Source organism: Acipenser ruthenus, chromosome 22 (genome assembly GCF_902713425.1).
Source record: "Acipenser ruthenus chromosome 22, fAciRut3.2 maternal haplotype, whole genome shotgun sequence".
Lineage (NCBI taxonomy): Eukaryota > Metazoa > Chordata > Actinopteri > Acipenseriformes > Acipenseridae > Acipenser > Acipenser ruthenus.
In genome coordinates this window covers 30,326,374-30,397,843 of record NC_081210.1, presented here as the reverse complement: position 1 = coordinate 30,397,843, position 71,470 = coordinate 30,326,374, and the positions used below count along the sequence as shown (strand labels likewise).

Sequence of the window (71,470 nt, the reverse complement as noted above, 5' to 3'; positions counted from 1 at the left end):
AGGATGTGTGCTCCCCCAGCCCCTTTAACACACAGGTTACAGGTACGTATGTCTGCAGTTCAGTTAGGTGTGCAGCTCTTATACAGTGTTTCTCAATACCGTGTCCATGGGCAAATGTGTTGACCCCAGACAGCAAAATCTGCAATGCTGCCGAGGAGCTGAAGCCGGTGTAATCTACTGCCCTGTGCTCTCATGCTCTGCTTTTGAGCCGTTTGTTAAATCTGTATTTTAATGTCTTTTTTTAATTTTCTTTACATTTTGGAATAAGAAGTTAAATGAAATGTCAAGAGAGAGAAATGATCCTGCCCTTGACCTCGTGGGTCTCTCAGTTTATTGGCTCTCCCAGCCCTGTATTAACTGCATGGAAAGGGTTGGCTGTTGTTTGGAGACGCACTTCGATTGAAAAATGTTTCCTTTCTGAATTATAAATAACAGAAGTACAGTAATGAGGAAAACTGGGCTCTTGACGTTTGAGTAGCCATGCAATATTTCTACCTGCAGGGCTGGTGCAGCTGTACCTGTAGCAGATCCGATCGTGTTAACTCTCAGAGCTACAATGGCAATGCAATGCTTCTGTATCTGCACCAGCAAGAGCGATTGGTAAAATTGCACCAAGATATGCCTGCATGCATTGTTGTCATGCAATACATGCAGGCCAGACACGGGTGATGCAGGAGCTGCCTGGCTCTTTGCTGATCTTTCCCCCCTGCCTGTCTGTGTTCCACAGCGCACAAATTCTGCAGTGTGTAATCTCCTGAAACTAACTCAGCAGCCCTGAGGAAGTGAAAAATGGGTGTCAGCTTCTTAATCCCACAGACTGTTAGTCACAGTCACAGTCACAGGAAGGGATGAGTGGGAATGAAATACAGTTCACAGATTGGATTTTTTAATATCAGAGACGGATTTGATATATTTTCTTTTCCTGCTTCCCTATATATATATAGTAATATACATCATGCTGATCGATCTATCTATCTATCTATCTATCTATCTATCTATCTATCTATCTATCTATCTATCTATCTATCGATCTATCTATCTATCTATCACATTTTGTTTTACATCCAGTTTTTTGGTTTTCTTTGTTTTTATTGATGCTGGATATATCGTCTGATGATCTAGATGAATATCACACATTATTTGATGCCACAATACTACCAGCAGACTCTGGGTTTGATGTCCTTCACCTCAATGTTGTTTGTTCAAACAGACTGTAAGATTTGCTTTCTATAGAAGCTGTGCTATGCAGTGCTTTTCATCTGATATGTGAAGAATCTGAGCAGTCCCTCCCTAAAGGCTTGGGTAAAAAAGAAAGAGGACATGTTCTGAGAAAAAAAAGACAATACAATGGAATAAGAGGATCAGTAAGGAGAGATCTGGATTGTGAAGCTACTGGGTTTGAGAAGCTCAATGGTTAGAGAAAGTGCTGGGCTGCAGTGTGGAAGGCAGTGGGGTTGAGTAGCTCAGTGGTTAGAGGGCTGGGCTTGCAGTGTGAAATGCAGTGGGTTTGAGTAGCTCACTGGTTAGAGTGCTGGGCTGCAGTGTGGAAGGCAGTGGGGTTGAGTAGCTCAGTGGTTAGAGTGCTGGGCTGCAGTGTGGAATGCAGTGGGTTTGAGTAGCTCACTGGTTAGAGTGTTGGGCTGCAGTGTAGAAGGCAGTGGGGTTGAGTAGCTCAGTGGTTAGAGTGCTGGGCTGCAGTGTGGAAGGCAGTGGGTTGAGTAGCTCAGTGGTTAGAGGGCTGGGCTTGCAGTGTGAAATGCAGTGGGTTTGAGTAGCTCACTGGTTAGAGTGCTGGGCTGCAGTGTGGAAGGCAGTGGGGTTGAGTAGCTCAGTGGTTAGAGTGCTGGGCTGCAGTGTTGAAGGCAGTGGGGTTGAGTAGCTCAGTGGTTAGAGGGCTTGGCTACAGTATTGTTATTTGCAGTTATTCTAGTTTGTACAGAATCCAATCTATATTCAGGAAGCCAGGGTAACTTGCAGTTCTGAATCTTAAATCATCCAGACTTCCACTATATAAATCTTTGAATAATTCATTTTTAAAATAAAGCTAAAAACCCACATATCCATTGACTAAATGATTTATGTTTACTTCTGGCATCTTAAAAAGAGAAAAGAACTGGGACTAGGTGCATACATTTTTTAACACAAAATAATTGATGTGGAAAAATCAATGGTAACTCCTTTATAGCAGTTCAGGAGTAGTTCCTGGAGAGGACGCACATTAACCAGGAACCAGGGATGAACAGTGACCCTTCAGGGTTCTCCTTAGACGCTTACTGCTATCGAGAGAAAGGTGTTTGAGAGAGTACAACATGTCATGATATGCTTGTGTCGTTCATTGTCAAGGTGCTTATGGGTCTCTAAGTGAGTCTCTTGACTCATTTTCTTTTCTTCCCAATGACCGGCGTCAAAGAACATCAACAGGGAATCGGATTCCCACAAAGTAGATTGTATGTAATAGTAAATGGATTTGCTGACGTTTATATTACAGCCAAACTTTTAACGCTCCAACAGCAGGATTACCCATTGAGAAAAATGAAGTATGATTCCTATCGTCTGTCCTGTGAGAGCTGCCAGCATCTAGAATGTGTTTTTGTTCTTTTATAACCCATGATCTCAACAGAGCACACATTAAAGTGACTATACCAAAATACTCAACGAGGGACAAAGTCACAACATATATCCTTATCTGTCTTGTTTTGTGTTTATCCTTCTTATAAATCAGTACAATGCCTGTATTTTTATTCCAAAATCATTTCAGCTTAACTGCTGTGTATGTGCCAGGAAACACTGTCTGCTGACCCACTATGATGTTTTGACTCGTTATAGAAATGGGTGACACTCTGCATCTGCAATGTAAGTTCTGCTGGGATGTTGGGGAACAACATATAAAAGAGCTCATCTTTTTAAATGGTTTTGGCTGCTATCATGTTTCCATTGCTTGACTGTCACTGTAAGAGTCTGCATTCTTGAGTTAATCAATCAATTTGCAAAATGCTAAGGTACAAACATTCGACCACATTCAGGGTCAGGGCAACTCTTCCAGCATCTGCTCATGATCTGCCAACTGCAGAGCTCCCATGAACCTTTGGGATGTCCAGACACTTAAAGAGCAAACAGTAATATACTGTATAATACATAACAGGTAACACATTATAGGGTTAGCCACTCTGCTGTTAATTGTCCTGGATAAGGGGAAAAGGTCACAGGATCACAAAGCACGATCTCTGATCAGCCTTGCATGTGAGAGCAGTAATTGCTGCAGAGCTGACCTGCTTGGTATTGACTAGTGTGGGTCGCTTTCCTTTGCAAGTCAAACTAGGGATTTACAGACTGCCAGACTGGACTGACAGTTAAAGAGCCCTACCCTCCTCCTTCTTCGGGCGGTGGGAGGTTTCAATCCCCCTGCTCACAGATGGTTACACTGTGCTGGCGTTTACTCCTTGCGCTGGTCCCAGTTTTTCTTTCCTTGTAAGATTCTGTCCCCCTGTAGCATTCTTCTTGCTTCATTCTTGTCTAATAGAGTGCCATTTGCAGTTCAGTGAATCTATGCATCTCTGTATTCGTGTGCATCTGTTTCTGTCAAAGTGTGCGTGCATGCCTGTGTATCTCTGTGCCTATCTTTATAATTGAATAACCTTCTCGCAAGCATAGGGAGATAGGGCAACAAACAGAACTGGGTGAGATCCGCAATTCAGGTTCAGTCTTTAGAGTAAGAAATTGCTCCTTGGGAATAAGCAACCTTGCACTCAGCCAGAGCCATATGCTTCATGGTCAGTGTGGAGAGACTGCCACAGGAGAGGCATCGAAACCACTGAATCATTTATAGGATAGGGTAACCTGAGCTAACAACCAGGAGGATTCAACAGTTTCCAGTATTAATCTATCCAAAGGAAGTTTGAAAACGCTACAGAATATAAAATTACCTTCTTGCTAGATGTGACAGTGTGACTCCAAAGGTACAATATTTTGCATTTCATGCTTTATAAGAAATAAATAATGTCTTTAGCAAAGCCAACATGTGTGTGCATTGTCAGATGTACTGCGGGCATTATAAATCTGGCCGTGTTTTGCACAGGGCTGACAGGAAGGAGTGTGAGAGGCTAATACATCATTCATAGTCTAGTTCTATTCTTATCCCACCCCTCTGCTTCCAGCTTTACAAGCTGTGGAGTAGAGATTTATACGAGGAGATATTTATAGGACAAAGGATGGCACGGACCTGAATGCAAGGCTGGGTTTCAATCAGGGGGTTGTTCATGGCCATCGCTGAGCCTGCAGCCGAAACCCATTAGGACTGGAAGACTCTGCTTGCATCAGAAAAGATAAGCTGGGTTGCTCCAGCTTATTACCCATTGATGCACCGACCTTCAGCTGTTTCGAAGAAAGCAATCAAGGGTAACTTCAGTGGCCCGAGAGACTATTGTTTCCTACAACAATCTGAAAAACATTCAGTTCAGATCCCCTCTGTGACTGGGCGACTATTTTAAGAGAGCTGTTACAGTTGCCAGTCCACGGCATGGAAGGCTTGTTATGTTAGGAGACCGGCAGGACGAGGTGAATGGATTTCAATGTGTTTCAAGGTCAGCATTCTCAGCTGAAGGAGAAAGCCGTCACTTGGGTTTTGTTTTCGGACAGAAACCCGATGGTTGTTAGGCTGCTTAAGTGGAACAAATCTTTCACAGTCAGCATTTCCCTTCCACATAGAACGGGTGAGCGCAGGCTGGGACAAGTCTGGCTTCCTCCACTGCAGGTCACTGAGAACAACCTTAAACTGCTGGATCCCAAAGCACTGCACAATAAAACAGCACCGAACCACAATAAGATGTCAGCCTTATTCACGGCACTCTTGGTTGAGCGATATAATATTCAGGGCAGTCTGTCTAACGGTCTCCTCCTTATGTTACAATGAAGGATTGTTTGCTAAGTGCAGCCACTCCAGAAACGGTCGATTTGAAGGAAGTGTGTACAGTGCAAAGTACAAAGCCTATTATCTAACAGTCCCTTTCACTTTCTCAAAAGTGAAAGTAGTGAATAGAGCAGGACCAGGGCACAGAGTGACACACTATCACACTTTATACCTACATTATAAAGATTACTCAAGAGACTGCTGGGAAGAGTCTCCACCTGCTTGTGCAGTAAGCAAGGGACCAGCCTGGGAAGAGTCTCCACCTGCATGTGCAGTAAGCAAGGGACCAGCCTGAGAAGAGTCTCCAGCTGCATGTGCAGTAAGCAAGGGACCAGCCTGGGAAGAGTCTCCACCTGCATGTGCAGGGTTGCTAAACCTGAACCCTTCCCATGGGAACGCGAGGGCCAGAGCAGCACTCCCTTTGGACCCCCAGCCAAGATCAACAAGCCACCTCTTGATCATCTCACACCTCACAGTCCAGCCTTTACTGAAGCTGCCAGCGGGGCCCCCACACTGCTTCAAACAGTAACACATTGATTTGAAACGAGCAGGGGAGCGATGGAAGCGGAGGCTCTGCTCTGATATTCTCATCGCTTACGGTGCCAAGGTGGTTTTTTTTATTGGGGTTATAAAGCTGCTGTCACCATTCTCCCATCTCCTTACCAGCAGGAAAGCAATTTAGTTCACCTGCACATTAACTGCAGATTATGAAACTATAACTGCCTTCACTCAGATACCTTACTGTGATTTTAATTTTGTGGCTCGCCGTCAGAGAAGAAATTCAATGAAAATATGCACCATCGTCCTGTATATTGCGCAAAGGGTGAGAAATGCAGTAGCTGGTCTCAGTGCTAAAACTTTTGCTGTCACAGTCCAACGTTTGGTGGCATGCTTATTATTTCAATGGCCAAGTCAATATCTTGGTATTTCTGAGGCACGAGGCTACAGCCATACAACTCATAAACACAACCTCATACTGCTGCAGTGTAACTTTAGTTTAGCTGCATTGTAACTTCAACTTGAAGTCACTGTGCTAACATTCTACAAGTGCAATATCATGACTTCAGAACGCTCAGTCAGAATTATAAAGTAAAAGCATCCCTCATGTAACATGCTCTGAAGAAGGCACTAGCCGGGTTTCTAACAGATTCACCACTGAAGCACGACTACTGATTCACACACATGATGTGTTCTGTACAGCAGGCTTCCATATGGCTCCCACACACTCACACACTCACGCACGCACACACAGCGGGCTCCTCCCAGCTGCCAGGTCTCCCATTGCTAAAGCCAGCTCTCTGGGGTAACAATAGGAGCTGAAGGGCAGTGCCATGACCTTGGGATATTAGTCTATGCATATTAATTGCGTGGGGGTGGACGATGCCCTACCGTGTGCAGTGAAGGGTGGAATAGCAGAGCCGGCCTTCCCAGTCCCCTTTCAGTCTGGTTTGATCAGGTGGGGTCAAACAGGCAGTTGAGACAAGGGGGTGTTGCGGTCTCTGGAGAGCAGTCACTGCAGGATGGAGAGGGATTTCAGACAGATGGAGCAGGGTTGGGTCTCTGCTTGTAATCCCAGTTGGGCCCTTTCTAGTCTGTGGCTGCTTAAATATTAATCAAGGTGCGAAAAATTAATTTTGTTGATAAACTTTCCCTAGAGACGCTGAGGCTTTTCACTGGACTGCAAGCACAAAGGAGGCATGTTAACACCGGCCAGTGAGAACGAGAAGTTTCCACATATATTGTATACAGTACAGAGGCTTATAGATAACCCTAGTGCCTGGCATGCCGAGGTATGATAGGATCCAGACAAGACTGGCAGGTCCTTATTGAAACCAGTTCCACCCTGACTCTCCTTCATCAGCAGTTAGCTTTTGTTTTTACTGTTTTGTTTTCTGTTGTGCATCACAGATTCATAATTGCTTAGTAACAAAAACAAAGTGTAAAGGTACGAACAAAAAAAGTGAGCTTAGCAGTAACACTAACTAGTTTTTCCAGCCATTTCTGTTTCTCGTTGTTGAAGTAACAAACATTTCAACACAAAACAGCCGGCCTTACTCAAGGGACAGGGATTCAATACACAGACACCAGAGAGCGTCTCCTATAAGTGTTTGGATTTCAGCCACGTGGATTCTAACAGAACCTGTTTTTTTTTCCACTGCAGGATTTCCTGTTCATTTAAGTAATATATAGTGTCAGTGCTCCCTGTGTCTCCTTTAAACACCTGCTGAGAAGCTACAGAGTTGCCTGCTAGGAGAGTTAGAACCAGACCTGCAGCCTATTGTAAAAATGAGAAATCAAACACATCCGTCAGTGTTTCAATACGTAGGCAAAGAACTGAGTAACTAAAGCTCTCAGGGATTTCCGGTTAGGAGATCGGCAACAAGCCTTTACAGAGAACACAAGGAATGTCAGCCTCACTACCGTGCCTCATATATTCAGCACATACTAATGCAATCAGTCACGGGACAGGGGCAGACACGAGGGATTCAATCACATTACTGTATAGAGTGCATTACTTACCTGAGGCAGGAGGAGAACGAGGAACCAATTTACTCAACGCAGAGCACATCATGCCTTAACCCTGACTGTTACACTAACCCGAACCCGAACCCTGACCCTGAGCCTAACCCTAACCCTAACCCTGATCCTGAGCCTAACCCTAACCCTAACCCTGACCCTGATCCTAACCCGAACCCTAAACCCTAACCCTGATCCTAACCCTAACCCTAACCCTGACCCTGACCCTGATCCTAACCCGAACCCTAACCCTGATCCTAACCCTAACCCTAACCCTGACCCTGACCCTGATCCTAACCCGAACCCGAACCCTGATCCTGAGCCTAACCCTAACCCTAACCCTAACCCTGACCCTGATCCTAACCCTAAACCCTAACCCTGATCCTGAGCCTAACCCTAACCCTAACCCTGACCCTGATCCTAACCCGAACCCTAAACCCTAACCCTGATCCTAACCCTAACCCTAACCCTGACCCTGACCCTGATCCTAACCCGAACCCGAACCCTGATCCTGAGCCTAACCCTAAACCCTAACCCTGATCCTGAGCCTAACCCTAACCCTAACCCTGACCCTGATCCTAACCCTAACCCTAACCCTGACCCTGATCCTAACCCGAACCCTAAACCCTAACCCTGATCCTAACCCTAACCCTAACCCTGACCCTGACCCTGATCCTAACCCGAACCCGAACCCTGATCCTGAGCCTAACCCTAAACCCTAACCCTGACCCTGACCTGCTCTTTACACTGTTCTATCTTTAAACACTATGGACATTCTTATATTTACTTCATAACTTCAGCCTCAAATGGAAACATGCAGAATAGAAAGATTGCAGATCAAGCACAGCAACTACTGTATCAGAGCCTCACTTTCCAGTGCTCTGCAATAATAAGGAGATGTTTAATTGAAAATACTGGCATGCGATGGCCATTAGCTGACACAGTCAAACCTGTTATTGCCACTCCTCCAAAAGAAGCTTTTCAATATTGTGTTGGAATGATGCGGATTCCCATGAGAATCACACTCTGGAACACATTCCGCTTAGTCCTGTATCACTCTCTGCAGCCTGACAGCAGATGAAGAACTCACCTCCACTAATAAATGAAACATGGGAAATGTGATTAAGTGTCATACAGATTGAGGGAGAGTTAGGGGCTCTGTTACACTATAGAGGGGTACAGATTGAGGGAGAGTTGGGGGCTCTGTTACAGGATAGAGGGGTACAGATTGAGGGAGAGTTGGGGGCTCTGTTACAGTATAGAGGGGTACAGATTGAAGGAGAGTTGGGGGCTCTGTTACAGTATAGAGGGGTACAGATTGAGGGAGAGTTGGGGGCTCTGTTACAGGATAGAGGGGTACAGATTGAGGTAGAGTTGGGGGCTCTGTTACACTATAGAGGGGTACAGATTTAGTGGGAGTTAATGGCTCATTAACAGTGAGGTATATTACAAACTATAAAGAGTTTAAGATTGAGGGAAGTAAAGGGACTCTTCCACTGTAGCGGTACGGATTTCATGTGGATGTGCGTTTACATCTTGATGGTATGTACTGCATGTCTGTGCCGGTGTGTGTGGATATGGATTCACACAGAAATGATTTGTAATCGCAGTGTGGAGTAGTGGTTAGGGTTCTGGACTCTTGACTGGAGGGTCGTGGGTTCAATCCCTGGTAGGGGACACTGCTGCTGTACCCTTGAGCAAGGTACTTTACCTAGATTGCTCCAGTAAAAACCCAACTATAAAATGGGTAATTGTATGTAAAAATAATGTGATATCTTGTAACAATTGTAAGTCGCCCTGGATAAGGGCGTCTGCTAAGAAATAAATAATAATAATAATAATAATACAGATTGAGGGAGAGTTGGGGGCTCTGTTACAGGATAGAGGGGTACAGATTGAGGGAGAGTTGGGGGCTCTGTTACAGTATAGAGGGGTACAGATTGAAGGAGAGTTGGGGGCTCTGTTACAGTATAGAGAGGTACAGATTGAGGGAGAGTTGGGGGCTCTGTTACAGTATAGAGGGGTACAGATTGAGGGAGAGTTGGGGGCTCTGTTACAGTATAGAGGGGTACAGATTGAGGGAGAGTTGGGGGCTCTGTTACAGTATAGAGGGGTACAGATTGAGGGAGAGTTGGGGGCTCTGTTACACTATAGAGGGGTACAGATTGAGGGAGAGTTGGGGGCTCTGTTACAGTATAGAGGGGTACAGATTGAGGGAGAGTTGGGGGCTCTGTTACAGTATAGAGGGGTACAGATGGAGGGAGAGTTGGGGTCTCTGTTGCAGTATAGAGGGGTACAGATGGAGGGAGAGTTGGGGGCTCTGGTACAGTGAGGTATCTTGTGCGTTGTGTTGTGACTCATCACAAGTATGTTTGTGTGCAGAGTTGTAGCCCCTCTCCCTGTATAACCAGGCTGCACACAGAATGCAAATCTGAAGTCCCGTGAGGAAGTGGGAAGGCTCATTTGCAGGTTGTGGTGCTCAGGGAACATGCTCTGGAAAACTGCCAGCGGAAGAGCTCCCAAGAGCTGCCTGCCTCAAGCTGACTGGAAGGGGTGTGAAACTTGCCAGAGGCCTGCTGTTAACAGAACTGCGATTACAAATCATTTCTGTGTGAATCCATATCCACACACACCGGCACAGACATGCAGTACATACCATCAAGATGTAAACGCACATCCACATGAAATCCGTACCGCTACAGTGGAAGAGTCCCTTTACTTCCCTCAATCTTAAACTCTTTATAGTTTGTAATATACCTCACTGTTAATGAGCCATTAACTCCCACTAAATCTGTACCCCTCTATACTGTAACAGAGCCCCCAACTCTCCCTCAATCTGTACCCCTATATACTGTAACAGAGCCCCCAACTCTCCCTCAATCTGTACCCCTATATACTGTAACAGAGCCCCCAACTCTCCCTCAATCTGTACCCCTCTATACTGTAACAGAGCCCCCAACTCTCCCTCAATCTGTACCCCTATATACTGTAACAGAGCCCCCAACTCTCCCTCAATCTGTACCCCTATATACTGTAACAGAGCCCCCAACTCTCCCTCAATCTGTACCCCTCTATACTGTAACAGAGCCCCCAACTCTCCCTCCATCTGTACCCCTCTATCCTGTAACAGAGCCCCCAACTCTCCCTCAATCTGTACCCCTCTATACTGTAACAGAGCCCCCAACTCTCCCTCAATCTGTACCCCTCTATACTGTAACAGAGCCCCCAACTCTCCTTCAATCTGTACCTCTCTATACTGTAACAGAGCCCCCAACTCTCCCTCAATCTGTACCCCTCTATAATACAACTCGCTTTGACAGTGCCCCTCAAAATGTACCCCTCTATACAATACTGACTGTAACAGACTCTCCAACTCATCCAAATGATCTGCCTTCTTACACTGTAAAAGTGAGCTCTGATCTTCTTAATCTGTACCCTCCATTCCTCACTGTAGCAGAGCATTCCTCACAGAGTCCCAGTGCATCCCCAAACTGGTACCCCCTTAAGCTTTACTCTTAATAATCTCAGGAAAGGCGACTGTCACAGCTGTCAGGCTGGAGTACACACAGAAAAATGGGTTAGGGATTGTGTAAAACAATGTGTGGCATGCAGACAGAGTAAACTTTGCCCAGCGCTTTGTATGTTTGTGTAAGATCTGACGACTTTAAACCTGTTATCATCTGAACAAGTCACTGCGCTCATTTGTTTAACTAGAACGACAATACAATGAGTGCTGCATAATTGAGCAAATCATACACACATTGCCTGGTGTGACGTGGAGGCACGTGTTAGTCGCAGGAGATCGGTGGGCCTTAATGCCAGAGAGAGAGAGAGAGAGGGAGAGGTGGCCAGGTCCCTGTTTTTATGGACAGCGTTTGTATGGTAGAACACTCACAAGCAGAGTGAATTATTTATCCCAAGTTATTTTAGTTTTTTTCTCCGGGAAGGTAAAAGCACATTGCTCACAGAGAAGCTCTTTTGAAAGCCTTTCCTCTACAAGGAAAGAAGCAGAAAGTAGGAGGGGACATGCACTACATTCAGCAACCAGCATGCTTACTGTATGTATGACGAGCTACATCTGTGTGCAACAACAAGGGAATGTGTTTACACATCTCCTCACCACACTGTATATGCTGGCTAGCATACTGAGCATCCATTCAGCCACTATTTACACACCTGATTGTGGCATTGCAGGTACTCCTTCTGGGTTTCAAGCCATGCTGCTGTGTTGACTTCTGCTAGCTGCTACTGGCTGGGGGAGATTTCAGACACAGTAGATAGATCAATACTGTGTCTTTGCAGATGATCAGTGATTCTACTTAAATTTGAGTGGGAGGAGCAGGGAGTGTGCTTGGGGAGGGGGGGCTAGGCAGTGTCCAGCAATGCATTTCAACGAGGAACACATTGAGACCGATCATTGTGTTATTGATCATTCTTTGAAACATGCTCCCTCTCCCCTGCTATAAGCTCTGAGTGTTATTGATGCATATCCTACAATAGCTGGGGCTGTGTGTATGTGTGTGGCTGGATTATTGAATTCTTACATCAAACCTCTGATTTTCATTCCCATTACTCCACAATCAATGGCCGTGCCTGAGCCGTCTCAGTGACCTGAAACTAATGTGATCCTTTCAGTGAGCAGCTGTGTAATAAGAGTCGGAGCCAGGTGGGATAAACAAACCTTTACATATCTACACCCTAAAACCCTTTCCTGACAGCATTACAACACTACTGCATGCATACGTTTAATCTACCAACTGGAAACGAATCCGTATCATAAGCGCTATATACACCAATACCACCTGCTGGTCACTTAACACACTGCAGCTCGCTGTAATCAAGTGAACGACTTTACAAGGTACTTTAATCTGACTTCAGGCTCAGCGGTAACTGCTTTTCCCCTTAAATCAAGGGGTCTGTAGGCTCTGATCAATGTCGTCTCATGCAAGGCTATTGTGAAAGCACCAAAAGTGAAACTGGGTTCACAGCAGCTGTCGTGTACGCTCTGCGATAGTGCTGACTCGGCCGGTTCTACAGACTCCCTGGCTGTTCCAGCTTCCACTGCATGTTTACTGGGACCTGAAAAGACACAAGGAAATAAAAGAGAACAGCTGCTGCAGCCGAGCAGGCATCCCGGAACGCTCCATAACGCAGGCTGTGTGCAGGAGGAAGGAAGAGCGGCATTACTCTGAAGCAACTGCACCGAGGATAACCACTGCAAACGTGAAGGTCAAGGAGACAGTTAATAACTAGAATATATCACTTCAATCCGTTTCTCTTTGAGGTCCTGGTTACTGTCAGTGATGCTTTAGTACTGTACTGCCATCAGCAGGCTGTGGGCTCTGTTTGAAAGCCCATGTATTAATAGCACAGTGTGTAGTCCTGCATGAACCAAGTCCACCCACAAGGCTTGTGTGCCTGCATTATTCACTCTGCAGAAGACGCTGTGCAAGGAGAATGTGCCCGGTTGGAGCATGCTAATTGGAGGTATTCGTGATGGGCTATCATCTTTATGAGACAGTGCTGCCACAGTTCAGCTGACCGTCTCTCTCTCTCTCTCTTCATGCTTGTCCTCTTGCCCCCAGACCACAGAGGCCTGCTAATTGCGAGAAACCTTACAACAACAGCAGGTGAAGCGCAGCGACAAAATCCCTGCGTCAATCTGTTCTACCTGCAGAAGTATTGGGCAATGCTGCGGAAGATCAAGATATATATATATATATATATATATATATATATATATATATATATATATATATGTTTTTCTGATGCTATTTGGATTTGAATTTTTATTTCCTGTACTTTAGCTTTTCCAAACATTACAGTAGGTGTCCCTTTTTTTCTCCAGATTGCATCACTCCAGTGCAAGCAGCTCTGTAATAAAGGCAAGCTGGAAAGCCAGCAGGACATGACAGACGATCCTTTAAGGTTTTCACGGTGTCAAGTGTCTTAAACATTTGACTATCAGAGCACGTAATTAACGTCACTCTCAGGATCACCTGTATTATATTCCCTTACATGCCTGCTGGCTGATGAAAGTGACCCCAGTCTGCTGTATGCTTGAACAGGTACTGCGCAGTCTGACTTTCACATGCTAACCTGTGTCCAGACCACCTCTAACATATCCCAACAGACATACAAACCTTAAAATCATTTAAAAAAAACACTTAGACAGTTAAAAGGATTCAAACTCTTCTCCTGGTTGAGTTAACCCTTTCTTTCATGCATGAAATATTGAAAAAAGTAGTTTTGGACACAATACAAATCATTTTCATTTATTTTCAATGACACCTGGCTCATAAGATGCTACCATGCATGCGGTGCTCCATCCCATATGCCCCCCATAGAGAGTAAATACTAGAAGAGAGTTTGCTTTGTTTTCTGCCTGCAAGTGAGGTCAGGGGTGGCTCATGACCAGTCTGTCCCCGGCATGTATTTTATTTCCAGGCTCCCCCTGCTCCCCTCATGATGAGTGATACCGATGAGCAGTTGCTGCAGTGAGGAGAGCTCTGCAGGCAGCTGCTCTGGAGTGGAATCCCACTGAACGAAGCGACGCTGCTTGCTGTCCGCACGCTGCTTTGCTGCTGGCCTCTCTGAATGGGTTTGGTTCCTGGGCATGGTCTGCACATGCAATGCAATGCAGCATTGACCTTGGGTCTTTTGAGGGTGTGCAAGCTGTGTCTGTGTCCTTTAATATTATAGCTGAAGGCGAAACATTCCACCATTAGTTGCTGCTGCATGTTTTGCAAAAAAAAAAAAAGCAACAAAATCCGTTTGTTTTTTCAGTTTGTTGAGGTGGTCGTGTATGGATGATACTGCGTTGTGAATGAGTCATCCTGTTTTGCAATCTAAATTAAGCAATTCTGTACATCTAAGGGGAGATTCTACCGAAGAAGCAACATGATATATGCTTTACAGTGCAGTGCACTGAACACTGCAGGTGTGTCAAAAAAATAAAAGTCCTTAAAACTCCGAAACAAACAAGGCGTCGTTTACCTGTATTATGTATGTGTTCTCGGTTTTATAATCTGTTACAACACCGGCGAGCCGTGTTACATACTAACACTGCACACCTCGCCCTCTGCCGGCTGTCAGCCGCCACTGCAGCCCTTCAAATCCACTGTACTCTCCGCTCTCTCACTCTCCGGCTCGCATTAGCTAGAAGATGGCGGACTGCACCTCACTGTTGGATGAAGAGCTCTCTTCCTTCGTCTTCAATTACTTGACAGAAAACACCGGGAGCCAGGTAAGGGGACGCCGGACCCAGCACCCGCATGCTGCAGCTGTGCCCATGTGCCGTCAGTATTGTGTAATTCAAAAAGCAGCAGTGAGAGCCGTGAGAGCCGGTATCTCCGAGGCAGACTGCAGCCGGTTCCTTACGCGCTGCTGCACGACGTGCTGTACTGTACTTCACGTGGGGGACCGGGAAATGACATTGTGCATTCAATTCATAAACTACTACTTTTCACTTTGATTAAAACAACACAGAAATAGAAAAAAAAATGACTCCGGTTGTTCATTTTTGTTGGCAGTGTTAGGGATGTTTTGTTTTTATATCCAGCTGAACCTTCTTCTTTATGTAGAATATTTTGAATTAAATATATATGTATAGTGTGATAGGAACATGTATGGACTTTCTCATCCATGCACGTGGGCGTTTTTATGCGAACTTATTAAACGGGATCTTGATTCTTATAAATATATATTTAATTCATAATATATAATGCAAAAGTCTGAAAAAAAAGAAACTTGATTTTTTTTTTTGTGGTACATTTGTTGGATTTGATTGCACATTTAAAATATAATAATAATTTCAGTGTTAGATTAGCGTGCATCCGGGTTTGCATTCCTTTGCAAAACCGGCGTTATTATCAATGCCAATAATGTTCAGTTATTTAACTACTAACATTGATGTCAGCGTACAACTCGCTGTTGTGACAGTGTGTGTGTGTGTGTGTGTGTGTGTGTGTGTGTGTAATTGAGTCTTTAATTGCAATGTGGTACAAAGGGGCAATAGCCGGTTCAATAGATTAAGATAACGCTTTTAAAGTGATGATGAAATGCTCTTATCATTTTGTTTTATTCTGTTTTATTGCTGGTATTACGTAGCACGTACTGTACCGCAGTTTAGAAGCACGCATTCTCTACAGCGACAGTGTAGCTCTTTGCGTAACCGGAGAGAGTCTCAGAGCAGATGGAACACAGTTACTTAACATTACAGGAGGGATTAGATAGACTACCAATATTATTTAACAGTTGGAGCGACGCTTTTGTGGTTGCGGGTGTTTTTTTCTTTCTGCCTGACATATAGCATATAACTGTTTGCGTAACCCAGTACTTATATAGCAGAGCTGTTTGCGTAACCCAGTACTTATGTAGCGGAGTTGTTTTCGTAACCCAGTGCACAGTCTCATATGTAACAGTTACTTAACATGATATGGTGAATGGTTATAGACTACCATTATTAACGTTTTTTTTCTTATACTGTGCAGAGAGACGTACAGTTGTTTATTTATTATGGATGTTGCTAAACTTTAAAATGTTGTTTTGCAGGATCAAACATGTAGATATATATATATATATATATAATATGAATGTAGAATTCGTAACTCTATCGTAATTATACTGTAGCGTGTTATCGTTGTGCGTGGAAGTCCTCGTTAAAGAAGAGTATTTGAACAGGCGGTGGCTTCTCTCTAGCAAGGAGACTGCACTGGGCTCCAGTGTTAAACCAAGAGGCTGTTCTCTAGTGCTGGTCACGTGCTGCGTGCAACTTGAACTTAAAACACCTGCAAGGTGATTCGTGAGCTCGCTGGTTACGAGCAGTGCGGCTCAGTATTCCACAACTTGTGACCTTGCCTGTCACTCCCTCACAGTTCCTGGGAAACGAGCTTCGTAGATGATTTACTGACTGAACAGTCAGGAGCAAAGTACAGAACAGTAACTGTGTTGAAACTGCCTTGTAAAAACAATCGAAGTTGCTTACTGCAACAAGATATGATGTAACCTGTCCTAAAACGAATGGTGCAATTTTCTAGAAGTACAGCGCACGGCATGCAATTAAGATAACTGGCTCCTGACGATGTGGATAAGAGCAGACATGCGTGGGGTGCGTCTGCGCTATTGCAGTTCCTTGTAATTTTATAAGGAAGTAAATGAATTGTGCTTATCTGCGGTGTCTCATCAGTGCACTGCTCTCCACTCTTCGAGGCTCGTGTAATCGCCCGTGCTGCAGTCATGTGCTCTGCTGTAGTAGTTATTACGAGAGGTGGGGGCTCCTTTGACGCACGGTGACGACAGCCGCACTCCCCCCTCCAATGCTGCTAGTGCTAGTGCGCGCTCCCGAGGTCCGCGGCTACTCGCAGGCAGTTCACTCACAGAGCTGTTCTTTCCACGTTTGGCAAGCATTTCTACAGACGTGTTTTTGTTTGACCAAAAAAAAAGGCTTACTACTTTAAAACGGACTAATAATAAATACACTTACAGCTCAGGAGGCTGCTGGCTATCACAGATGTGCGTGAAGTGAATGCAGCTGTAAATGTGTTGCAGTCTTTCAAGCAAGGCCCCCTCACCTTGCAAACGCGCTTGCTTCATGTCACAGATGCACATTGCACAGCACTTTGCAAAGTGTCGAAATGGGCTGAGCTTTTGAAGGCTGTACTGTTTGTTTTATTTGACTGCGTTGCTGAATTTGACTCCAGTTTTGCATCCAAGCTGTGCTGCATGCTGGGATGTAGGGGGTGGGGTAGGCTTGTTCACGAGGCTGCCTCATGGTTGGCTGAGCTGTTGCAGGTTACTGGATTAAGCTGTCAGTGGCGAGGACGTGGCTCATTGTTCATTCTAACGATATCGCACCTGTATGCTTGGTAACTGAGACACATGTAACATACAATGCAATGCATTCCCTGTCTGGATGAGACAGAGGAAACACTGTTACTGCTGTCATATCAGGCGCCTCTTTGTGTCACCTTGAAACCCAAGCAATCTAACCAAGCTTGTGAGCAGCAAGGGGTTCTCAGCCTGGATTCGCTCGAGGAGCAGGACCGATAGCGGCCACCAAAGTGCACCTCGTCAAGCTGTGCCCAAGTGATCGGGAGAGCAATGGGCAATGCCGTGCTCCCTGTGTACCCCCGGTGGAAATCAGCACTGCTAGGATTCGAGCAGCAAGCCCCTGATTGTATGAGTCACGCTGCTCTCCAGCTGTTTATATATGTGTGTGTGTGTGTGTGTCCAGCACCCACACTCTCTCTGCCGTCATCCTGATGCACTTCTCCATCATGCTTCGTGTCTGTGCAAAGCAGAGTAATGTTATGTAGAGGTTATGTAAGTGAAGTCTGCCTTCTCTATTGCAAACGTTACATTCGGGGAGCTGTGTATTTTAGTCATTTCCTCTGGTTTCATCAGAAAAATATGAGAAGGCCGTTTGCAATCCTGTCAATTGCAGGTGTAACTTTGATGCAGCTTCCCCCACTGCCAGATTAAAATTAGATCCATTTTCATTGGTTACCTAATTACTGAGGAACGATGAATATGAACATGTCTTGCTTCCTAAACCCCGAGAGATGCATATCTTGTCATTTACAAAGAGACCCCGAAGGGAGAAGCTGACATAGGGAGTCTCAGTGTTCACATGGAAGACTGTGCAGCTGTGAGTTGTATATAAATAACACATGCAAACGAATCGTCCTCAAACAGATTACAGTGGAGCCCCGTCCATCTTTCTAGCAGAATAAGCTTCCTTACTGTTTGAACACTGCTTTTTGTGTCCTCTCTAATGAGAATGCAGACCTTGCTGACTGCCTCAGTCTGCTTTCCCAGTTGGTTTAAGCTGCAGGAACGCAAACAGAAGCCTCTGACACACCTGACAGAGACAGAGAGAGAGAGAGAGAGAAAGAGAGAGAGAGAGAGAGAGAGAGAGACAGACAGACAGACACACACTCACTGACCACATACACACACACTCAAACACACACACACACACACACACACACTCACACACACACACACACACACACACACACACACACACACACACACACACACACACACACTCACACACTTGTTTCACTTGGAACAGTAAGTTAGCCCGATCAGCACCAATGAGCCTGGCCTGTGGAGAGGTCCATGTGAATAATGGACCAGGTCATTAATGAAGTGGCCGTGTGCGTTACTGCTGAAGCATTCATTAGAGGTGCACACAGCTCTGCACAAAAGATTGGCATCACCTAAGATTGAGACATAACACAAAAATATATATATATATATACATATGAACACAATTCAGATCTTTTATTTAACATCATGCAATCAAAGAAACTACACAATGATATCACAAAAGTCTACCGGAAGCCATAATAGTAGTACAGTATCTCATGTTAGATTTCGAAATGCGAATATATGTTAACGTAACATTATTCATTAGTTTTCATTCAACTTTGTGATGCAAAATGTGTTAATTCTTTAGGGGGATGCAAAACATTTGGCCATAGCTGTAGGTCTGCCTGAAATGGATGCCTACCTATACAGTCCACACCAGGAATACTCCTGGCAGCTCCTGTACTGTACAAACACAGGCTCCTACCCTTTCATCAACGCTGTGTGTAATGAAGGACACACCACCGTCCCACTGCAAACAGTCTGCCATCATGGCCGGCGCCACACACACAAGCAAAAGACATTAACAGCGTTCATATAATCTGACAGCTACTGAAAAGATATGACAAGATGACAATACATGTATAAAGCCTGCTGTAAAAAGTAAATAGGATTGTAGCTGTGTTGAACATATTTCAAGTGGACACTGGCAGCCTGTGTACTGAGTGCTCCACAGAACTGAGTGGGTGCTTCTCATCTGGTGCTGGTATACAGTGATACACAGTAATGGGACCCAGCATTCTCCCAAGCACAGCGCTTAGAAAGGTTTAGTGTAATAACAGCATAGCAAAGTGTAATAAAGCATGGTAACGCACAGGTGAGCAATGCAAAGCACATACATAACACACGGCAGACTCTGGTACGTGCACAGTGTAGCCGTGGCAAAACTGGAAAATGACCTTGCAGATTTACAGCTGTAAACTTTTACAAGAGAGATGATGGATAATGTGGATTTGAAAATGAAATACGTTTCCTTATAGCGCTCTGTGTGTTTTTATACCGTTGGTGCTCAAACAGACACTTGATGCCCTGCCAGTAATGTATTGAACGTGTGTGTGGGCGCAGGTAAGATGTGTTGAAGAACGCTTTGAGGAGGCATCACAGCTGCAAACACTGCGTGGTTATTTCACAGCACTGTTTACAAGGTACTCTGCTCTCAATCTGCATCCCCTAGCCATGAGATTCAGAAGCCCTCGACTTTAGACCCTCTGTCTGGGAGGGGGTAGCATATATTGTGTTTTCAAGCAGGCTGCAGGACTGCATCTCACAGAGTGTCAGGCAGGCAGGCTAGAGGCGTCTCCCACCAGGATTCCATTCATAGCAGCTCAGCCCGTCGGTGAGTCGTTGGGACAAGCCAACACCTGCAAGCGTTTGTGTGCACATTTCCATTCTCCAGGAGTGAGGTAGAGTGGCAGAGGCGTTTGAGAGCGTAACTGTATTCAGTCGTTTCTGGGAGAGTAGGCAGCTGTATTTTTTTTTTTTTTATCTGACACTCTTTTGAACTCTGCTTTCCTGGGCCATGTGCCAGTACGATCTATAGCTGCACATTTCCATTAGAGTCAGTGAGGAGGCTTGACAGAGGCACTAGATGTGCAGAAGATAAACAAATGTGTGTGCAGGTCCCACACCCTCTCTGCACCCTACCCCACCCTCCCTGCACCCGGCATGCACTCTTTACACACTGAACAGCTGAGGACCTCGAACCCACAGCAGTGTTCTGATCACAGAGCTTCTCAAACCCAGCGCCCCCAGGTCCAGCCCCCACGTTTCTGTCTCGAAGAAACCGGGTTCGTTTATCTAAAATGCCCTTCTCTGTTCAGCTCTTGTCTCACAGTACTTAGTAGGAAATCCCCCTGTGAGATTGTGTTCTAAATTGTGCCGGCTAAAAATACAGTGATTTGAAAATTGACTGTCTGCATTAACTCCAGTGATATTTTGTCCTTATTAAGGCATATTTTCACAGCCAGGAAGACTTGAAGGAATTGCCTCGGATAGCGTTTTTTCCCCTTGTAAGGTTACCCTTCTTCATGGTTCTAATAAATAGCAGATCTCAACGCTGAATGGTGTTTGAATGCATTTCCCAGTACTGTTCATGCACTGGGTGCTGTTGCTGCATCCGAAGGCTGCAGGGCGACTCCCTTTCCTCCTTCGTTCTTCCTCTCTCCTCTAAGTAGTTCTATTCTGTGTGTGATATAGCCGCTATCCACCCTCTGTCCGTTAGGACTGGTCTCCCCAGTTCATTTCTCCTACAGTCCAGTGCTGTGCTTCTTTTCTCTGGTTAGCTGGGACTCAGAAAGAGAATGCTGTCTTCACATTCCCTCCTGGGCAGCAGTGGCATTCAGTGAAGTTCTGCTCTCAGTTCCTTCATTAGAGATTTAGTGCATCACTCAAATAAAATATCTGTTCCTGACATATCTGGGACTGTGTGGCTGCACGGTCGCTGACGGTAAACACACTGATAATAAGATTGAACAGCAAACAAACATTTGAAGAAGTTTAGGGGTAGATGGAGAAGCGGGCTATCTCCTGTTAGCTGGCTCCATGATTGCTTATTGATTTACTTGAAGGTATGTGTCCAGTAGGGGAGCTCTGAGGGACCATGCTGATTTGAAAGCCTAATGCTGAGTTCTGAGGAGAACAAGATAGAGTGTTTTGGCAGGGCTGGTTCTTCCAGTATGAATGTCTTTTCTATTCCAAAGAGACCCGGTTCAGTTGAAGGAGATCGCTGTGGAAGGTGAATCTAGCAATGTTCTGTGTCTGATGGGTAGCATCAGAACAAGTTTCTTGCGTTCGTTCTTAGACAGTGGATAGAACAGGCTCAGATTGTCCATACTAAACAGTGCCATGACACTACATACTATTCAGAGGTTCCTATTGGTGGAGCAGACCCCGGGTACATCCCCTAAACCATCCAGGACTTTAAACATTGAATCGTGTGGACTAGTGCTAAAAACAAATTTAGTAAGAGACATGTACAATCTTCTTAACCCCTTGCCTACAAATGAAAAGCACTGCCAGATAATGATGACATTTGAATAGAGAGAAATTGCAAAATGTACCTTTTTCACTTGAGGTCATGGTGAGACTATTATATTGTAGGAGGGGTGTGTATCATTGAGAGAGAGAGAGGGGGGGGGGAATGATGCTTTGTGGTGAGTTGTGAGCTTTGCAGGGACACTGCAATGACCCCCGAAAGGCTTGTTGAGTTGAGCGTTTCACAGTCTGTGCTGGATTGTGTGTGCAGGGGGCAGTGGGGGGGTTATGAGGCTTGTGCTGTCCTTTTCCAGAGTCATTAAGGATGTGAAACACACAGAAACCCAGTCGCTCTTTGTAAATAACTCCAGGCTGATGTGAGAAGTGAATAGCGTTGGGATTATTGGCGAGCTGCAGAGAATGAGCCCTGGCAGGGTTCAGAGGGTTGGGGGATAGGGGGCGGGGGAGCGAGGGAGTGGGGAAACAAGCAGCGATATTGCAGCAAACACTGGTGGGATTATTTCACAATTTTGAAAATCTGCTGTCGCTTTGGTATTTTATGTTAAATGAATGTGCACACATTTTTAACTTTACAGTATTACCAAATTACTCAGGACAAGTTACCAAGACCCCTGTGAATATGGTGCTTTATTACTGACATGGAGGGGGCTCTGGGCAGAATGGTTTAGTACAATCACAGTAACTGGTACAGATAACGCAAGCAAAGTCAAGTATCAAATGTCTCGACAGAGTGCCGCCTTCAAAAAGAAACCAATGAGATTTAGGTAGAAGACCTCTAAAGACTTTCTAGCTTTGAAACATTTCTTTGCAATGGTGAGAAAGCTCAGTATATCTGAGGCACGGTGCACACAGACTTACTGTACAGGACCTCCCCTACCGGAGCTTGAACTGAGCCAAACTGAGGCCTGCAAACTCGTGTCACTTGCGGCAGGTAGACGTGGACCCTGCACTGCTGAGGAGAGGAGCTGGTGGGAGCATCCCGGCTAGGAGGGCGGAGAGCGGGGGGAGTGGTGCTTGTGCAATGGCTCATTCCTGGTATAGTGGGAGTTGACCATCATTTCTCCAGTGATTGGTGCAGGCTGGCCAGTTCCCAGTCCACAGTAGCCTGTGGAAACAGTTTGGCACAGAGTCCTCGACGGTGTTGCAACAGAGTGTCTGAACTCCTTCCTCATTTCAGAGACTCAGTAGCAGTGTGGGCGCTAGTGTCTGTTACAGCAGCAGTGTGGGTGCTAGCGTCTGTTACAGTAGCAGTGTGGGCACTCTGTTACAGTAGCAGTGCGGGCGCTAGCGTCTGTTACAGTAGCAGTGTGGGCGCTAGTGTCTGTTACAGCAGCAGTGTGGGTGCTAGCGTCTGTTACAGTAGCAGTGTGGGCACTCTGTTACAGTAGCAGTGCGGGCGCTAGCGTCTGTTACAGTAGCAGTGCGGGCGCTAGCGTCTGTTACAGTAGCAGTGCGGGCGCTAGCGTCTGTTCAGTAGCAGTGTGGGCGCTAGCGTCTATTACATGACTGTGAAATGTTTATGCAGTCCTGAGTCATGCAGTTTTCTATGGCTGCATGTTGTGCGTCCCTCTCTTCGGTTCTGTCTGTCCATGTCTTCCCGTGAATCTCAGGCCAATCTGTTTTTCCCTTCCTGTCAACAGTATCTATTTCTGTTGTTGCTATCAGTTTATTTCCAGCACTGCTTTCTCCCTCTGTAGAAGGTCTCTCTATAAATACATCTGGATGCATTTTCTGTGTCTGTCTTTGTACTGTGCCTCTGTTTTTTCTGCATGCGTGTTTGTGTGAACGACCCTGTTAGAATTTGCACTGCTCTAATTACTGTACTGCTGTAGACAGAAAGAAATACAAAAATGTCAACCCAGTTTTGAAACGAGCACAATTCCGTGAGAGGAATCCAATCATTTCAGCAGTGAAAACAGAGCAGGAAACTGCTAAAGATGATAATTTAACAGCAGATTCCGGTCCTGTAACCGAGATGTATTTGTTGCAGTGTTTCCTACCGTTGTAATGTTTCTTTGACTCTCTTGAAGGGTGCTTGTTTTGCTCGTTCTTCAGAACAGGGTCCCTGGTGTTTGTTGTGTTTATCCTTAGGATTTTTTTCCCCTACTTTTTACAGTTACTGTTATCGTTTACACTATTGGAGGGCCTCTTGTGATGTGTTTGGGGTTCATATATATGAAAAGGTTTAATGTGTTTATTCTTAATATTCAAATTAGTTTAGGACAATAAATAAAAATGTAGCACGTCAAGCTAGCGTGAAGTAATGTTCCTGCTAGCCTTGGCTGGTGGTTCCCGGTGTCACGGTAGATGCTGACCCTGTGCATTCAGGGGTATGCTTCAAAGAGCTAGCTGGGAATTATAATCAAATAAGAGATGCTCAGAGAGGCCGTCTGAGCAGCAAATTAAACCAGTGCGATCAGCAACTGTGATTGAGATGCAGGTTTTAGCATTGTATTGTTCTTAATTAAGTGTGGTGCTGTACGTAATGCAGCAGTATGCGAGTGTAGATCTGATATTCTTCGATTTAAAGAATAATTCTAATAATAAAACAAGAGGCAGTGACTGCAGGGCAGTCAAGGGGTTATGAAGTGTCCAGGTCGGGGGTTTGACCTTGCTTGTGATAAATAGGAGGTGTGTGCCAGTTCAGGAGTCACTCCCTTCTGTCACCACGCTCTGTCTGAACACACAAACCTGTAGCTGCATGTTTCACTACCCCCCTGGGAGCCTGCAATAGAAAACAAACACGACACACGCACGATCCGGTTTAACCCTTCACTGACATCGTGACAGCATTGGGGCAGCTTGATTAGAGTTATGCAACGGGCACAGCCAGTGTTGTGTCAATGGCATGTCCCACTTTACTGCTCTTCTCATGCAAACTAAATGCTGCCACTGTAGCTGTCGTGTATGAGTGCAGTTTGATTTCCCTGCTTCAGATTTCATAGCTAGGGTTTTAATTTAATGCCTTCGTCATGCTAATTCTGCACAGGCCGGTAGCTACAGTCACTGTGAGGAGAGAGCGGGCATTTCATTGCTTGAAGGATTTACAACAGAAATTATAAGCAATGAATAGTAATCTGGGAAGGTTTAGGACAGTGGCGCCCAGAGCTTTGTAACAAGCGATGGGGAAAATCATCTTCTGATGGGCCCACTACAGTGTAGTGGACTGGGAGGCTGTGTGGCCTTGTGATTGCAGCAAAAATATGTACACAGGTCACAGACTGCCTTACCAAGACACACAGGTCTCCCAGACACGTCATAATTATGATGCATTTTTAAACAGTGTAGTTGTAAAAAAACCCTCTTCTTAAAATGGGTGTTACCTTTCTATTAGACACAGGTAAGTCCTTGTGCTATAAGGGAGTCCCCTCCCCCCGTTCTCCTCCTCCTCCCCCCCTCTCTCTTTTGCTCTCTGTAGGCATTCAGAGAACACTGCTCCTTTCTGGACCGGGGTAAGCATGTGATATCATGGGAAACAAGGTGCCCAGGAATACTTTTCAAAGGCACTGAATCTGGGCCATGGAAGTGTAATGGGCCCCAGGGGACGAGGAACACTTTCACAGCATTTCAATGACATGGTCCAGAGGTGAGCATCATTGGCAGCACGGCTCTCCGAGAACCAGGCAACCAGGCAACCTGTCCTTGTGCTCTGAATGGCCTTCATCGGGGTTGTGTGTCAGCATTTCCTGTCCTTGCGCTCTGAACGGCCTTCATCAGGGTTGTGTGTCAGCATTTCCTCAGCCTTTTCTAAGCAAGGGGAGGTGGGGAGGGGGCGATGCTTATGACACGACTTGACATCTCTCAGCTACAACACGTCGTATAGAACCTGCCTTTACCGGGAAACAGGGCAAGATTCCCAGCCAGCAACACAACTGGGTCTGAATTCAAATGAAGGCAACTGGAGCAATGCACCTCCCAAGACGCGTTTCAGAGTCTCTCTCACACACACACACACACACACACACACACACACACGTAGCTAGAAACAGACCAGTTCCTGCCTTGCTTAGCCACTGTGGTTAGAAACACCGAGACTGAGAAGTAGTGTAGAAAGTTTCTCATTGACATCATGCTCCGATTGTTCCAGGGCAGCAGTGGCTAGAAGACTTGAGCATGCGAAAGAAAGGAAACTAAGGATCCCTCGGGCTTATTAACTTAATGTAGCTTGATCCAGCTCCCTGCACTGCATGGCGGCCAGCAGGAGGCGCTGTGACAGTGCCTGTAGCCTGCACCTCACTCCCAGCAAAGGGCTCTCTGCAGGGAGGTGGAGAAGTGGAAAAACACTAGAACAAGGAAGTGTCTTAATAAATGCATGACTGCAGGCTAGCATTGCCATGCCTGGCGATCCGTCTGTCTCACTGCAGTCCAGAGTGGTCAGGAGGATTCACTATGAGGGGCTGATAGGAATCCTTTGCCTTTCTCATATACATCGTTGGTTACCTATGGTATGGAACCCAGTTGTCCTGCAGACATCATTCAGCTTGGCATTGCAAATCAAGACTTGATTATCTTTAATATCTGAAATAGGTAACTAGTTTAACAAATGCAGTGGTTTATCAGCTTCTGTAAAGGCTCATAAATCACTAATCTAAATGATCACAGTGAGAGTTCATTGTTGACAGGATTTTGCACGTACACCTCTGGCACGGTCAAAACAGTCAGAGTGCAAAATAAGTGCAGCATATCAAGCTGAGCTGTGCCCTTTGTTCAGATGCCTTCCTATGAAAACGGAATGTCGGGGGGGCGGGTTTTAATGTGTAACTAATCCCTATAATGAGAACCTGCTCCTAGAAGGGAGGCGCTGAGAGAATACAGTAGCAGCAGCGCTCCTGAAGTGCCCCTTGTGTCCACGTTTGGAATGAGCAATACCCTGTCACTGTATCGCGAGGGTCAAATGAAACGCTCAAGGAGGCTGCACAACCTTGTAGTTATAGTGGGGCTGGGGGAGGTGTGGAGCGGGAGGCACTGTAAGTACATAGAGCTGAGGGGCTGGGAGACACGGGGGTAAATTGCGTTTGTTTAGTTTATTTATTGTTTTATCCAGGTAGGCTGAATGAATTATACAACGACCCTGATTGTGATGCTTGCTGCATCTAGGATTCAAGCCCTTTGATATTTAAACCCTCATTTAAAACCAGAAAACATGACCTTTCGGAAAACGGGGGCCTGCCGGGAGATAGCGCCACAGGCTTCCTCCGAGACGCGCATAACCTTTGCAGAGACGAGAGAAACGGCGTTCTGAAACCTTTTTTCACTCGCTGAGGTGTCAGCTTAGGGGAAAACTGCAGGTTACTAACAGAGAGCGTCTCTGATGAGTACACAGCAATTCAGGCATTTGACAGAACTGACAGTGCTGTTAATTTGCCAACACTGGTAGTCGTTTAAACAATATGGTCTGACTGGGCAGAGATCTCAGACCAGGCCACTCAAAGTGTCTAAAGACCCATTCTGTATTATCTCAGCACCCCATGGTGTTTGAAGAGCACTGTGCTGTTCAGGCATGGCTGGATCTTTCAGCTCAGTGCTGGTGCTCCTAGCTAAACCAAGTTCTCAACATGTCCTCCCTCACCATGTGCTGTGGCTTGCTGGTACCTTCTACTTAAAAGAACAAGAAAAAGCCTTGCATGTTTGTGTGGGTGCAGAGTGGAGATTTCACCAAGCAGTACTGGAGCTAAACAGTCCTGCAGCCCTGGAGCACCTGGATCCCACGGCATGGAATTGAAGAGTTCAGATCAACACTCCTGCAGGTTAGAAACAGCTCTGTCGTGTTTTCTGTTTTTTCAGGTACAGTGTAGAGCAGGAATGAGACTGAGCTTACGATGCTAGTGCAGACCTGCACAGTGTGTGGGAATAAAATGTAATGTTTTCTGGAACACTGTGAACAATTCAATTATCTGTCTAGAGGGTATATGTTTAGAGGGTACTTCACAGTCTTACAAATGCAACAATATTTCAAGAGGGAGCGACAGAAAGCCATATAATTACAACAGCCAAATCAAGGACAATCAAGTATTCCTCTTGAAAAATAGTGTGCTTCTGTTCATCCGGCAATTACAGTGCAGATCTGTGTATTTCTTTTGTTTTTGAAGGAGTTCTGAGTCATGTTTTGATTTGTGGAAGAAACTTTTTGAAGGTTTTGTTAATATAGCTGCCATGAAATGTGGGAAACGTTCCGTGTGCAGACTGATTTATTTGAGAACTGATTTATTTTGATAGCTGATTTATTTTGATAGCTGATTTATTTGAGAGCTGATTTATGCTGTTCTAACCATTATATTCACTCTGCACTTTTGGGTTCAGACCACATCGGTTCAATCTCCTATCAGTGGAGTGGAAGGGGTCTTAGAATCCTCTCGTCTTGACCTGCCGATCTCAGCGCCTGGGCGCTGTGTAATTGGATTGCATGATGGTTTAGAGCCCACTTCATTTTCAGTCTCTGAAGGTGTCCAGTTTGGATAATGACATTCCACTTTGCAGGGCTAAGAACGACCCAAGGGGTTCCTAATAACCCCGCTCACATCATTGTACAGCCATCAACCTTGAGCTGCCCTCACCTCTGCTCCGGGGTGCACTGAAACCGCGAATCAGAACAAGATCTCCCCCGTCCTTGAGACGACAGCTGCCGTGCACAGCTGAGGGAAGGGAATCGGAAGTTTAATTACCCTTAACGACCTCACCTGATTGCTGCTCCTAGCAGATTCATTACAAGGGGCTCTGTGCTGTGCTGAAGTGGTAGGCTTGGCTACTAGCAAGGAAGCTGTCTGGTCTCTGAGTCACAGCTTTAGGAGAAACTCCCTTCCTGCATGAAGCAGCGGCCCTGGTGTGAGGGCACCCTGACACTGCTAAAGCATGTCTGTCTCTGAAGGACTGGGCGGCTGTGGAGGCAGGGCAGCCTTGTGTTTACAAATGAGGGACTGGACAGTATTGTCTTAATGGTATACTAGCAGGGACTTGGAGGCCGTGGGAATTCAAAGTTCAAGCCGAGAGACAGGGACGGCGTGTGACCTACTTGTTAGAGAAACACTGTGTGGAGCGCTCAAGTTTTTTTTTTTTTTTTTACTCAGAATTGTTGGGGAATGTGGAAAACAGCATTAGGATTCTGAAAGACTGCTTACCAATCCCCTCGATTAAAGGTCTGGTTTATTTATTTCTTGTTTGGTAACTTGCATTTGACGTAAAGTAAAAAAAAAAAAAGATAGGACTTTGAGTTCAAATCAAATACATCCTTCTGCCCATGCTGCTTCTACCTAAATGATCTGTAAACCCCTTTCAAGTCCAGCCCAGTGCTGCAGCCCACGCTGCTTCTACCTAAATGATCTGTAAACCCCTTTCAGGTCCAGCCCAGCACTGCAGCCCACGCTGCTTCTACCTAAATGATCTGTAAACCCCTTTCAGGTCCAGCCCAGCACTGCAGCCCACGCTGCTTCTACCTAAACGATCTGTAAACCCCTTTCAGGTCCAGCCCAGCACTGCAGCCCACGCTGCTTCTACCTAAACGATCTGTAAACCCCTTTCAGGTCCAGCCCAGCACTGCAGCCCACGCTGCTTCTACCTAAACGATCTGTAAACCCCTTTCAGGTCCAGCCCAGCACTGCAGCCCACGCTGCTTCTACCTAAACGATCTGTAAACCCCTTTCAGGTCCAGCCCAGCACTGCAGCCCACGCTGCTTCTACCTAAACGATCTGTAAACCCCTTTCAGGTCCAGCCCAGCACTGCAGCCCACGCTGCTTCTACCTAAACGATCTGTAAACCCCTTTCAGGTCCAGCCCAGCACTGCAGCCCACGCTGCTTCTACCTAAACGATCTGTAAACCCCTTTCAGGTCCAGCCCAGCACTGCAGCCCACGCTGCTTCTACCTAAACGATCTGTAAACCCCTTTCAGGTCCAGCCCAGCACTGCAGCCCACGCTGCTTCTACCTAAACGATCTGTAAACCCCTTTCAGGTCCAGCCCAGCACTGCAGCCCACGCTGCTTCTACCTAAATGATCTGTAAACCCCTTTCAGGTCCAGCCCACGCTGCTTCTACCTAAACGATCTGTAAACCCCTTTCAGGTCCAGCCCAGCACTGCAGCCCACGCTGCTTCTACCTAAACGATCTGTAAACCCCTTTCAGGTCCAGCCCAGCACTGCAGCCCACGCTGCTTCTACCTAAACGATCTAATAGTCAGATTGTAGAACTAAACAGAAGACGTCTTCTGAACTCCAAGTGTCCCTTGTCTAAGGTTTCAAAACAAACCCCAGAATAGGTGCAGAATATTTCGCTTACATCACAGCCCTGATCCCCTACCAGATCCAGGTCACGTGACAGGACTGTGCAGCGTCATGTGACAGGGCATTCTTTACATATCCTCTCCCGAAAATATGTGGCCTCCTCTTCGCAGTTTATACAGCAGATCAAATATTTCCTCAGGGATGTCTTCAGAGGCAGCACGAGATCAGTGCAGCAGAACTATGACCATATTTAGACTCACTGGTACAGGCATGCAGCTCTTCCATGGGCCGTTCTCAGAGAACATAGCTCTGGGGAAAAAAGACATCCCTTCCTGTTTCCACTGCAGATGTGGCTGTTTGAAGCTCCGCTTTTCAGCTCTGCTTCGCTTCCTGCGTATGCCAGCGGGGGCGCCAGTCTCCCCTCATATAGGAGGGCTGCAGATCTCCTTCAGTCTGTATTGCGGTGGTCTGCTGTCCCGCTCTTCTCCAGGAGCTGATCTGTGGGAGAGGCTGTCTGTTGGTTAAAACACAATATTGCCTTGCTGTGCACCATATGCAGCTGTTTTAATGAACAAGCCTGGTTAAATCCTATGGAAACTCTCTGATAGGGGTTGAAAAATAAACACAGTGCCTAGATTCTGGTCTGGCTAGATGAATCACTCCTGATTAATCATGTAGGCTATTTCTTACATGAATGTATCAGGGGTTGTGTATTTCAATGCATAACCCTGAGCACTGCATAGCTGCTGTTCTTTGAAGTACACCGAATAGTTCTTGATAGTAAGTATGTATGCATTCTCCCCCTGTCTCACTTAACTAATGATGATCATTTTATAATATTACAGAGGAGACCATCAGGGCAGTAGCTTGTGTCATGACCTGATGGGTAGTAAGGTGCTTTTTGCTCTCTTTTATTTGGGAGAAGCAGCTCCACTGATACAGATCTCTTTAGCGCTTGTACCAGTGCAGTCCAGTCCTGTAGCTGAATGCACTCCCCTCACATGTGGCTGGTTCCTATATCCTATTACAGTGTCCTGGACTCGCCGTTTATACCTGTGGCAATTATACGTGGGCCAAGTAACACCTACTGGCACGTGTAAAATGGCTTCTCTGCTGCACTGCCAGTGACCCAGTGAAGTGCTGCACTGCCAGTGACCCAGTGAAGTGCTGCACTGGCAGTGACCCAGTGAAGTGCTGCACTGGCAGTGACCCAGTGAAGTGCTGCACTGCCAGTGACCCAGTGAAGTGCTGCATTGGCAGTGACGTGTGTTCACCCCGTGTGTGACAGATGGGAGAGTGGAGGCTCTAATCCTATTCCTCGGATCTGCGTTACAGGTGTTTTTTTTGTTCTGAGTCTGGGCTGGAACCCCCTGGAGTGACACGCAGGCTGCCGTGTACTGTAGTGAATTCTGTGCCGATATTGTGCAATCCAAGCTGTGCTGTATTATAGGCATTGCCAAAGCTATCATTTCAAACAGCTATCTGAACCCATCACACCGCATTCCCAGATGCGGAAGGCTGTGCTCTTTTTGGATAATTGGGATTCTGGCATGCTGCTGTACTGCTGGTGTTTCCCTCTGTTCCAGGAAAGAACATGCTGCCCACTCTGAGAAATGCACTGAACTGAACCCCCTCAGAGCACAAGCTATTTCTAGATTAAAGCTGTTGGCATTGGACCAGAGTTAGCTAAAGGTTTAATTAGCTCACTGCATGGCTGTGTCTCCACAGATAATGCAGGAGCGTTTTTTTTTTTTTTTCTTTTATATAAATTCTGGCCTTTAGTTGCACTAACTCATGTATCGCTACACCGCTAGTGGTTAGAGCTGAGACTGGGGCAGTGGCACCTGACAGCACAGAAGAAGAAGAAGAAGAAGAAGAAGAAGAAGAAGCTGAAGAAGAAGCTGAAGAAGCTTGAGTGAGTCGTGGTGTTAACTCCTGATTTCCTAGTAAAACTGTCCCTTTATGTTTGCGCTGCCTGTGATTAACTCACAGTGCCCTCCCTGTCCCAGTGTTTGAGTTTCCATGACTACTTGCTGTTTCTCTGACGACAAAGTCACACATGCTACCGAGTCAGCTGAATTACAGTGTTTGCATTTCATATTTAGATTTAGTTTAATGTGAATCAATAGAGGCAACACAGGTGCTATTGTATCGAAAAAATAAAAAAATAAAAAAGTGAACTCTGACATGAAAGAAGCAGTTTCCATTCATCATGAGCCTTTTCACAAGCAACCCAAAGGCGTTGAACAATAGACTGGGAACGGACCTGAGCCAAAGCAAGCACCCACGACAGAGGGGTTCTGCAGTGATTTGAATGCATGTCATCAGAATCAGTGTCCTGAGGTTTTTTATTGACTGGGAGTTACAAAGGTTCGGGGTTCAACAGCCCGCAGCCCTGCCCTGCCATTTACACGAACAACCCAAACAGCTTTGTACTGTCTAAACCATAGGAGAGTTTCAAAAGAAGTCATCCGTATTTCTCATTCGATTTACCCTTCAGTACCCTTCTTTCCCTGGATGTGTCAGTTTGGGAGAATCGTCCGGGTGACTTCGGTGTGAGAGGGCGCAGTAACTTTTGGCCCTGTTCCCAGACTCTTTTTTTTCTTGTTATTTTATTATTATTATTATTTATTTCTTAGCAGACGCCCTTATCCAGGGCGACTTACAATTGTTGTTCTTATCATTTTACAGTTTGCGCTGCACCTCACTTTGCTCCTGGTTCCTTCTTACTGTAATGTTCAGCGATGCTGGTCTCTGCTTTTGTTCCCTTCCAGCGTGTAATTAATCAGCTGGTGTCTGGCGTTTAAAAAAGAGAAAACGAAAAGAGTTTGGGCTAGAGTGCAGGGACGTGGCTCAGCTTTCTACCAGAGTGTGTGTGTGTGTGTGTCTGTGTGTCTGTGTGGGTGTGCATGTTCATGTATGCGTGTCCGTGTGTGTGTGTCTGTGTGGGTGTGCATGTGCGTGTATGCATGTCCGTGTGTCTGTCTGTGTGGGTGTGCATGTGCGTGTTCACTTATGTTCATGTATGCGTGTCTGTGTGTGTGTGTGGACATGCCTTGAGCATGGGGGGTCTGTAGATAAAGTTCAGCGTCTTCAGAGATCCTGACACAAACTCGTTCCTGGTTTGCTAATTTTGCTTTCAAAAACAACTAATTTGTCTTCCAGACCAGGATGTTTGTGAGAGTTGAAGTTATAGATACATACAGTATTGCTGTATTGCTTGGCTGTGATGTGCTGTACTGTGCTTCCCTGTCATGTATGGTTTATTTCACTTTAAACTACGACTATATAGCTTTAACATGCTTTACAGTGCTTTATAAAGCTTTTACGATGTGCTTACTATGCCCCCCTGAAGTGCATTCACCATACATGGCTAATTTAGTATTCACTAAGAAGCTACTACTGTAGTTGTGGTGGAGCACAGTCAATTAAGCAGCCACCTCTTCAGGTCCTTATTAACAATAATCCTAATAATAAACTGTGTGTTACATGATCCGTTCCTGTGTCTTCCTATCGAGTTTGCAGATCCCGACCTTGCCTGAATCTATCAGAGCCCGTTCCTGAGCTGCACTCCCTGTGTGGATGCACGGTTGTAGGTCCTTGTCGCGCTTGCATCCAGAACCTGCTCTGTCCTTGACCCGCTCTTAATACTTCACTCTGAGACCCACACCAAGTTTGCCCTGTAATCCGTTGTTCATTATCTAGGATTAGATTCCGGTTTGCACTGACCTGCTGTCTTAGCTTTTCCTGGGGCCAGTTAGTTCACCGCGCTTAGTGTTGATGAAAATGCCAGTTCGAATGGCTAAAATGCTGGTTTCAGGCTCCTTACCCTAATTACAGGCTTAACTGTCGGCCACACGGGACTGGGATTAGGAACAGTATCGTGGGAACTGGGCACTGCTGCACTGGTGAAGTGCGGGCAGCTCGTAGATGCCAGCCTTGCCACATGGTTTTACTGAAGCTCTATTGACTGTTTCACTAGCCTCATTACTTGCTGTTGCTCAATCCTTTGTGCGTGCCGTTGCAAGTTATTGATGTTTATCAATCTTATAGCTCTCTGAAATCGAGAGGCACAAACGGAATGAACGGAAAGGGATCTGATACAGAACGACAACAAATTCAAATGTCATCTCACTGTCGGTCAGGTGTAGGGTCACTGTGGGCTGCCAGGACAGCACTGCGCTTTAGCATGACAGTGTCAGGAAGGTGTTTTGTCCTGGGATAAATCAGGGAAACTCTGGATTATCAGGGACGCCGTGCCTTACAGTGGATTTTGGAGACAGTCCCACGTGGCCTGGCATTAATGTTTACTCGCTCAGGTTTACACTAACCCAGTTACTTCTGGCTGCAGATCAGTGTGTTTATTGCCAGCCTCTCCCTTTCAGGGCTGCAGCTAGCAGCACCCATCTGTATCTGGCATCGCAAGTGTGGAGCTATTGAGAAGCCTCATCCGTCACAAGCAGCTTGTGTAAGAGTGAGTCACAAGACTGGGGATAATGACTAAATATAACATATCTTAGATCGCAGCCGCCGCCTCCATCAGAGAAGGGCTCCTAGATAGGAGCCTGTTACCTGGCAGGCGTTTCTGAGTGGGCTGGAAGCTTATTCAATCTGAAACTCGAGCTGAATCTGCTGGCTGTAAGGTCTCAGCTTTGTGATTCTCCGTCCTGTAAGATCTCAGCTTTGTGATTCTCCGTCCTGTAAGATCTCAGCCTTCTGATTCTCAGCCCTGTAAGATCTCAGCTTTGTGATTCTCAGTCCTGTAAAATCCCAGCTTTCTGCATTGAAGTAACCTGGTCCTCTTATCCTTTGCTCTATTAAATGCCTGTGAGTTCTGATGGTCCACGTTTGGTCCTGTACACAAGGGTCTTGAATGTTTTGCTCCTGTGCTGGTTTCAGAGAGAGTGGTTCAAAGTAAAGGGCACTGGAATAGCATTACGACACGCACATATCCTACAGCGTGACTGATTCCTAGGAGACAACAATAAGCTGTCCGGAAGCAGCCAAGCCTTATTCTGTGACTGAGTGGGATGCCACTGTGGACCTCTGGCAGACATCTGTGTAGCACATAGCAATGGATGCCGTGGGATATCATTATGAGGGTATTTTTAGCACTCCTCCTGACACTGAGCCCTGCACTGTAGAGGCAGGAAGGATGGAGTTGGAAGAACAGAAATGGAAAGCATGTTGAGCTGCGTTTACCTTTCCTTTTTTTATTTGATTATTCTATTTGCTTACAAATGCTGTACTGATGCCCTGGGGGCACTTGCAGGACAGAAAGCCCTTTCCTAATGGATTGCTGATACATCTTTAATGCCTGGCTGATTGGAAACAGGAGCTTCTAAATCTGCACCAGCCAGGCAGGTCTTAGAAACACAGACGGCTGGATTTGTCGCTGCTGAGTGGTCTGAAAGCCGCCCCGTTTTCAGGGGTATTAAGTTTTCATTTCAGACAATGTAATTACCTTGTTTAAATAACGTGTGTACAAGGGTTACTGTCAAGCCAGGCTGGGATGAAAGCTGCTGCAGAGATAGCATTTAACTGTACGGGGCGTAGGGAGAAAGCACAGTCCGAATGCATCAGCCAGGATTCTGTTAATGATGATAGGGGCTGTCTCTTCAGAGACACTCCCCTTGCACTGATAGAATGCATCAGCCAGGATTGTGTTAATGATGATAGGGGCTGTCTCTTCAGAGACACTCCCCTTGCACTGATAGAATGCATCAGCCAGGATTGTGTTAATGATGATAGGGGCTGTCTCTTCAGAGACACTCCCCTTGCACTGATAGAATGCATCAGCCAGGATTGTGTTAATGGTGTTAGGGGCTGGCTCTTCAGAGACACTCCCCTTGCACTGATAGAATGCATCAGCCAGGATTGTGTTAATGGTGATAGGGGCTGTCTCTTCAGAGACACTCCCCTTGCACTGATAGAATGCATCAGCCAGGATTGTGTTAATGGTGTTAGGGGCTGGCTCTTCAGAGACACTCCCCTTGCACTGATAGAATGCATCAGCCAGGATTGTGTTAATGGTGATAGGGGCTGTCTCTTCAGAGACACTCCCCTTGCACTGGTATGTGGCTGGGCTAATTTACATTCTCAGAAGCCACGCCAGGGGCAGTTTTATTTTAATATAGCACTACATGGCCTAGATAACATTGATCTTGCAAGGAAGTTACAGTAAGTCACAAGTTTATTATAATAATAACCACACGCGCTGACTTTCACAGTTATTTACTGAGCTTCTCCTTTATAGTTTCTGCTATACATTTTTTATTCTGAAAAAAAAAATTGAGATGAGTGATTGAGGGAAGCAGTGTTGTCTAGTCATTATAGCTGAGGAACTGGGCAAAAGTCTTAAAAGCTGAGGACTTGCTCAAGGCAGAGGGTGGACTTCTTGGTAGAGTCACAGCATGGAAGGGAGACAGGCAGACAGGCAGGCAGGCAGACAGACAGGCAGGCAAGCAGGCAGAGAGGCAGACAGGCAGGCAGAGAGGCAGGCAGGCAGGCAGAGAGACAGGCAGGCAGGCAGGCAGAGAGGCAGGCAGGCAGAGAGACAGGCAGGCAGGCAGGCAGGCAGGCAGACAGACAGAGAGGCAGGCAGGCAGGCAGTGAGGCAGGCAGGCAGTGAGGCAGGCAGGCAGGCAGAGAGGCAGACAGGCATGCAGGCAGGCAGTGAGGCAGGCAGGCAGGCAGAGAGGCAGAGAGGCAGGCAGGCAGAGAGGCAGAGAGGCAGGCAGGCAGGCAGAGAGGTAGGCAGAGAGGCAGGTAAGCAGTATGTTTCCCTTGTCCAATCAGTCCTGTCTTGTAATAAGAAATGTTACTTCTCAGGTGGGTAATCTAGCAGAGGAAATCATATCAATACCTTAATGGGAAAAAGAAAAGAAAAGAATTGTTGTTTCTTATTGATTAACTCGGCAAACCGTAAAGAATACAATAGAGAGACAGAGATGGTCTGGAAATAAAACCCAGCTGGAAGAATGCATTGGAATTGATTTTGCTCAGTCCCATTTTCTTAATACCGTGAGCCGGGAGTAGTGCAGAGAGGGAGGGAGGGGAGACGGGGGGAGAGCTGGGATGAGTCACCGAGGCACATGAGCGCGGATGTGAGAGGAGTGTTAATGCCTGCTCCTTTGAGACCTGGCCTGTTTGGAAAGTGCACCCCTGCTTCCCTCAGCCTGCCTAGGGTGTGTCTCTGTCAGGATTGAAACAGAAGTCAGCACTGATACAGGCTCAGAGGGGAAGGGGGGAGCTTTTAAAGGGAATGAAAAGCACAGTGGCACTGATTAACCTTCTCCACCTGAAATAAAAAATAAAAAAAAACTTTCCTTTTAAATACAGCATACCTTAACCTTCACCCTGACCCTAACCCTGACCCTAACTCTATCCCTTTAACACATTATACAGGGTTAGAAGCAGTCCTGTTCTGAGTATTATTTGTATGCTGAAGCATGACCAAACTGTAAGAACACAAGAAAGAACACAGCGTACTCCAGGCTCTGAATAATTCAATATAAAAAACAGTGTGCTCAGCAAGCAGCTGACCTACTACTGTATGGTTCTGAGTGATGATGATACCTCAGAACAGCACAGGAGCGTGCAGCAGCTCCAAACAATGCTGTCTCATGCACTGTGTTGTTTTTTTTATTATCTCAACCTGATATCTGCATAATCCACTCAGTTAGTTTAGTACATTTTCTTATGAACATAGGAACTCCTGACAGAACTGGTAGGGTGTAAGGCACAGCCATGGCGGTGTGACCCTGACTCGACATTGCACACTGATGCATCAGCCAGTCTAATAGCCTCTAATTCCTGCAGGGAGCCTGGTGGTGGAGCTCTTGTGAGACATCAGTAATCTTCAGTGTTTGATACGGACCCACCTGATCCCGTGTGTGTGTGTGTCGTGCGAGGGACAGTCCGTGCTCTGCTGCGTTTGATTCACACGCTTGTGTTTGTTGTGTTTCCTGCAGTTCGGAGAGAAGGAAGCCTGCACTGACCGCCTGGACGCTGATTTCCCTGAGATTGACTTCTTCCGCCTGGACTCCAGCGATTTCGATTCTGCCAACTGCCTCAGCGAGCTGCAATGGTGCCACGACCAATCAGCAGCCTCCTCTGCCTCCAGCCAGTTCAGCGTGGGCGACTCAGAGGTCTTTGAGGTGTGCACAGTTACAGTAGGGGGGAACCAGGGCAGGGCAGCAGATTGGGGTTTCTCTGTAATCTCACTCTCTCTCCCCTATAGAAATAATGAGGCTTTTAATCAGGAGTGTCATGTCTCACTCCTCTATCATTCACTCTCACTCCCTATATCACTCCCTCAGTCTCACTCTCTAGCTCAGTCATTGTCTCATTCTCGCTTATTCTCTGTTTCACTCTCTCTCACTGTCTCACTCTCCCCCCCTCAGACAGAAGAGGAGAATGCTGCGCTGCTGGCTGCCCTCACAGACAGTCTGGATGGGACGGTAGTGGACGAGGTGGGGGGGCTGTCTGTGTTCCCCTCGCTTGGGGAGGTGGCTGAAGGGCAAGAGAAGGAGGAGGAGGAGGAGGAGGACCCCAACTTAGAAGAAAGTCACCCATTCCCAGCCCCCCCCAGCCCAGAGACTGAAGACCTGTCTCTAGTAAGAACCCTTCCTTCCTGTTTATGGTGGATTTGGATGGGCCTCTGACTACCCCTCAGCATGGGTATGATAGGCAACAAAGGTCTGAATTTTTCTAATTTTGGGCTTTTCGATTCTCATAGCTACCGCTCTAACAGAAACCTTCTTTCAGGCATGTTACTGCTGGAGACCCCTGGAGCTGGAGAGCCTCTCCTGGCAGCGCCCCCTCCTTCTCATGACTGTCTCTCACTCTCACACTCTCAGAGCCTCTCCTGGGTGCGCCCCCTCCTTCTCATGACTGTCTCTCACTCTCACACTCTCAGAGCCTCTCCTGACAGCACCCCCTCCTTCTCATGACTGTCTCTCACTCTCTCACACTCTCAGAGCCTCTCCTGACAGCACCCCCTCCTTCTCATGACTGTCTCTCACTCTCTCACACTGTCCTCTCTCGCTCTCTCTCGGAGGGTGTACTGTGTATCCTCTACCTGTCCAGATAAGGTCCCCTATTCCTACCTCTGGAGCTGTGACCGACAGAGAGAACAGCTGTACCCTTTTCACTTGAAGCCCTCTCTCATACTGTGACTACCCCCCTCTTCTTTCATTTGAGTAAATAAGCTTATGTTACCCCGTTTACACTTGCCTGCTGCAAGGAAGTCAGCAGTGGGGATGCAGTCATGTACCATAAATCATCCGTTCCCTTTGGATGAGATTGTGTGGATCAAAGTGAGACTCTCAACAAGTAAAGAGAACAGCAGCTCCATCAAATTACCCTTTTCAACCTCACTCTGTGTTTTGTAAATTGTGGCTTGTTGGCGATGCATGGACACAGAAGCGGACCAGATTTCATTATAATCACACGGGGTTTGAGTGATGTGTTTTGCATTGAAACTCAACGCTGTGCAGCTTTTGATCTGGCGAGTGTAAAGGGGGTGGTATATTCGGCATGTGGATGCTTCTGTCCTTTTCTTTCACCTTTGCTGTATATAAGATGTTTAAGTGATGTGTTTAAAAGATGAGTATGGATTGAGGAATTACGAAACAGGCTTAGGTTGGAAATGGGTTTCGTTCACTTAAGGAAGGTGTTTTCTTTTAAAAGCATGCCTTTTGAGTTCAGTAAAACCCTCTCCGTTGCGGCCAGTGCCTTTAATTGTGTAATTAAGGGTTCGGAATTGGGAATCAGGAGCACGGCAATGAATTCCAGGTTGATCTGTAGCCTTGGCAGTGTGAAACGTGTCTTGAATGCCAATGTGTTTGCCTTTCTAAGACATCTCCTCCAGTAACAGGACCGTGCGGTGCAGAATACAGACAAGCAGGGACACAAGCGACTTCTTCAGGGTAGAGGTCCCGATGGCCAGCACAAATAGTTCAAGGACTTTATTTCCATGGGATGCTAATGTCAGTCCCTGACTTCATTGAAATGAACAGCAGCCTAATCAAGAATGGCAAGGAGCCATGACGTGCGTGCCGTTGAAAGTGACCCAAGCTGCAAATGTGACTGGTTATCAGGCTGGTTTAGAAAGTCCTGCCACATCTTATCAGCAGATGGGTTCGTTTACTGGAGTACTTAATTGCGCTAGAGTGTATGAGCTACAGAATATTACAGTGAAGCTACTATGCAGACTACGCATTCTCTCTTGAAAAACCACCATGACCACCAAAACCACTTCTGGAATTTCTAGCTGGAATTAGAGACTGACTAATAAAGGATAACTTTTTTAAACTATATATATATATATAAATGCCTAAATGTATATGTTAAGATGTAAGATGTAAGAATGTGTGAGTCATCACTGAAATGGCTCTGAGAAAGCTCTTACACAAGTTTATCAACTGTATTTTTTTTTTTTTTCCTGGGTTGTGTAAGCCTGTGAAATTGTCTACTTTTAAGTGGCGTAGAGCTCCACCTTGTGTTCTTTGCCTGTAACTGCACCTCAATTTTAAGTGATTGGCCTGTACAATAGAGAACAAGGGGAGTATTCATAAGGGGAGCCAGGAAACTGCAGTCTTTATGAAAGAAACTTCTTGTAGTGCCAAACTGTTTTTCATTGAATGTAGTAACCCTCTCCCCGCTTCCCTGATTACCCAGCAGATACTAGTAAAAACAAAATCATTCATGATATTGCCAAGTTGGCACAAATGGGAACTGTGTGTCGCCTCCTCTGTTGTCGTCCTGGTCAGTGGGGGGCGCTCTATTCACGTCACAAAGTCATGTACGCTCCCGCCTTCTATCTGACTGTTTTGTAGAAACGATAATGAGCCAGACCATGCTATAGAAAATAATCTCACCTGTGCCCTGCTTCGTCCAGCTCAATGCAAGTGTCTATAAGCAACTTCCTCTGGTCCTTTTCCAGCAATAGAAACCGCTAGAATTGAACTGTACAATTGTTCTCAGCAAGGACTCAATGCAGCTCTGGAAGTGGGGCTTCATTTTAGGAGTTTGATGTCCAGGTTTTGCAGCTTGTGTCAAGGGCGGAGGGGCAGAGCGGAGGGGGTTGTGGTTTCGGGGGTATAGGGGATTGTAGTGGTTTTAAGCAGTGATATTTGTCAGTGTCTGTTATGTGTGAATTACAGTTGTTCCCAAACTTCTCCCCACAGCTCAAGAAGCTCCTACTCTCCCCCGCCAACGTGCCTGTCAGTTATGAAACGCACAAACAAGGCAGCATCCATCGTCATAGCAACGGGATCCACAAGTCTAAATCCCAGCGGCCTTCAGTCAAGGTAAGAGCCTCTCTTCCCTCCTTTAAGACTGAAGATGCTGGAGCAACATGTCAATAAATGTTAGAGTTTTCTAAACAACGTGGTTGGAAATGGGCAGGTATTTCTGAATGGTCTTTTTGTTTTTAATGCAAACCTTCTAGTTTTAGAGCAAATACTTGCAAACTAAAAATTAAATCAAAACTTTTTGTCAATTTTTTGGCACGTCTCTTTTATATGGTAAAGAAAAAAGTGTAAAAAACGTGTGTTTTTACATTAGAATTCCGATGAGTGAGATGATCGTATGTTAAGAGAGTTCTTTTCTCTAAATACGGTAATGAATAAATCAACAAAAGGTTTAACAGAGAGATCATGTCTGCCCCCTGCTGTCCCCACAGTGTCTGAGCGGCTTGGACAGAAAGCCCAGAGGATTCCTCCCCCCCAGTCGCAAGTGCTCAGAGCTGCACCGGCACCTGACCTGCTCCCCTGAGACCGAGGACAGTGAGGAGGAGAGCGGCTCCGAGGAGGACTCCTCCAGTGAGGCCGAGGCCCCCGCTCCGCCCGCCCCCCCACAGTACTCCTCGCCAGAGGAGCTGCGCTCGGTGGTGGATCTCATCAGGTACATGCACACCTACTGCCTTCCCGTCCGCAAGCACCCTGGCTCGGACAGGAGGGAGCGCGAGTGCCCAGGCTCCGTGCGGAGAGCCAGGCCGGACTGCCCCTTGCCGAGTGTCAAGGCAGCCCCTCAGACAGACAGCTGCGAGCGCACGCGGGGCATGTTTGTGCGCAAGAGAGAGGTGAAGGGGCATTCGCTACTCAGGGAGCTCTTAGAGTCAGCCTCCCGCTACGACGTGAGCAAGCCTTACAGGATCCGCAGCCCTCCCTACATCGCCTCCTGCTCTCCCAAAGGGACTCTGCCCTGGCCCCCTGTGATGAAGCAACAGGACTGCAAGGTCAAACCGGAACCAGTGAATGCTGTTCCGAGAGCCACGGAGAAGGAGACGACTCCAGATTGTACCCAGGAGCCCACAGCGTCAGCACCAGGAAGGAAAGTAGAAGGGGCCTCCTTTTCTGTGAGGCGCTCCAGGAGACTGGCCTCATGCCCCGGGCGCTTTGCCAAGAAGCCCAGGGGGGGAGGAGCATGGAGGGTGAAGGCGGAGCCAATGCCTGGCCTGGGGGAGGGAAAAGAGGTGGGGTCTACAAAGCCCCGCCCAGCAGAAAGACCCAGCCAAAGCACCTGCTGCAAGAAGGAATTGGAAAAGTCAGCAGTGATCAACTCATCGGCAGCTCAAAATGGTACGGCTGATATTTTTAAACTTATTATAAATGAGGAGGCTTATGCTTTCCTCAGGCCAGGGGTCTATTTTGTTGTGACTAATTCATTCTATTAACTGTGGTTCATTTCTGCCTGATGTTTCTTACAGAGAAACGTGCCTGCCTGACCCTTCCTCTGGCTCCCAAGCCCCAAGGGTAGGTGTCTGCTTACATCACAGATTTATAAATCAGTCAACTGCAAAATAGGTATCTTACCAAGAGGCTGTAACTCACTGCTTCCCTTTGTGAGAAAGCAAACTCCATACCGTAAGCAATCTGCATATGTCGTGTATGTGAAAACGTTTTGCCACACTCTTTCGGCATACCGCCCATAGCGCTGTTGTCAGTGGTATATTGGTATTAGATACTGGTATAAGAACTTTGGCATGGCTTGTGAAATGTGTGACATTCATGTTCTCCTCTCTGTCTTGTGCAGTGATAACAAGCCCTTTGAACAGAGAGTGGAGCTGTGTGGAACAGCAGGTAAGCAGACAGGGCAGTCTCTTCACAGTGAGCTGCACAGGGAGCCCCTCTTTATACACTAATGCCATGTACAGGTCCCAATACGAGATGTGTCGCGATACATGTGAGGGTCCTGATAGGCTACCTGTCTGATGCGTGATAAGATCACTGATCATTTGATGACGCACCTTTTTGTTGAAAGACACTAATTAACTAAAACATGACCAACTCGTGTCGATGTTTGTTTGTTTGTGTGCGCGCAGGGCTCACACCTCCCACCACACCTCCACACAAACCACTCGAGGAGGACCTCTTCAAGCCGGAGGTCAAAGGGGAGTCCCCCCCGAAAGGATCCTGCCTGCCTGCGGGGGGAGGGGGGAGACCAGCCTCACGGAAGACGCTGGAACAGACAGAGCTGTACGCGCAACTGCGTAAAGAGGGCAAGGCGGGCGAAGAAGTGGCGAGCCAGGGGGGCAGGAGAACCGTCCAGCGCACCTTCGGGGACCACGACTACTGCCTGCAGAGCGTGCCAGGGGAGCGCCGCAAGAAGCCGTCGCCCCCTGTCTGCCAGGAGGAGGAAGAGCACGCGGTCAGCGCCAGGCTGAGGCGACACTTCGGCCCAGCACGCGACGAGTGGCTCTTCTCCAAGGTGCCGGAGTACCTGCGGTGGCCAGACAGCGAGGGGGAGGGCTCCCCGCGGTCCCGATCCGGGTCACCCCTGGCCTTAGCCCCCCGTAACTCCGGGGAGTCCCCAGAGCGCTCGTCACGCCCCCCGACTCCAGGGCGACCTGCCTCCTGCACCCCGTGCTGTCGTTCCAGATCTCCAAGCGGGCGTCAGAGCTTCAGGTAGCAGACGCTGCTTATTTCTGTCGTCCCACCTCTTCTTCCCATGCCATGAAGTTGCAGCAAATAGTGCCGTTCTTTATGTGTGTGAACTGTGAAACCTATTTATCAAGACATTTCTGCTGTAAGTGTCGCATATTAGTGGATATGCATTGGGAAGGTTTGAATATTTTATTCTGTTAGGCATGTACAGGCAGCATTGTTTTACCTGCTAGCAAAGCACTTAACCACTTCTTGAAAGCTGTTCTTTTTGTCAGCCTAATTTCCCAAGAAAACCAAAAGCTTCCCTTTCTCTGTCTCTCCACAGCTGTGAGAATTCGGAGACGTGTCACAAGGAGAAACAAAGAAATAAAAGCAGTGTAAGTGGGAGTAAAGTTGGAAATCAAAATGCTTGTGTAGAATACCTCTTTTAATTGTTTCTACTGCATGTACTGTGTGTGTGTGTGTGGGTGCGTGTGTGTGTGTGTGCGTGGGTGTGTCAGTGTGTTTGTGTGTGTGTCTGTGTGTGAGTGCGTGTGTGTGTGCATGCGTGTGTGTGTCGGTGTGTGTGTGCGTGTCTGTGTGTGTGTGAGTGCGTGTGTGTGGGTGTGTGTGTGTGCGTGTGTGTGTGTGTGTCTGTGTGTGCGTGTGTGTGTGTGTGTGTGCGTGTCTGTGTGTGCATGTCTGTGTGTGTGTGTGTGGGTGTGTGTGTGTGTATACAGCCTATTCTGTTATTGAAATCTATGTGCATCTCAAGGACTTGTGCAGTTTTAATAAACACATTCTTCATTGTGTTTCTTTGCGCAGGATGATTGTCGCGTGTTGTGCATTCACCACCTCCCGAACAGAGTCACCCAGCCAATGCTTCGGCGACGCTTTGAGTCATTCGGAGAGCTGGAGGACTGCAGAATCGTCATGAAGAACAAGTACGTAGTGGATCCTTATTTTAATTGTGTTACGTTTCCATAGCCCCAAACACAAAGCGGAGGTGACAGTTCCCAGCCTTGGTGCTTCTGTAAAAGAACAGATCGATCCGTACTGTATCGATGCACTTCAAATGGGTTTGTGTTGCGGGGATTGTAAACTGTTTTGCTCTCTCCTCAGCGAAAAGTGTGGCCTCATTACCTACAAGCAGACTGGCTCCACCCCCCCGGACTGGACGAATGAGCAGGCGCCTCGGAAGAGACGAGAGCCCGCCCCCCAGATTACCATTGGAGGTCTGCGGAGGTTCTGCAGGAAGCCCTACATCGACCTGGGTGAGGCAGAGGGCACTGACTCTCATTACTGCAACATGTTGCTTACAGAGAGCCCCTGCTGCACTGAAACAGGGGCCGGCTGCTACCTGACAAATAGTTCACAATTACACTGAATCTTTGCTCTGTTTAATTTCTTAACCACAATTAGCTTTTAAGTCTTCACTCGTTACAGAACCACAGAACCATCAAAGTGTCAACCAATTTTAGACTATGCATTTTATACCTTTTAGAAAAAAACATTTGTGGAAAGGGCTTTTACAGCAGGGATGGGAATACAAATCCTAACGCGTAGCAGTGTCACCCATTCCAGGTTTTACTAGGAGCTTGATTAGCCCCAGTGTGTAAGTAACAAGCTGAGCTGTGTCTTATTAAACTCATAGTAAAACCAGGAATGGCTCACACTGCTGTGCAGTCTTTTTTCCATCGCTGCGCAGTGTATTTTGAAACCACTTCTAGCGTTAACCCTTAGCTTTCTGGTATCCAGCATGTTCTGCAATGTAAACGAATCTGTTTCCTCAGACGATGGTGGTCTGGGCCCAGTGAAGAGCAAGTATGATGCCGTGGACTTCGACACCCTGCTGAAAGAGGCGCAGAAGAGCCTGCATCGCTGACAAGCCTTAACTCTACAGGGACATGCCTCCGTACCTCAACCAGGGCAACTCCTTATGTTTACCTTTTTAACATTGGAAGAGGAAGAAGAAGAAGAAAAATACCTTGTCTCTTTTAAAAAAAAGAAAAGTTTACATTGAACAGAAATTGCTTCCTGTGTGTGTGTGTGTGTTCACAACATGAACACCCCCCCCACCCCACAAGAAAGGGGCAGGGCTGTGTAGCAATAGTGTTTCCCCAATTGGTCGTTGTGATGTGCGTGTGCGTGTGTGTCTATTTTAGTATCCACTGGGGGGGAAGGGGTGTGAGATTCGCAGCTGAATTCTCCAATTAGTCATCTAGCAACTGCTTTAACATAGCCTGAATCGTTGGATGTAAACTGTGTGCATTCGTACAAAACAAACAAACAAACAAAACGGAATGGTTTACACTCATACAAAATCAACTTGTTTTGTAAATGTTAGTGCTTCCTCGGTGTCATCTATGCACTTTGAATGAGGTGATGATCTTTCTGCCCCCCACCCGTCCTTCAGCGTCTGCTGGTTTCTGTGGAGGAAGCAGGATTGAGGTATGGGAGCAAGAGTGAATTTAATTGGCTAATGCTGCCTGGAACTGCAGAGAACTTCCTGTGCACACTGTACTGCTCCACTGTAAGCGCCACCATGCTGTGAATGTTCCACACCCTGCTAGAGAGCTCTCCTGAGAGAGGAGGCCTGCTGTATGAGATCCCCGAAGGAAGGAAGCACGTTTCAGTGTCTTGCCTGTGTGGCGGTGCTTTGCCTCTTGGATGTGACAGAAATAAACTTCTTTCTAAAGAGCTGAGCAGATTTTTGCATTCAGAGGCTTTGACGGAGAATCCAGCATCCTCGTGCAGCTGAGTAATCAGAGGGGGGTTCTTCTACCTCATGTGACATTTCTTTTCTCTCTCCCTTTCAAAGGCGGGGGGGACAATCTGAGCCATCCTCGAAAGCACTTGTGGCTCTATATATCCCATTGTTCCATGTTTCTCGTTTTAGCCTTCTGTAAGGAGAGATCTGTATCTGCGTCTGGTCCCTGTCTGGTCCCTGTCTCGTCTCTGTGGTGTAATTGTCGTGGGAAGCAAGCCCTAAGGCTTGCGATTGAGACGTCTGGATAACCAGTCTCTTTCTGTCTCTGTGTCTGGTTCTTGCCCCTGCCCTAGCCGGGGGTGGGGTGGGGTGGGGTAGGGGGTGGATGTGGATAGTATTTTTTTTCCTATCCACCTCCCCTCCTCTCCCCACTTCAGATTTTCCTTCTCTTTCTACACAGTAAAATGTTTACATCACTTGATTCTCCTTCTAATTTATTAGAACGCAAACTAAGTACAACAGAAAAAAACAGCCTTATTCAGAATTCAACCAATGCTCTGAAAGGACCAGCCTGTCTGGGCTTTTCCTGGCATTGAGCTGAGATTCTCTTAGTGTTGTACATACTGTACCTGCGTTAACCTTACTGATCGCGTGCGGTCCTGAATGAGTTTCTGTACTTAGTCTGTGTACTACTAAATCATGAGAGAATGTGCTGGTTTACATCATTAATCTTGTTATATCGGCTTCTCTATGGTGTGTGTGTGTGTGTATATATATATATATATATATATATATATATATATATATATAGAGTACCATGCCTAGACTTGAAGTGTGCTGTTATGTGCTGTACTGCTCAATGTGGATGTGTCAGTAGAAAACGGACGATAATGGTGGAGGGTAGTAGTCCTGTTTTTTCTACAATTAAAAAAAAAAATATATATATATATATATATGCATAAGTTAAAAGAAGTTAAGTGTACGGGTTGTAAAGGAAGGGAATCTCTTTTTTTATTTATTTTTATTCACAAGCTCACGGGAAAACACTTGCATACTAATTAAGCCAACTTGGAATTTACAAAAAAATCAAATGCAGTTCTGTATTCCCCTACCTACTCAAGATACCTACCAGTGGCGCTGCTGTGAAACGTTTTTGCCCGTCACTTGGCTTGCCTTACAGGTGAGCTCTGAATAGAAGTTTACCTGTAAAATAGCACCCCCTAGCTGTCATTCAGTCACAGAATCCACTCGGTCACTGCTACTCCAGAATAGCTGGATAAGAACAATATTCAGGTCAGTCTGGGGATGAATAGCCAGTGCAGGGCTTTGTTGCTATTAGGGTTTGACATCTCTTTACTGTGTGCATATTATTCATAGCCAACAAGGCTCTCTGTAAACTCACAGTCAAGTTCCTAGACTATATGAATCACAGCTGTGAGCAAATCCCGTTGGCTTTCATATCTACTGTACACTAATGTGGTGGTCTGGGCACATCTGAAACCCCAATAACTCCACTTGTCTTTGAATTGCAAGGTCTCCCTTTAAAATACTGCACCCTTCCTATTGAAAACAGCCATATGTAGATAGCTATAGTTCCCTATAGTGTGGATGATGAGGTCATTTCAAGCCGTGATGCTGAGCATTGCTTGAAGCACCTGCTGTACCTGCACAGGGCACGCTGCACACTGGACTGGACTCCTGCTTGAAGTGAGGAGGGGCAGCTGTTGCACGTGCTTGTGTTTAGTGTAGATTTCCAACGCAACAATGTCAGATTGAACAATTTAGTACCTGTGATGGTTTAGCCACGTCCCATATGTGCAGGTTCTGCGGTTCTGAGGTGCAGCCCATTCCTGTCCCATTTGAACAGTATCGCTAAGCACCCTTCAGCGTACCAGCGTGCATTGCAGAGTGTACCGTTGTGTTGGGTCGACCGTATCACAGAAAAGGTATGGGATTTTCAGCAGAAATGTGTGAAAAACTAAAAGATAGCGTTTTTATTTTTAACTTTTTTTTTTTATTTTTTACATCTAATCATGACTGTCAAATCGGGCACTTAATTTTTCTTTTGTAATTTTTTTGGTTTCGTTTTTTAGTATTGTTTGGTAGTAAGATTTTATATTTTTTACATATGTTTGCTTAATTTTTTTCTTTTTTTTGTATTATTATTATTATTATTATTATTATTATTATTATTATTATTATTATTATTATTTATGTGACTTTTAGCTTGAATCTTATTCCTTACCCAATAATCGTGTGATTTAATACGCGTTGAGAGTGTGAGAACAAAATGCATTTCAGTGTTTTTGAATTGTTCAAATCCTCTAGTTTCGTAGATAATTTTACCAAAATAGCTGAAATTATGTGATATTATAAATTCTATTTTAATTCATGTAAATACTTTTGAAAGAAAAGCTTCCTTTTAAACTAAAGAAAAATGTCTCTGGAGAGGTTGTTTACATTATTAAACTGTAGAGACGTCGCTCATATACGGTCAAAAATAAATATATCTGTTGATTTGCCTCCAAATAATAAAGACTCTAATGAAAACAAAACCGTGTGTCTGTCGTGTTAAAGCAAAAAATGTGTCTGACAAACAACCCATATGAGTTAGTCATAAAAGCCCTTAATCAGCACTAGACTAGTTATTTGAGGAATACCACGACAGCAAGCTGCTGGAAGAGTGACTCTCAAACAATGAAAACAGAATACTGAACTCGCAACAACTTACTCACATTTCCACGTGCGCTTAAATAGTTCTAACATTCAAAACTATTTTGGTGTCTCCATTTTTGTGGCACTATGCGTGTGTCAGATAGATGTTACATCTTGTCTAGCATCATTTAGCATGTGTTGTGTAACTCAGAACTGCCTGGTATATAAATATATAATGGGGATGACCCAGGAAGTGAAGCAGTGCTGGCCCTGTTCAGTAAGTGGATAGGAGACCCCCTTTGATGGCCAGCAATGGTATTTGAGGTGGTGCTGGTTCACTGTACTGGTGGCACTATTCCCTCTGTGACGGAGCTCCAGCAGTGTTCTAGCCTGGACCGTGCTTTGCCATTCAGTTCCTGTGTGCTCTACACATTCAAGATCCTGTAATGCTTACTTTTAAAGAAGAGAAGGGGTATTAACTGGGCTAAATTACTGGTCCATCTCACTGGATAAGATGATTAAAGACTAGAATGCCAAATCTAGTGTGATGTGCACGTCTATGTGCACTGCACAGCACAAAGACATACAACACAGTAACAACACAGAGACAGCTTCTTAAAGCATGCAGTTTTATCATTGTATTGTTATATGTTATGTAGAGTAGATGATCAGACATTTACAACAAGACGATCCTGTAACGAGCACTGCAGGCAGGCAGCGGCTCTGTTCCAGACCAGCCAGGCGTTGCACGCGTCAGATCCTCCCTTAAGCACACTCGACCCTATGCAGTTTGCACAAGACAGGTTGAGCAAAAGAGAGGCTCCTTTCAAATCAGTTGCACTGCGGCAGTCGAGTCCTGGCAAAATATGTGTGTGTGTGTGTGTGTTTAAACCTTTTTATGCGTGGCAACCTCATATGGGGATAGTGTTAGTGATAGGGATAGCGATAGGGTTATGGATAGTGTTAGGGATAGGGATAGTGATAGGGATAGCGATAGGGTTAGGGATAGTGATAGGGTTAGGGATAGCGATAGTGTTAGGGATAGTGTTAGGGATAGCGATAGGGATAGCGATAGTGTTAGGGATAGCGCTAGGGTTATGGATAGTGATAGGGATAGCGCTAGGGTTATGGATAGTGTTAGGGATAGCGATAGTGATAGGGATAGCGATAGGGTTAGGGATAGTGTTAGGGATAGTGATAGGGTTAGCAATAGGGTTAGGGATAGTGTTAGGGATAGCAATAGGGTTAGGGATAGGGTTAGGGATAGTGATAGGGTTAGCAATAGGGTTATGGATAGTGTTAGGGATAGCGATAGTGTTAGGGATAGCGATAGTGATAGGGATAGCGATAGTGATAGGGACAGTGATAGGGATAGCGATAGTGATAGGGATAGCGATAGTGTTAGGGATAGCGATAGTGTTAGGGATAGCGATAGTGATAGGGATAGCGATAGTGATAGGGACAGTGATAGGGATAGCGATAGTGATAGGGATAGCGATAGTGTTAGGGATAGCGATAGTGATAGGGATAGGGATAGGGATAGCGATAGTGATAGGGACAGTGATAGGGATAGCGATAGTGATAGGGATAGCGATAGTGATAGGGATAGTGTTAGGGATAGTGATAGGGTTAGGGATAGTGATAGGGATAGTGATAGGGATAGCGATAGTGATAGGGATAGCGATAGGGTTAGGGATAGTGTTAGGGTTAGGGATAGTGTTAGGGATAGGGATAGTGATAGGGATAGCGATAGTGTTAGGGATAGTGATAGGGATAGTGTTAGGGATAGCGATAGTGATAGGGATAGCGATAGTGATAGGGATAGCGATAGGGTTAGGGATAGTGTTAGGGTTAGGGATAGTGTTAGGGATAGTGATAGGGTTAGGGATAGTGATAGGGATAGCGATAGTGTTAGGGATAGCGATAGTGATAGGGATAGCGATAGTGATAGGGATAGCGATAGTGATAGGGACAGTGATAGGGATAGCGATAGTGATAGGGATAGCGATAGTGTTAGGGATAGCGATAGTGATAGGGATAGGGATAGGGATAGCGATAGTGATAGGGACAGTGATAGGGATAGCGATAGTGATAGGGATAGCGATAGTGATAGGGATAGCGATAGGGTTAGGGATAGTGTTAGGGTTAGGGATAGTGTTAGGGTTAGGGATAGCGATAGTGATAGGGATAGCGATAGGGATAGCGATAGGGTTAGGGATAGTGTTAGGGATAGCGATAGGGTTAGGGATAGTGTTAGGGTTAGGGATAGTGTTAGGGTTAGGGATAGTGTTAGGGATAGTGATAGGGTTAGGGATAGTGATAGGGATAGCGATAGTGTTAGGGATAGCGATAGTGATAGGGATAGCGATAGTGATAGGGATAGCGATAGTGATAGGGACAGTGATAGGGATAGCGATAGTGTTAGGGATAGCGATAGTGATAGGGATAGCGATAGTGATAGGGATAGCGATAGGGTTGGGGATAGTGTTAGGGTTAGGGATAGTGTTAGGGTTAGGGATAGTGTTAGGGATAGTGATAGGGTTAGGGATAGTGATAGGGTTAGGGATAGTGTTAGGGATAGCGATAGTGATAGGGATAGCGATAGTGATAGGGATAGCGATAGGGTTAGGGATAGTGTTAGGGTTAGGGATAGTGTTAGGGTTAGGGATAGGGTTAGGGATAGTGATAGGGTTAGGGATAGTGATAGGGTTAGGGATAGTGTTAGGGATAGCGATAGTGATAGGGATAGCGATAGGGTTAGGGATAGTGTTAGGGATAGTGATAGGGTTAGCAATAGGGTTAGGGATAGTGTTAGGGATAGCGATAGGGTTAGGGATAGGGTTAGGGATAGTGATAGGGTTAGCAATAGGGTTATGGATAGTGTTAGGGATAGCGATAGTGATAGGGACAGTGATAGGGATAGCGATAGTGATAGGGATAGCGATAGTGTTAGGGATAGCGATAGTGATAGGGATAGCGATAGTGATAGGGACAGTGATAGGGATAGCGATAGTGATAGGGATAGCGATAGTGTCAGGGATAGCGATAGTGATAGGGATAGGGATAGGGATAGCGATAGTGATAGGGACAGTGATAGGGATATTGATAGTGATAGGGATAGCGATAGTGATAGGGATAGTGTTAGGGATAGTGATAGGGTTAGGGATAGTGATAGGGATAGTGATAGGGATAGCGATAGTGATAGGGATAGCGATAGGGTTAGGGATAGTGTTAGGGTTAGGGATAGGGATAGTGATAGGGATAGCGATAGTGTTAGGGATAGTGATAGGGATAGCGATAGTGTTAGGGATAGCGATAGTGATAGGGATAGCGATAGTGATAGGGATAGCGATAGGGTTGGGGATAGTGTTAGGGTTAGGGATAGTGTTAGGGTTAGGGATAGTGTTAGGGATAGTGATAGGGTTAGGGATAGTGATAGGGTTAGGGATAGTGTTAGGGATAGCGATAGTGATAGGGATAGCGATAGTGATAGGGATAGCGATAGGGTTAGGGATAGTGTTAGGGTTAGGGATAGTGTTAGGGTTAGGGATAGTGTTAGGGATAGTGATAGGGTTAGGGATAGTGATAGGGTTAGGGATAGTGTTAGGGATAGCGATAGTGATAGGGATAGTGATAGGGTTAGGGATAGTGTTAGGGATAGTGATAGGGTTAGCAATAGGGTTAGGGATAGTGTTAGGGATAGCGATAGGGTTAGGGATAGGGTTAGGGATAGTGATAGGGTTAGCAATAGGGTTATGGATAGTGTTAGGGATAGCGATAGTGTTAGGGATAGCGATAGTGATAGGGACAGTGATAGGGATAGCGATAGTGATAGGGATAGCGATAGTGTTAGGGATAGCGATAGTGATAGGGATAGCGATAGTGATAGGGACAGTGATAGGGATAGCGATAGTGATAGGGATAGCGATAGTGTTAGGGATAGCGATAGTGATAGGGATAGGGATAGGGATAGCGATAGTGATAGGGACAGTGATAGGGATATTGATAGTGATAGGGATAGCGATAGTGATAGGGATAGTGTTAGGGATAGTGATAGGGTTAGGGATAGTGATAGGGATAGTGATAGGGATAGCGATAGTGATAGGGATAGCGATAGGGTTAGGGATAGTGTTAGGGTTAGGGATAGGGATAGTGATAGGGATAGCGATAGTGTTAGGGATAGTGATAGGGATAGCGATAGTGTTAGGGATAGCGATAGTGATAGGGATAGCGATAGTGATAGGGATAGCGATAGGGTTGGGGATAGTGTTAGGGTTAGGGATAGTGTTAGGGTTAGGGATAGTGTTAGGGATAGTGATAGGGTTAGGGATAGTGATAGGGTTAGGGATAGTGTTAGGGATAGCGATAGTGATAGGGATAGCGATAGTGATAGGGATAGCGATAGGGTTAGGGATAGTGTTAGGGTTAGGGATAGTGTTAGGGTTAGGGATAGTGTTAGGGATAGTGATAGGGTTAGGGATAGTGATAGGGTTAGGGATAGTGTTAGGGATAGCGATAGTGATAGGGATAGCGATAGTGATAGGGATAGCGATAGTGATAGGGATAGTGTTAGGGATAGCGATAGTGATAGGGATAGCGATAGGGTTAGGGATAGTGTTAGGGTTAGGGATAGTGTTAGGGATAGCGATAGGGTTAGGGATAGTGTTAGGGATAGTGATAGGGTTAGGGATAGCGATAGTGATAGGGATAGCGATAGGGTTAGGGATAGTGTTAGGGATAGCGATAGTGTTAGGGATAGTGATAGTGATAGGGATAGCGATAGGGTTAGGGATAGTGTTAGGGATAGCGATAGTGATAGGGATAGTGATAGTGATAGGGATAGCGATAGGGTTAGGGATAGTGTTAGGGATAGCGATAGTGATAGGGATAGTGATAGTGATAGGGATAGTGTTAGGGATAGCGATAGTGATAGGGATAGCGATAGGGTTAGGGATAGTGTTAGGGATAGCGATAGTGATAGGGATAGTGATAGTGATAGGGATAGTGTTAGGGATAGCGATAGTGATAGGGATAGTGATAGGGTTAGGGATAGCGATAGTGATAGGGATAGCGATAGGGTTAGGGATAGTGTTAGGGATAGCGATAGTGATAGGGATAGTGATAGTGATAGGGACAGTGTTAGGGATAGCGATAGTGATAGGGATAGTGATAGGGTTAGGGATAGTGTTAGGGATAGTGATAGTGATAGGGATAGCGATAGGGTTAGGGATAGTGTTAGGGATAGCGATAGTGATAGGGATAGTGATAGGGTTAGGGATAGTGTTAGGGATAGCGATAGTGATAGGGATAGTGATAGTGTTAGGGATGGGATTCGGGTTAGAGATGTGAATGAATCAAGCGCAATAGAAGGGTAAGTTACCAGTCTATTTATTTTAGCTCTGACAGGCCAGAATCAGATGGTGTAATGTGTGTAGGGGGCCGTCCATCCTCCTGAACATTTTGACCCTCATATCTAGTGGTTTACCAACCCGCTACCCCTTAACCATCCTCTGGATCTGTCACAGAATAAAAACCCCACAATGTCCATTTCCAAAAGAAACTAATATGTGCTACACATACTGTACAATACCCTCTGTGTTCTATGGAACAATAGGCAGCCTCACAAAGACACACGTTCCTCTAATAAACCCATGCCAGAGGCTCTCAGCTCTCCAGTAACTGGAGAACAATGGTGCAATGCAGCAGGACTCGAGTCCTAGGATTCTCTTGTAGATCCCAGAGCCCAGGCTGCCCCACGTTCCTGATGTCTTATCCAAAGAGGACACAGGTGGAGATGGGGATGGGGAGGACACAATATTCCCACTAGGGACAGTCGGGAAGGCTTTTATTGTGGGACTCGCATAATGAAGCTGTAAAAGAGGTAAAGAATTGTGTAACTGGGATAACAAGTTAAAGCATAAACCATCTCAGAAGACAGTAAAATCACAAGCTTCCTATATCGAACAATAAAGAGAAAGTGAACGGAAGCACATTGGGGGATCCCTTTGGTTTAACAAAGACTGCACAGTTTAGAAATGAAAAATAAATGAGCTCTCTAATTATTCTCCACGCGTTATAATGAGCTCATTACCATGGTACTTATTTATATAGTTCAAAAGCATTCCTAAATTAACATTTCAGCAGACCCTTAGAAAAAGGTTACTCAGACTCCTGGGGCGTTCAGTGAGCAGCCAGTTAGCAAACGGTGGCTAATGAAACGTGTGTGTGACACAGGAATACTGGAAGAGAATGGAATGTGAGGGGCTAATATCAGCAGCATTATTAGATTGAAATTCACCCAACAATGTATCACTGAGGAATGCTCCAGTAGAGCTGCATGGTTTCCAGCACTGATCCCTCTGAATTGGATTTTTAATAATAGCATTCTAGTGGAAGCATACCAGCAGTCTTGGCTATGTAAGTACACTCGTCTAGTCTAGTGCATGCCAGAGTAACCACATTATGGAAACATTTTTTTAAAATTGCATCCTGGTTTAATGAACTTCAAACACTTTCTCAATCTGGTATACCGCCTTCCAATAGATACACAAACAATTCTCTACACTCCAAATCCACTACAAGAGTTTAAAAAATAAAAATGCAAAGCAATAAGAGTTTGCTTGATTCCTTCCTCAGCACCACATTGTGAAGACGGTGTGTGGCTATATTCTAGATCTTTATATGTATTTATTATTTATTTAAAACAAAACAACAAAAAGAAACCTGAATGGGTCCAAATAAATTTCACCAGGTATATATCTCGATTCTTATATAAATATATTTATATTTATACATGGATCTTTGGTAATGGTTTCCAGGCGTTGACTGCTTGGAAAAACCCAGCCATGTGTCAGCCTCCAGAGGAAGTGGCCACGCCTCTGCACTTCCTGTTTAGCTGATGATGCAGGTCTTGGCTTGGGAAGCTGGCGGAGGGGCTGCGAATGAAAGCAGAAGGACACTGTTATCATAGGGCAGAAGAGCATGACCAAAGTGCAGAGCTGAAGCAGACAATTTCTACTGCACTTCTCAGCCTCTGCAGTGTTTGGTTCATGCCCCTGCCAGCACAACAAGAACATACAGCCCTGTTCTATCCCTGTCCCTTCCGATGAACATACAGCCCTGTTCTATCCCTGTCCCTTCCGATGAACATACAACCCTGTTCTATCCCTGTCCCTTCCGATGAACATACAGCCCTGTTCTATCCCTGTCCCTTCCGATGAACATACAGCCCTGTTCTATCCCTGTCCCTTCTGATTAGTTCAGCCAGTGCCTTCCATTCCATCCAGCTCTCTCACAATCTTCCTCCCTGGTCCCATGTCCCTCCCTGTCGCCCTCACCCTCTCTACCAGTCTCTTCCATTCCCCCTCCCCCTCTTTCCCAGTTACCCTGCTGGGCCATGGCTGTTGAAGCGGCCGCCTCCTCTTTCTTTTTCTTCTCCTCCTCGATGGCCGCCACCTTGGCTTCGTGTATGTCCTGCAGAGCCTTCCACTCCTTCCTGTTGTTCTGGATCCTGTCAAACATGGGCATGATCTGCTCGTGGAAGCGAGAGAACTCCTGGGGAGGAGAGGAAAGAGCGACATAACGACCTCGAACACAGGATCCCCTTCCGAACACGGGACGACCTGAGAGCCTAACCTAGGAGACTCTGTTCAGCAGGGCTGAGTCAGCCAGGGGTAGGAGACCGCCAAAGCACACCAGCACTGCTCTAGGAAGTCGTGTTGGGGGAAGCTCTGGGAAGCATGTTGTTTTAAGGGGGGCCACTGCACTGTTAGAGCCAGTCATGACATCTAGAGGCAAACATTTGTACCTCGTACAGACAGTGGGGCAGTACTATACCTTGTACACGAAAGTGCAGACGAAGTCGATGAAACCACACTGCAGTTTGGGAAGATCCGCTGCTTTGTTCCTGTCCATCATGGGCTAGGAGAGTAAGAGAGCTTCCCATTAGCAGAGCTCGCTGCAGGACCCCACGTGGCTCTTCAGTGAAGAACGTGTGCGTTTGCAGAGCTCGCTGCAGGACCCCACGTGGCTCTTCAGTGAAGAACGTGTGCGTTTGCAGAGCTCGCTGCAGGACCCCACGTGGCTCTTCAGTGAAGAACGTGTGCGTTTGCAGAGCTCGCTGCAGGACCCCACGTGGCTCTTCAGTGAAGAACGTGTGCGTTTGCAGAGCTCGCTGGAGGACCCCCATGTGGCTCTTCAGTGAAGAACGTGTGCGTTTGCAGAGCTCGCTGCAGGACCCCACGTGGCTCTTCAGTGAAGAACGTGTGTGTTTTATGGTTGTTATGAATACTGTACATACCCTCCCATCTCATTTCATTTATTTCTTTTTTTTTTCTCCTATATCGTGACGTATATGGTCTCACGACCGTGCATATCATGATATGTGTCGTATCGTAACATTAGTGTATGGTTCTACCAGCCCTTCCAACTGCCCTACTTACAATGGGATTTTGCTCCAGCACTGTCCGCTCCAGGTCTCCCTGCTCCCAGAACTCTGCGGCGACATTGAGCGCCACCTACAGGAGAGGCAGAGCAGCACAAGCAGCAGTCCTCATTAAGATGTCATTCTTTTTAAGTTCTCTAATAAAAGTTTCCTAGCAAACTGTAATAAAGTGTAGTGAAATCATGGTAAAGCATAGACAAGCATTGTAAAATCACAGAGAGGTATGGTAAAGCATAGCAAACATTGTAAAAGCATAGAGAGGTCTGGTAAAGCATATTTAAAAAAACCCTAAAAACAAAGCAAACCAGGTTGAACTCTGGTGAATAGATAGCGTAACCATGGGAAAAGGTAGTGTGGAGAGGGAATGCAGGGTTACCTGGCTCTGTATCTCCCAGGGTTTAGCGATAGCCGACAGGTCACAGGCAGTCATCATCATGGCCCTGTAAAGGAAGCACAGAGTCGCAATCATAACATTTACAACTGTCTGTATTTTTTTTACTCCCCCAAACGTTTATTGCTATTTATATAAATAGGGGAGACTATCAAAAACATTAAAGCGAACACTAGACAAGGCGGTTTTAGGAAGGTTCAGATCACAATCTGAACAAATGCTGAACGAATCGCTTATCTGAGCGTCTATGTCCCTTTTCCAGAGAGGCTGACTTGCTTCCCTGGGTGGGGTTCAAATTGGGGGTTCACCTACATGATGATCTCTTTCCTAGTTGTCTCCAGCATCATGAAGTTGGTCCATGCGCTCCAGTCCTCGTAGGTTTTGGACAGGTCCACGATCTTCTGGAACATTGTCCTCTTCCTGAGAGACATCGAGAAAACAAAGCGTTACTCAACCTGAAAGATGCACCCCAGGAAAGGCCGAGTCAACTTGTCTTCAGTGGTCAACCCTTTATTCACAGTTACTAGCAATGCACGTGCTAAACTGCATGGTTCTTCACTAACGTTTCCCATAGTAAAAGCACAGCTAAGTGTAATGAAGCACAGTGAAAGCATGGCAAAGCAAAGGGAAGCATGGCAAAGCCCAGAGGGCTGCAAAATGACTGTGCAGCTGTACTGTGGTAACACACTTACTTGAAATAGAGGGCCAGGTCGGTTGCAATGATAGCGATGTCCATTAAGTGTATGACATGGTCGTGCTGCCTTCGGTTCAGGTTCACGTAGATGTTTAGGCTCTGTAACAAAATAAGAAACCGAAAGATCTTTCGGTATTTAAATAGAAGCAATTCTGCGTTTTTAACATGAAACTGTGATGATAATTCAGTTTGTAAACTCAGCTGGTGTGTTGAAAACTTAGAAAGGGCTGTACAGAGAATTGAAAAAAGAAAAACATGAACCAAAACAGATTTACCTCATCGCTTAGCAAGGTCTTGCCAAACTCAAGATGGTGTCTCTCTAAAATGGAGGATCCGTGGAGCTTTGCCAACGGATTCCCAGACCTAAAGAGATGAAAAGAGACTGAGCAAGCTGGCATACTATGCTGAAAGCCTGGAGTGAGTACAACTACCCTAACCACTGAGCTACTCAAACCCACTGCCTTCCACGCTGCAGCCCAGCACTCTCTCCACTGAGCTACTCAAACCCACTGCCTTCCACACTGCAGCCCAGCACTCTCACCACTGAGCTACTCAAACGCACTGCCTTCCACACTGCAGCCCTGCACTCTCACCACTGAGCTACTCAACCCCTACATCTTCAAAATACCTGTCTGGTGGTCTAACTACTGATCTCCTCAAAGCCACTGTAAGAGCTTGCTCGAGTTATAGCCACAATATACTGCAGCCCAATGAGTGGCAATGAGTAAGAGACCCAGACACCCTGCACTGCAGCCCAGTGTTCCACTGCAGGACTGGGCTGGGCTCAATGAGTAAGAGACCCAGACACCCTGCACTGCAGCCCAGCGTTCCACTGCAGGACTGGGCTGGGCTCAATGATACAGGACTACAGCAGGACTACAGCAGCGATCCTTACTTCATCTGGTACAGGTTGTTGGTCCCTCGGTGGTCGATATCATGGCAGAAAGCAGCTGTTACCATCGCCATGGCCTCCAGATCAGTGTAATAACGCTTCAGGTCCCCAGTCTGATAACAAAAGAAACAACATGCATCTTCATTTCAAATGGCACTGCCCCTCCCTATGTTTTAAAGCAGGCTGTGTCAGTGGTAGTAAGAGAACAGCCCCTGGTCTGCCCCAGGTCTGCCTGGTTACCATGAGCAGTGTGAACATGGTCTGCCCCACGTTGAAGCCGTGCCTCCAGTTGTGGTAGGTGATCTGCCGGTAGCCCTTGCTGAGCGAGTACATGAAGCGAACGAGCACCTGTGAAACAGAGGAGAGAGAGACACTCACTGCCTGACATCTGTGCACCCAGGGCTGTCTGCCTGGCTGGCCTTTAATGCATTTCTCCGTCTACCTAACTGTATTAATTCAGGAGGGGGGGAAATTCTCTGAGCCAAAATCAGTGATTAAATAGTACTGTAAAAGACATGTCTTCAGCAGGTAGGTTTTGTAACGTTTTTCTACCCTATATGGACTTTTTGACCACTTAAGCACTATAAACGAGCCTACACACACACATATAGACACAGACATTGACACTCTCACACACACACACACACACACTCACTCTCACACACACACACATAAACACACACACACACAGTACGCACCTCCTGAGGAATCTGAAACTTCTTCACCACCCCCAGCTCGTAGTACATCTGGATACCGCACTTGACCAGGTCGATTTGGGAATGCTCAAAATCGCAGAAGTGGAACTCGTAGATCTCCGACTCCTTGGCGCTTGGGAGCTCTGTTTTCTGGGGGAGACAGGAAGGACCCCATCAGAAGACAGCGGGACACCAAGACATACTGTAACTCTGCCACGAGAAAAAAGAAGAGCCGCCTGCCAACTCACCAGGATCTGAGCCAGCTCATCTTCATCGCAGTCCTGCGGCTCTTTGCCATACACCTCGCGGGTTTTCTGCAAACACACAGCACATTGATATTTTACAGTCTTTAAATATGAATAAAACCCACAATACAGCTTCCCAGAGCGCTGAACACAAGCAAAACTACAAAGCAACCTCACATTACACCTGACTGTTCTGGATTGAAAGCAAACAGAGGTTGTTCCCCTACCAGGATGTTCTGAATCTCGTCTTTCCTGCACTTGACGTGGTAGTTGACCATGTCCTGGAAGATGTCTTTCCTGTTCTCCAGCTTGTTCATCCTGTCGTACGTGTCCGTGTTGAGCACCGACCATCCCAGGAACTGAGTCAGGGACTGCAATGGGACGGGAGTGCCAACACAGTCACACTGGAATCACTTACAACATTAAAAGGTAATGCAGAACAACATTGTAATGATGTGTCAGTATACATGCATTTACTATGTAACTCCGATGTAAATACACAGTAATTAGAGACACTTCATGCAAAGTGTTACCCATTGAAATTCCCATTCAAATGGCAAATGCAGCCCACTGAAGCCATGCAGTTGATGAAAAAGACCAAGCTGTGGAAATGGTTTGTAAGGGTTAAGGCACAGTGGTCATTACTGCCGGGTTCTCCTCCCTGGGTTAAACAATCAATCGAGGGATCGATGGATACCCCAGTGCTGTTTAAACCCTATGGGAACGATACCTCCATAAGGGTTTCGTCCATTTCATCAAAGGGCTTCCCGTCCTTCCTGTTGTAGAAGGTGGCCACTCCCACGATCTCTTCCTTTTTGTTGACGATGGGCATGGACAGGACGTTCTTGATCGTCCAGCCTGAGTCCTCAAGGGGACCTTTCTGGGGGTGGGGGAGGGATCAGGGAATGAGGGGTTAACACAAAGACAGAGGGCAGCCTGGGTAAAGTCACTTTAAAAAGAAAAACAGTGGCGTACAGTAGAGTGCGTAGCATAATGATCCCTGACACACTGATTACAGCGCCTTTAAGAAACCTCCTCTGGATTGCACCTCTCAGGCACTGAGTTAAGCAGGAGATGGAGAGCTGTGCAGATGTGCCTTGGGGATGAATAATTGCCTGTGGCATGAATGTTATAGAATAGCACTGCAGGCTGTGTATGCACTGTATTGTGTCTGACCTGGATAGAAGAGCTGCTAATAGCCACACTTACCTGGAACTGGAAGAAGTCATCAGCGCCGGCATTCATGATGTTGCAAATCTGCAAATCAAGATTATTTAAGAAAATATCATAACGTGTCCTTATAAACGAACGAAACAAAAGCAAGACTTAAAAGTAAAGGAAGTGATTTGGGAGCTCTTACCAGTGCTGTCTCAGCCACGTATGTGGGCAGTCCACTGACCAGAGCCCAGTGGTCAGCTGGGGGGGATCTGTGGAGAAGAGGTCAGTATGTATTTAACCACATAGCACCAGATGACAAACTGAAATTCATACCTTTCACTACATTTTGTAACTGCATTAAATACTGTACTGCTATTATGGCTTCCGGTAGACTTGCAATATCATTTTGTAGTTTCTTTGATTACATGCTTTTAAATAAAATATCTAAATTATGTTCATATAGATTTTTTTTTTAATTATGTCTCAATCCTAAAATTCTAGGTGATGCAAAACTTTTGTCCAGAGCTGCAAGTGTGAGTTAGAAAGCTGTGCATAATACATAATAAAGAAATAAACAGACTCACGGTATGACTTTAATATCTTCTTTCCCATGTAAAATGTAATCAATAATTTTGTAGAAGATGACTTCCTAAAACAGATTGTAAGTGGTATAAGTTTTTAGCTGTAAAAAAAAAAAAATATATATATATATATATATATATATATATATATATATATATATATATATATATATATATATATATAGTACGAAATCAGAGGATTTACAAAACTATGAGAAGCCTAGCACTGCTGAAGGTATTAGATGAAATGTTATTCAGATGTTCAGACGTGCGCTCTGTTTCCCCTCGTTTCCCTGTAGTTTCTGCACACCCCATTTGATTCATGAGGCATTATTTTAGCAGCTTTGGGGTTTGAACTGAAACCCCACGATCGCTCAGTGTGCAGTGTGCTGTGGTCTGCAGCACACTATAACAAGGTTACTGTTTGCAGAAATGAATGTCATCTGGGCTTGAATCTGTTGAAATGAACAATGTGTTGAAAGTAAGAGAGGCTCCACCAGAAATTATTAAATGATCTCCTTAAAATGTGGAGCCCATTTAAAAATAAATCACAAAAATACATATATGATTTACATATTACTGTCGGCTTTTAAAAAATATTGTAATGTTTGTTCTCATACTATGATGATGAAGGTCTGGGTGTGGGCTGTGGGTTTAGATTTATACATGTATGAATGGTAAAGTTATGTATTGGAGAATATGTTTGTATTATAAGATTGCATGTGTGCTATTTAAAAATGTAATTCAGATAGTCCTAATTTTCATTTTTTTAAGAAATGGACGAATAAAAACTAGGCTGCGATTCTTGATTGTGAAGGGGCTTCACAGCCTGCAGTGAGGAAGCTCAGTGTTCTTGAAGGCTCTTTGTAACAAATGAGGTGCCAGTGCCATCTACTGGAAGAAAAATGTCATGCAAAAGGAGCAGCAGCAGCAGCAGCAGCAGCAGTATATTCACTGTATGGCCAAAAACTGTAGCATGTAATGTAAGTAAAGTGGTCACATGCCATGTCATTTAATCCGCCAGTCATGTGTACTGTAAGTACCAATAACAATGGGAAAGCAGAAGGATCTTAATGACTTCACAAGGACCATGATAGTGGTGATACACAGTGTGGGCGATTTAGTGACTTCACAAGGACCATGGTAGTGGCGATTCACAGTGTGGGCGATTTAGTGATTTCACAAGGAGCATGACAGTGACGATACACAGTGTGGGCGATCATTAATTCTCATGATACACCAATGGGTTAATAATCCTACATACATATAGAGCAAGCATGCAGAGCACAGCAGTACTCACTCTTCCATCTGGAGTCTTGGGTCCATCATAAGGAGGGACCTCCCCCATCAGGACTGGCCACAAATCAAAGAACTCCTGCAGACACAAGATGGGCAGGTGGGTTACAGGGCGGGGAAGAAGGGCTTTGTGCTCAGTCACTATTGAACCCATCTCTCCTCTTTCCCCCAGTGCTGATCAGGACAGTGTGGACCACGCAGCTCTGCAGACTCACAAAGAGCCTGTGGAACCACAGTGTTTAGAAAGACATCGTGCCTTGGCTGTTCTGTACAGTATTTTCATGTGGGTGTATCACAGCTGCAGATTGCTGAAACCGACGCAGACCTTCTGTTTGTACTGCAGCCATTCTGAGCACGATCCTTCAGCAGTTTCGTTCTCTAGAATACTCTTCCATGGGATATTAGAAGAATTTAAAATCCACATAACGCAGTACCTTATACAGGGTAGGTAGAAACATCTTTGACTTCATTTTTAGTGTCTTTGATTATTTCAAATGTTATTTTCCAGTGGGGGATTACATAGACACATTGCGACTCACATGCTACCACACGCTCAGCAGATGGGAATGAATGTCTTGAAGCAGCCAGTGGAATGGGGCCGTGAGCGTGGGACTGGAGGGAGCCCCCTACCTTGGTCTTGGTCATGTCCAGGAGCCCCACGGAGTAGCGGTCACAGTTGAGGAAGGCGCGCACCGTGTAGAGAGCTTTGTGGAACTGTCGCTCGATGTCAGTCATCTCCTCAAACACCTTGCTAGCCGACCACAGCAACATCTGAAAGAGACAGCAAGGGCTTCTTCCCATCACGCGGCTACACAAAGGATGGGGTGACCACTGCGGGGTGCCAGGCGATGGGGTGCCAGGTGAGGACATCCACACCCTGATCTTGCACACTGAAGTGCAAGATACTCAGCTTATCTTAAAAACATGTTTCATCACGCACAGATATTCATAGGCACATTAGGCTTGCCTCAGCTGGTGTTTCTAAGATGGACTTGGCGATCAGAACTGCGATGAGAACTTGAATGCAACTTTAGAAATGATAGATGTCCTTTAAAATGATTCAACAATTGGAGCAGGTCAGGTCTCAAACAGTGAGCAAAACAAACTGGGTATCTTTCGTCTGGTCGCCATCAATGGCCCTTTGGAGCCTGAAATGCAGAGATACTCAATGCACTCTTACCTGCCCCCTCCTCGTCTCACAGTTGTGAAGGTAGCTGAGATGGAAAACTCTCAGGATCAAATTGGCAAAATTGAGGTACTTCATTAAAACCTGAAAGAGACAATAGAATCACCAAGCAGAATAATTAGACAGGTAACATACCTGCTGCATCTATCGCTCAAATAATGCACTGGAGTTTACTGTTTCTAAACCATGATCACTACCTCCAGACACTGTGTGGAAGAGACTGTAGATATTCCTCTGGTCAATAGACCAGACCTGCCCCATACTGATCACACAGACTAACATTGCTGGTCTATGAGCAGTGAGTGTGTCTACTGGGATAGTGTAAATGTTTCACTGATGAAAGCCCCCCTGCCCTCACCTCCTCGTCCTGCTTAGTGAAGTGTGGCGCTCCTATTTTGTTGATGGCCATGAGGACCCCCACCACGTCCTTCCCGTTCAGTATGGGCGTGGCCAGTATGCTTTTGGTGGTGTACTCTGTCAGCTGGTCCACAAAATCACTGAAGTGGCTGTCCTGCAATCAGAGAGAGAGAGAGAGAGGGGGAGAGAGAGAGAAAGAGAGAGAGAGAGTGAGAGAGAGAGAGAGAGAGAGAGAGAGAGAGAGAGAGAGTGAGAGAGTGAGAGAGAGAGAGAGAGAGACCAAAGGTTACGTCAGCAAACACTAACATCAGCCGGGTTGTAATGATAATGAAGGGTTAAACAAACATTATGAGACACTGCGCTATCTCCCAGAACATTATGAGACACTGCGCTATCTCCCAGAACATTAGGTAACTGATCATGATCTGATTTCTGTTATGACTAGGTGCTACATTATTGTGTCTAGCAATCCTGATGATGCACAGACCTGCTCCATTTTAATATTCAATATTATAAAACTCAACAATACCAGTACCTGCAAGACAAAAAAATCTGCTTGCCAGGATCTCAAAGACAGCGGTACAGCTGTGCATTAGTTTATCATTTTTTTAAAAATGCCTGTTCTTTTATTGCAATGCAAGGGGCCAATATTGAGAAACATTTACACAGAGTGACATATGTAACCCAGAACTTGGGCTTTTCATGGATAGTTTCTATGGTCAAATTTGCTTCAATGACAGGAAACAATTTTCACATGTGTATCTATTCAAACATTCCTAAGGCAGGAATCCTTTGCAACGGAGTGTTTAAGCAGTTGTGCTGACTGGGGGATGTCTTACAGACTCTAGGGCATGACCTCTAAACTAATCCTGGATTGTTCTGATTAGATTGAGATTATGGATTTTAAATCCAATATCATGCCATAAATAACCCAGCTCCCTCTGCGCCCCGGAAGAGAGGGAAGCTTCTTGTTCTGTTTTGTTTAATTCGGCAGCCGCAGTGCAGGCGCGCACGGCACGGGCCACGTTAACCAGACGGTCACTTAGAAGTTCATTAAACATGCATTAGGCAATCAGGCATGCATTAGTCTCTCGGAACCAGATGCAGAAATAATTGGGCTAAGATTGGCTACATTTCTCAAATGGTAAAAAGATACTTTTGTAACTTCCCTAATATAATTTAATGAGAGATTACTATGATTGAGCTCATGTAATCCCACATTTTTTAGCTGCTTATCTGAATTTAGCCCTAAATAATTCTGACACATCCAACACTTGATATCTGCACGACAATCATCAAGTAACTCCCCAGCAGAAGTATTGCCTGGCTTTATAATAATATAATATCTTTACTTTTTATATAGCGCCTTTTATAGTGGGCCACCATCACAAAGCACTTTACAGAGGTAGGCTGTGAGCTGTGCATATATGCAGAGTCACTTACAATAGGGACAGATATAGCTGGGTATCACCTGCATAGCATTGGAAGTTCACTCCGTGTGTGCGGATAATATCACCTAACAGTAGCATATATAATGAAAATAACAAAGGACCTAGAATAGAGCCTTATGATGATCTTTCCTACATGCTCAGCTTATTTATTATTAGTCAGTGGCAGCTGACAAGCAAAGGACATTCCTTGGTTGTGTCTGATATTTATAGACATACTTATCTGAATAACCCCTCAGAGCTCTAGTTGCATATATAAAGGTCTAGCAGCAGCTTTACTTGGACCGCAGTCACAGCCGCAGCAGTGTGAAAGCCCCGAGGCTGTGGTTTTTGGAGGCGGATGCTGGATGCTAATGAATGGATGCTAATTAACTAATGAAGGACTTATGAGACAGAGCGTGTGGATTGGTTTACCCCTCCACCCCCAGTAAGTCACTTCTAGATGTTATTTGTAATTGCATTCGTAATTTGAAACATTGTAGTCCAAAGCTATGATAGTTACCCAAAGTTACAGTGCAATCGCTTCCCATTTCCAGATGATGTTACACGAAGCAAAAATAAACAGGACTGGTGACGTCATCAGTCCCCCCTCTTCTCCTCTCTCCCATCCTCTCTTGAAACTTTTGAAGATTTCAGTTTAACACAAATTCAGACCACCTTCATCCAGAGACACTCTCAGCTCCCCTCAATCTGTTATCAATGATGCACAGCATACTTATTATAAGCCAGGGAAAATGGCATTTCAGGGTATTTCATAACCTTTATCAGGTTAAATCAAACCAAATCCCAAGCACTTTGCTCAAAATTACACATTCCATTTCTGCTCCAAAGTTTGACACACATCCATCAAGTGCCATGTCTAGACAAACTATACAAAAATAATAACTAGCCCAAACAGCAGTATACCAGCAGAAAACAGACAGATTGTTCCTACCGGCTGAAGCTTCACTACACTTTGCAATGCTTTTACTATGCAGTATTCTGCATTGCATTCATAAGGGGGAACCTTTGGACTGGCGTGGGTCGGATTCTTTAAGAATCAGGCCAGCGTTGTGACTTTGGTGACACTGGTTGCCCCTTTGAATCTTGGAAGTGTGATTAAGCTCACAACCCGGGTCTGAGAAGCTTGAAATAATCAAAGATTTTGATGCTGTTCAAAAATCTTTAAATGTAATACTTCGATGGGAATCGGTGGTGATCAAGAGACATAAATGAAAAATATCTTCACGATGAGTAATGGAAGGCACAATGATCAGTAACAGACAAAATGTGTAAGAAAAGTCAAAAAGAGAACGTCGTGGACTAACAGCAGAACAAAATATGAAACTAGTTCATTAGGATGCTCTGCTTTTCAGTGCGTTACGATGGCAACGGCCTCAACATTATAACCCATTATATTAAAATAGGCTTCCCAAGTCATGCTCCAGCAGTCTTCAGCCATCTGAAATCATTTGCTTCAAAGCTGGAGTGGTATCAAGGCACAGGCAGGCAGGTTGACATGGCAGCTATATCTACAGACAGATCCCCTGTGCACATTTTATGAAAATGTGATTTTAATTGAAGTACTGCAGTAATGCTTTAGAGAACAGTCCCACAGTGTAAATCTCGTGTCGCGGTCACAGCCAGCTGTTATGTTTATTAGGGTGAGCGTATGGCTTCATGTTCACAGGGACAGGTAGGGACAGTTCAGGCTTTTCAGCTCCCATCACAGTGCATTTTGGTACTATTTACCTGTCTCAGGTACATTTCACGGGCTTCTTTTCTTTAAGAGAAGCAGGACTTAGCAGAATGCATAGGGATGGGAGTTAACAAGCCTGAACTGTCCTAGTGAATATGGAGTCACCCTATGTTTATATTAGTGAACAGTGATAAAGACCTGGATTAGCCTTCAGGGCTGCTATGGCACTGACAGGAAGCTGAGCTCTGTGTTGAGGCTGAGGCTCATACCAACCAATGTAGGCAAGACAGAAGACAACTTTTTCCCTTGATAGCAACTCAGCCTTTCCCGCCACCAGCCTCGAGAGACATTACCTGGGTGACGTCGGCCACGTTGATGGTCTTCTTTGTGGTGGCCACGTGGCCCACGATGCCTGTGTCCAGGGGGAAGACGATCTCGCTGTCGGGCTGCACCAGGCACTCCTCCAGCATGGCGTCCTTGTGCACGTTGAAGAGGCGGGTGGCCAGCTCCGCTGTGCCATTCCGCATGCGGTACAGGAAGAGGCTCATGCGATCGGAGCGCAGCAGGAAGCTGAGCTTCTGCATCAGGTTGAAGATGGAGCGTTCCATCTGGAGGTTCTCCTGCAGGTCTCGGATCAGGTCGAAGAGGATCTCGCTCTCCTCCACGCTGCTCAAGTCGTGGAAGCTGCTGAAGTCCACCGCCGCCTCCTTCATCCCTAGCAGGCTCCGGATCACTGCCGGGCGGAACTTGGAATCGTAATACTCCTTGGCGAACGCTGGGTTGTTGTCCAAAAACTTCTCTGCATCTACTGAATTTATCGCCATTTTTAACTAATCAAATTGTATTTCCTCTTAACAAAAAAACAAACCTGCCCTCTTTCTTCCAGAAGAATCCAATGATCAAGTGTCTTTATCAACAGATCCCTTGCAGAGCAGCAATTACACACCCACACTGACAGCAGGATAAACTCTGCAAAGCCTGGAGTTGCTTTCACCACATTTCACAGCTCAACGAGAGGATGTGTGCTTTGGGATCGGACTGCTCCCGTGCCATGGTTCTTCTCCCTGGGCTCCTAGAGCAATAGGGAGTGGAGGGGAGACTGGGATTAACAGGATTGTTTTAAATGGTCATGTGACCACCCCTTAATCTGAAGGCCAATTACATATTAGGATTAAAGATTTTACATTTACATTGAGTAGCTCAGTGGCTAGAGTGCTGGGCTGCAGTGTGGAAGGCAGTGGGTTTGAGTAGATCAGTGGTTAGAGTCTTGGGCTGCAGTATGGAAGGCAGTGGGTTTGAGTAGATCAGTGGTTAGAGTCCTCGGCTGCAGTGTGGAAGGCAGTGGGTTTGAGTAGATCAGTGGTTAGAGTGCTGGGCTGCAGTGTGGAAGGCAGTGGGTTTGAGTAGATCAGTGGTTAGAGTCCTCGGCTGCAGTGTGGAAGGCAGTGGGTTTGAGTAGCTCAGTGGTTAGAGTGCTGGGCTGCAGTATGGAAGGCAGTGGGTTTGAGTAGATCAGTGGTTAGAGTCCTCGGATGCAGTGTGGAAGGCAGTGGGTTTTGCCTTTGCACTGTAGAATTTTTTCAATGGATACATAACCATTTCAGCTTCCTGTAATACATTTGCTTTATAAAGTACATGCAGTCTAAATCAGGGGTTTTTGAAAGTAACTGAAAGACAGGGAAGCTGAGGATAATGCATCTAGCATAACCAGACACCGAACAGTTTGAAGCCTCAGCACTGAAAGCTACCCTTCATTTCACATTATTATAAGACTCTTCTAAGAAGGGATCAGATTAAAATGCTTTATCTGCCGAACAGAAATGACACAGAGAGAAAGAAGACACAATAGGTGCTTAGGCTTACACAAGGGAGATGTGACACAGTGTGGTCTAGTGGCTACCTGGCAATCAGAAAGGAGTACTGGGAGGCTGTGGGCCCTAGTGGTGTGAGATAAGGACTGGGGTTCAGTTTTAGGGGCTGGTTTGGGGAGATATTTAAGTACTTTAAATAATACTCTGTTGTTCATAGATACCAGACCCAGTGCCTCAAACTTAGAATGTAATCTGATTTGAAAGCCTAAGGGGGACATGCCCTTTCACAGAGCTGTCACAGACATTGCTTCATATTTTTTACTTTTATCCTTGACAACGACGCCTGAAAAAAAGTGAAGTAAATATCATTGTTCTCAGGAAGGTCAGTTAGTAATATGTCACAACATTCATCCAAAACAGGATACGTGTGTCGTGATTCTACAGAGAAGCTAACCTTTGTGGTACGGTGAAAAAATCCATATTCAGAGTGACTCTTCACAAATACGACCACAGGGTTACACCCCCCCCCGGACACACCCACACCCCCCCCACACCCCCCCCCCCCCCACCCCCACTTTTGCATTCCTATATTTGTGGAGACTTCTCATTGACTCTCACTATATTTTTATTTACTATTTTTCTAAATCCAGTCGGACAAAACTCCACACAGGGTGAAAGTCGACAACAAAGAAATATTTTGGCACCTTTTTTTTTTTTTTAAGACATATTTGAGTTATTAAAAAGGTGTTTTACAAAGTGTGGACGTCATTTTTTCAGGAGTTACTATCTTTGTGGGGACATTTTCTCAGATTTTGTCTGCACATTGATAGTAATACCTGCCCACTGACACACACACACACACACACACACACACGCACACGCACACACACACACACGCACACACACACACACACCATTATGCACAGATTTATACACACATACTGTATACACCTATACACAAAAACACATCTGAGCTTTAAATATACAAAAGGCGACTGCAAAGACAGTATTCCAGATGTGGGTATTCACTGCCTGACCACTAGAATACTCCCAGGTACCATCTGGGAGGGAACATGAGGAAATTTTCATTTAAAACCTGAAAGAATAAATCACTTGTATCCCCCATCCACCCCCTGGCTGATTTTGGCGATGGTATTGTCTCATAATGTTCCCCTGACCAGGTCCTATCCAGATAGTTTTGATTTGGATTACTGTTAATGTTATTGAATTATATTGAGTTTTCCACTCAGTACCGGAAACAATAATACAGTCTAAACTGCAGGATGAAAGTGTTTATTCTTGCAGGAGACTTACAGCTGTCAGCAGCAGGAAACTCAAAAGAATGGGAAACGTCAATGTTCATATCTATCAGTGTATAACCCTACAGCATGTAGCATGTCAGCTAAGCATGCTGGCTGTGAATGTGCAAGCTAACAAATACACAAATGAATCAAGTACAGTTTTATGCATACGAAGGTGCCAATACTTGCATTCTCTAATAGTTAAAGAACACAAAATAATAGATGCTGTGCACAGATCACAAATACAGTGTGATACAGTTAACCCTTTAACTCCA

The 71,470-nt window shown here is 45.7% G+C and overlaps 2 protein-coding genes across 2 annotated transcripts; one reads left to right on the top strand and one right to left on the bottom strand.

Annotated features, from left to right (window-relative positions):
* Window positions 1-14,268: 14,268 nt before the first annotated feature.
* On the top strand, window positions 14,269-48,919 carry LOC117431609 (peroxisome proliferator-activated receptor gamma coactivator 1-beta). The gene is made up of 12 exons (XM_058996501.1): window positions 14,269-14,669; window positions 37,757-37,942; window positions 38,189-38,401; window positions 40,976-41,098; window positions 41,473-42,370; window positions 42,499-42,544; window positions 42,825-42,871; window positions 43,114-43,696; window positions 44,001-44,052; window positions 44,480-44,598; window positions 44,777-44,928; window positions 45,448-48,919. Exons 1-12 carry the CDS (start codon window positions 14,589-14,591, stop codon window positions 45,537-45,539), a joined length of 2,592 nt encoding a protein of 863 aa, XP_058852484.1. The 5' UTR covers window positions 14,269-14,588; the 3' UTR covers window positions 45,540-48,919.
* A 6,571-nt stretch (window positions 48,920-55,490) lies between these two features.
* On the bottom strand, window positions 55,491-69,155 carry LOC117964625 (rod cGMP-specific 3',5'-cyclic phosphodiesterase subunit alpha-like). The gene is made up of 22 exons (XM_034908794.2): window positions 68,437-69,155; window positions 64,959-65,111; window positions 64,595-64,684; window positions 64,045-64,185; window positions 63,419-63,493; window positions 62,122-62,186; window positions 61,740-61,806; window positions 61,589-61,636; window positions 61,110-61,259; window positions 60,607-60,750; window positions 60,383-60,448; window positions 60,138-60,284; window positions 59,680-59,787; window positions 59,443-59,552; window positions 58,823-58,910; window positions 58,546-58,646; window positions 58,166-58,273; window positions 57,839-57,902; window positions 57,461-57,535; window positions 56,856-56,939; window positions 56,405-56,573; window positions 55,491-55,954 (listed from the first exon to the last, which is right to left on the bottom strand). Exons 1-22 carry the CDS (start codon window positions 68,905-68,907, stop codon window positions 55,911-55,913), a joined length of 2,568 nt encoding a protein of 855 aa, XP_034764685.2. The 5' UTR covers window positions 68,908-69,155; the 3' UTR covers window positions 55,491-55,910.
* Between the last annotated feature and the right edge of the window lie 2,315 nt (window positions 69,156-71,470).

What these genes read in the sequence shown, in the direction of transcription:
- LOC117431609 (XM_058996501.1), top strand. Translation starts at nt 14,589, where the DNA reads ATGGCGGACTGCACCTCACTGTTGGATGAAGAGCTCTCTTCCTTCGTC. An exon ending in GCGACTCAGAGGTCTTTGAG is followed by an intron (nt 37,943 to 38,188) that starts GTGTGCACAGTT and finishes TCCCCCCCTCAG; the next exon opens with ACAGAAGAGGAGAATGCTGC. An exon ending in AGACTGAAGACCTGTCTCTA is followed by an intron (nt 38,402 to 40,975) that starts GTAAGAACCCTT and finishes TTCTCCCCACAG; the next exon opens with CTCAAGAAGCTCCTACTCTC.
- LOC117964625 (XM_034908794.2), bottom strand. Translation starts at nt 68,907, where the DNA reads ATGGCGATAAATTCAGTAGATGCAGAGAAGTTTTTGGACAACAACCCA. An exon ending in GTGAGACGAGGAGGGGGCAG is followed by an intron (nt 64,186 to 64,594) that starts GTAAGAGTGCAT and finishes TGTCTCTTTCAG; the next exon opens with ATGTTGCTGTGGTCGGCTAG. An exon ending in TCTGCACTTTCGTGTACAAG is followed by an intron (nt 56,574 to 56,855) that starts GTATAGTACTGC and finishes TCTCCTCCCCAG; the next exon opens with GAGTTCTCTCGCTTCCACGA.